This window comes from Oncorhynchus tshawytscha, linkage group LG02, assembly GCF_018296145.1.
Source record: "Oncorhynchus tshawytscha isolate Ot180627B linkage group LG02, Otsh_v2.0, whole genome shotgun sequence".
Taxonomy (NCBI): domain Eukaryota; kingdom Metazoa; phylum Chordata; class Actinopteri; order Salmoniformes; family Salmonidae; genus Oncorhynchus; species Oncorhynchus tshawytscha.
Window position 1 is genome coordinate 62,637,374 of NC_056430.1, and position 72,089 is coordinate 62,709,462.

Consider the following 72,089-nt stretch of genomic DNA (forward strand, 5'->3'; position numbering starts at 1 on the left):
CAATACCTTAATACACCACTTAATGTAACATTTCTAGTGTTGATTCAGGAGTTACAGTCACTCTGTACATGTGAAATTTACACTAAGTGGTGTAAAATAACCCCCCAGTGCTGGTGTTAATAACCAGAGTTATTGTTTTACACTGTGGCGAGTAAAACAGTCCTATCAAAACCACACCCATTATTATAATATTTCCCAGCATGCTCTACTGCACGTTTTTAGGATTGTTTTTAACATCTGTGTTTGCATGTACATTGATCGATTAACTACACAAAGATAAATAACTGTCATGACGTTTCCCTGTTGGCGAGGTTTATGACCCCCATACATACCCTCCTCCCTTTCCTCTCTCTACTCTACAGATGGGAATGTTGGAAGCCCTTTCTTAACATGGAGAGAGTCTGGTATCATCAAAAGGGGTGGGGAACAAAACCATATTTCGGTAATCCAACCAGCTGAAAATATGCGTTGGTACATAAAGAATATGATGTCAGATCCGTTGTCGTCTGAGACATTATTATTGATGATAGGATGACAAACTGTATCTTGGAAATATTGTGTAATATCATGGAATTGTTGTGCAATTTAAATGTTAAATATGAAACTATTTGTGAAAAGATTAAATGTCATTTTAGCTTCTAAATGAGAGAATGGTTTTCATAAAGTAAAAACTCTGCTCACTCAGTGGCCCCGCCCAAGTGAACAGACATTGGTTGTAAACTATGAAACACGCCCTTCTCTCCCACCACTACATAAGCCCCTTTACGAAAATGTAACTTTGTGTTCCCGAGGACGTGAGGACTGCTGTCCACACGTTAAAAGGGCTAATATCAACTACACAACTAAGCCAATCTCAGCATGAGCTCTGGTTGAACAACTACAACCTAATGAAATTAGCATCGTGTTCCCGGTGACGTGAGGACTGCTGTCCATACGTTAAAAAGGGTGAATTTCAATGTGGAAGTGACGATCGACACACTGTAAGGATGAATGTCGACTACACCAGCCAGAATATAGCATGAGCTTAAAGTAAGGCAACTTGGTATGAACTTTGAACTCTTATTCACTAAAGAAGTGATACCTCCTAGCCGTTGAGTTAGCAGCAGCAGCTGTAAAAGTGGGCTAGGATAGGACGGACAATCTCTTCAGAAAGACAGGATTCTACAACGTATCCGTTCTACCACACGACGACGGTACAACAACGTATCTGTTCTACCACAAGACATATTCTTCAAAGGACAAAAGAGATCCCATCTACGACCAACCTATCGAAGCGCAGCTCAGAGTAAATATTTCTTGCATTTTCCTTTTCCAAATAGGCGTTTTTTTAGAATGCATAAGATTCTGTATTTAAGATAGCAAAACTGCATTTGGTCCGATAGAGAACCAAACCTTTTGTTCCTCAGTCTTCCCGCGCTTTCATTCAAACCCCTTTCTTTGTGTAACCAGCCGTCATATTGGTTCCGTCCACCAGGGACGTTTTCATGTATGACATAATTAGTAATCAATGTATGATCCATCCTGTGTATATGTAGTTCTGTGTGATTATTTAGGTATTTAGTAAATAAATAATTAAACCAAATTTTGTATTGCTGATTCAACTTGTTAGCCAGGGTTCGTGAAGATAACCAAGAATTTACGACGTTCAGATGAGACTGAATATGGTGATGATTAATGATGGACTGCTATTGAGGTAAAAGATGACCAGGTCTTTAAGAGTTTATTCGGAAGATAACAGCTCTATAAACATTATTTTGTGGTGCCCCGACTTAGTTTAATCGGGTAATGTTCATTACAAATATATGATTTTATAGAATAGCATGTCATATCACTTAATCCGGCATAGCAAAGACACAACATAACATACAGTACATTTTTATTTATTTAGTATGTTACCCCCTTTTTCTCCCCAATTTCGATCTTGTCTCATCGCTGCAACTCCCCAATGGGCTCGGGAGGCGAAGGTCGAGTGATGTGTCCTCTGAAACATGACTCGCCAAGCTGCGCTTCTTAACACCTGCCCACTTAAACCTGGAAGCCAGCCGCACCGTGTCAGAGGAAACACCATTCACCTAACAACGAGGTCAGCCAGCAGGTGCCCGGCCCACCACAAGGAGTCGCTAGAATGCAATGAGCCAAGGAAAGCCCCCGTGGCCAAACCCTCCCCTAACCCGGACGACGCTGGGCCAATTGTGCACTGACCTATGGGACTCCCGATCACGGCCGGTTGTGATACAGCCGAGGATCGAACCCGACAATACATTTAAAACAAATAATCCAATCAGTTAATTTGATTTATTGCACCTATTACTGAAATGCTTGTTCCGGTTTAAATGGTTACGGTAGTTTTTTTTTTATGAAGTCTCCTCTGGACAACATCCTCTCTGGACAGATTTAAAAATAAAGTAAAAATATGTTTGATGTCTTCGGTGCCCATATGAATAACCCCTATGATGTAACTGGAATGATGAGATAGGTGTTCTTCTCCTCTGTTTTTGTTTTATTATTTCACTGCCAGACTGTGTTCCATCTTGTCCAGCCATCTTGTCTCAAGAGGACCACAATGGAAATAAGTCCCAGACTTTATTGTGCGTTATCCTCAATGATTTTATTAATGTGCATGTATGGCTTTTAAGTTTTATGTGTGCTTGTTTTTTAAAATGGCTGAATTAATAAACTAAACTAACAGTCATTCTGAATGCAGCTTGCGGGTGAATAAAAATTCCAACTCTAGCTGGATTCCAATAGGAATTAAACATCACTTTGCAAGCCAGCATAATGTGACTTGCAGGCCTGATGTGGCCTGTAAACAAGGGGTTTCCTAACACCACTTTGTGAGGGTTAAATTAGATCATCAACTAGGCCAATAAGTAAGACCTTATGATACATGTAATATATTGTCAGAGTATAATTTTAATGATAACATTCACCCAGGAACTCACTTGGGGAAAGTCAGAGGCCTTTAAAAGGAAATAATTCAACAATCATGTCTCTGTCACAAACAAATAGTCATGGGTGTTAATTTATTCAAAAAGAAAATGCAACCTGAGAAATATGCAAATTAGGCTTTACACCATACAGTGTTAAAACACCCCAAAAAAGTATTTACTGTAACACTACAAGCGTTAATTTCTTACACTGAGAAAGTGTAACAGCGTCAGCACTAAGCGAAGTGAGTCCAGTGGATTGGCTGTGTGCGTTAAGTTCACGGTCAGAATACACATAGAGAAATGTGCATGAAAAGGGAATTATGTTCCATTTAAGTACGCATCACTCGGGTCTGAATCAGCCCCCAATATGTGTTACAAAGAGTGCAAGAGCTCAATACTCAAGGGTACATCTCAATACTCTTAAAATGGGGACAAAAGTGTAAAATACCCTAAAAAGGGGGATAACTCAATAGTCTAAAGGGAATTCTTCATCAATTACTATACTAGTAAAGAGCATTGGCCATGCAGTGTACAAAATATACGGCACTGTACTGTACTGCTAGACCAGCGGTTCCCTACCTTTTTTGGTTACTGAAGTTCTCTCTGCCCGGAGTACCCCTGAAGTACCCCCTCATGTGTATTTTACCAGTAGTCCTACGGTCTCACAAATCTTACCCCTACGGATAGGCCAAGTACCCCCACAGGAGTCCTAGTATCCATGGAACCACTATACTACAGGGAGACCATGTGCAGCACATCACACAAATCAACAGATAAACCTTACACATATCATTACTCTTTTTATTTATTCCTCTATTATTTCTCTCTGCGTTGCTGGGAAGTAAGCATTTCACTGTTAGTATACACCTGTTGTTTACCAAGCATGTGACAAATAACATTTGATTTGAGATAATCTGTCTCTTGAGGTAGTGTGTCACGACTCCGACCGAAGGACACTCCCCTTCCCGTTCGGGTGGCGCTCGGCGGTCGTCATCGCCGGCCTACTAGCTGCTACTGATTATTTCCTCCCCCTCCTTATGTGTTGATTGTGTGCACCTGTTTTGAGTTAGGTAGTAGGCTTTATTAGTCAGCCGGCCCGCAGGGTTCCTTGTGCGGGATTAATTATTGTGATCGTCTGTTTTGTGTACGTATGTGCACGTCTATTTGGGTTTTGTGTTTTCCCATTTTGTGGGTTTTCCCTGGACGGTTTAAGTCCCCCTGTTTGGGGCATTTGTTTGTTCGGTACGCCCTGTGTTTTGTGAGGGTTGGCTTATGTTCAGCGTTTGTGTCAGTGCATTAAAATAGCACTCCCCTGAACTCTCTGCTTCCTGCGCCTGACTCCTCACCCACTACACTCAGACCGTTACATAGTGCAGTATAAAGTGGACACATTCATTTATTTTAAGAGGAGACAAGACGTTCCACCTTGAGGTACTTCATCAAATACAGCAGTTATTTATTTATTTTCAACAGAGATATAATACAGTAGATTGCACATCGAACATCATGAAAATTACTCTTTGTAAAAATAAAAAAACTACATTTCAACATCTCCAATGACTTCTTCTCTGACTTTCATATTTTCTAAAATATTATGCGTATTACAACAAATGCAAAAGCTCACATTTTGAATATGCGATGCAAGAGGCAAAGCAGCTATAACCACAGGCATAATATATATACTGCATAAATGAATGGTTATATGGCTTACCATGGCTACAAATGAGTAGAACATCCAGATGGTTATAACTTACACGTGTAATAGTCTATACAACATTTATTTCAGTCTATGCACATGTTTATGATTAAATATATACAGTGTTAACACAAATACATTGTAACGAGAAGACCGTTCTAATCTGAAGAAACAACTCAAATAGTGTTTGACAATGTGGAGATAGTTCATATTTGTTTGGCAGTTTTAACATTTGGATTTGTTTCTCAAAATATATATGACTTATCCTTCAAACTGAACAAAGCTATCAAGTGGAAACATGCCGTATGTATTTTCTGAAGATCCAATGTAGAAATGTTGCCTGTTGAACAACCACAACACTATCGGATGTTTTCAGACTGAGCCACACGCTTCTCCACTCCAATACCCTTCTCCTTTTTTGCTATTCTCCCCCCTTTGCGCACTGTGGGTAGAAACTTCTAGGCTGTCAATGAGACCACTTAACAAGAAAAAACATAGTAATTGATATTTATTAACAATATTAACATCAGTCGCAACATTGAACATCGACAATAGTTGTGTCCTCTAGATTGATAATTGACTTTAAAATATACAAGTATTGAACAAATAATGAGGTCTTACTATGGCATAAATACTATAACTTAAATATATGTATATGAGACAAGATGTATTTAAGTTAGTCACATTTAACACAGCAAGATTTTTTTCTAACAGGGTCTCTCCTTAATCAATGTCAAATTCCTAATGGCACCCTATTCCCTACATAGCAAACTACTTTTGGCCAGGGCCAGGGGGTGCCATTTGGGACACACACAACAATCCAAAGACAAACTGCTTACATTTATTTTGATTTAATTTTGTATTTAACCTTTATTTATCTAGGTAAGCCAGTTAAGAACACATTCTTATTTACAATGATGGCCTAGGAACAGTGGGTTAACTGCCTTGTTCAGGGGCAGAACGACAGATTTCTACCTTGTCAGCTAGATTTGATCTAGCAACCTTTCGGTTACTGGCCCAACTCTCTAACCACTAGGCTACCTGACCCCCCTATGTAACTATGCATATGCAATCTGATAGAAAACTTGTTTTAAATATACATTTTACATTTCCAGTGATTTACTCCATTGCCAAAAAGCAGATTCTTTTACAGGTACACTACCGGCCAAACATTTTAGAACACCTACTCATTCAAGGGTTTTTCTTTATTTTTTAAATATTTTCTACATTGTAGAATAATAGTGAAGACATCAAAACAACGAAATATCACATATGGAATCATGTAGTAAATAAAAGTGTTAAACAAAATATATTTTATATTTGAGATTCTTCAAAAAGCCACCCTTTACCTTGATGACAGCTTTGCACACTCTTGGCATTCTCTCAATTATGTCAAGAACAGCTCGAATAAGCAAAGAGAAACAACAGTCCATTACTTTAAGACATGGCTACCACAGCATTCTGCAGCGATACACCATCCCATCTGGTTTGGGCTTAGTGGGACTATCATTTGTTTTTCAACAGGACAATAACCCAACACACATCCAGGCTGTGTAAGGACTATTTGAAGAAGAAGGAGAGTGATTGAGTGCTGCATCAGATGACCTGGCCTCCACAATCCACCGACCTCAACCAAATTGAGATGTTTGGGATGAGTCGGGCCGCAGAGTGAAGGAAAAACAGCCAACAAGTGCTCAGCATATGTGGGAACTCCTTCAAGACGGTTGGAAAAGCATTCCAGGTGAAGCTGGTTGAGAGAATGCCAAGAGTGTGCACAGCGGTCATCAGCAAAGGGTGGCTATTTGAAGAATCTCAACTATAAAATATTTTGGTTATTACATGATTACATATATGATATTTCATAGTTTTGATGTCTTCACTATTATTCTAAAATGTAGAAAATAGTAAAAACAAAAGAAAAACCCTTGAAAGAGGTGTTCTAAAACTTTTGACCAGTAGTGTATATGTGCCTGGTGCACTATTAACAGCAAAATCAGGATTAGCTTATATCAACTTTGCATTCTTCATCAGCTACATTACATTCAAACTGGCTCTCCATATCTAATGGTCACAATGACCATCAAACCATGTTCTGAGGCTATACACACACTATTCTCCTTTCTCTCTCCTTTAGCTTCATCATCCCTTTACCCCCCCTTTCCACTGCATTATGTACATCCTGGAATTCTGCAGGGACTCCATTTGGACTCCATGGCTGTAGTAGTAGCTTCCTGGTTTCTTTCCATTCAAACATAAACAAACATTATCTCTGTCTTTATTAACAGTACAACAGTGCTGAGCGTGAGATGGACGATGAAAAAAAAGAATTAAATTGATAAATGACGTGTAATGAACATCCTGCTCTCTGACGGGATGATTAAACCCACAGTCAAAATAAATAGATAATAAAGAGAGAAATGTTTCACTTTCAATCTACCCACTTATAGTATATTATCTTACAAGTTATACAGTTGACAGAAGACCTACGTGGGTTACCGGGGAGATATCGGCTTCTATATTGACCAAGATGGAGAACGTACTGTACGGCGAAGGTGAACAAGGTCTGATTGAGAATCACTACTTCTACTGTACTTTGAGTAAAACCAGAGATGGAAGGTCGGCTGTGGGGGTCGCCATCTCCCAAATGTGTCAAAATTCAGAAAACTGCACTACAAGAGGACTTCAAAAGAGGTCGTCACACACATGGAAAAAGATACGCCCCCCCCTCTCTCACAAAACGCAGCCTAGGCGCCTCCCCATCAGCCCTCTCAATCGCCCTCCTCCAGACCGAACAACCTAGTCTACCACCTCAGTCAGACTCTCCCTTCCTGGGGATGTGTGTACAACCCACTGCCCAGGCTCCAGGGCTTCACGCAGGCCTCAGCATGGGGAGGAGGACATGCGGTCATACTCGGGACACTTGAGGAGCGCTGGGTAGTTGGAGTGGAGGGAGTGGTTCATCTGGAGCGAGGCTTCGCTGGAGATGCTGGAGGGGCTGCGGCCGTGCTGGTCCCAGGTGTCCGGGTGGAGGAACTGACCAGAGTAGTCGGAGCAGTTGCTGTGGCGCGGCCCGTATAAGCCCGGGTGGGGTCTGTACATCTCCTCGGCCGTGTAGCGCTTCATGAACAGGTAGACGGACATGACGCCGGCCGTCTGGAGATACATGACAGATGCAAGGGAGCAGGATAACTTACAGTATCCTCTTCAACAAATGATATCACAACTGCAGGGTTGTGCCTTGAGGAACATTTAATTGCCCAATCAACCTAGATGTCCCCTTATCTGTATCAGACTTAAGAATATGGGTATCATTGCGCAAAATATTTGTTCTACATAGACCCCTAGACCCTATGTCAGCATTTCCCAAACTCTGTCCTCGGGATGCCACGTTTAGTTTTTTTCTTAGCACTATACAGGCGATTCAAATAATCAACCAATCATCAAGCTTTGATTATTTGAATCAGATGGGCAAAATTAACCAAAACGTGCAGTTTGGGAAATGCTGCCCTATGTACTACTCTACATTGACAGGTGTAAAGCAAAATGCATAGGCTCTAGGGGGTAGGTTAGGCTATGGGGGTGGATTTGGGATTGGGCCCACAATGTAATGAAGAAGCAAGGAGGAAGTTACCTCAGTGAGCAGGAAGGAGATGGCAGCGAAAGCAAAGGACCAGCCATACTGGTAACTGAAGTAGGCCTCGTTGGTCTTGGTCCTGTTCAACATCTCATCATTAATACTGGAGATGTACAACACCAGGCCCACCACCAGAGACAGACCTAGCAGAGAGAGAGGAGGGATGGAGAGAAAAAAATGGGGGGCGCGAGAGAATGAGTGTGTTTAAGAGAGAGAGCAAGTGATAGGAAGAATACAGATTCTTCTGCATAAGCAGGATGTTGTAATTCTATGGTGATATATTTGCGTACTTGTACAGTATATTAATGATATGCAACATTCCATTAGAAATAGAAATAGGTAGTATAGCTGTCATGTTGTGATCACTGATTCAGGACCCCAATTTCCTGTTACTACGCAACAAGGGCTGCATTCTATGGTAATGCCAGTAACAATTGTGCATGCAAATCACTACTAGATGAAAAACCAAATAATGCGTCCTGGGGATTTAAAATTAAACCATATTGAGCCAGTTTCCTTGACACAGATTAAACCTAGTCCTGGACTAACACACATTGTCCATGGAGATCTGTCACATCAGCCACGTGTTCATCCAGTGTCTCCTTGACCTGCACTCCCCCAGTACACTCTCTCCCTCTCTGTGTGTGATTGTGTGGTTGGAGACAGGTGTGCTGGAGTCAGAGCAGATCCCCACCAGCTGCAACCCGTTCCAGAATCAAGACCTCTACAAATACTCAGTCCTGCCACTTCCACTCTGCCAGAACGTAATCTCTGCTCATTTTGCTGCTCTGACTCTAGCTCCTGTCCCACATCTCACCACCCTGTTCTGGATTCACCACACCACCACTCCATTGGATTCCCCTCTGGACCCATTTACCCTGTCCCAACCCAGCTCACTCCAACCTCAGCCTCCACATCTAGTTTCCTACAACTCATCCGAGCTTCCCCGGATCTGCACTCCATATCTCCCTGTGTTACACTAAATACCTCGGTTCATTTCATCCCCGTTTCTTCGCCTGAGTCTGCTCTTGGGTTCCCCTGTGCCACTCCGCCTAACAGAGATTCTCCATTTAAATAGTTTATTAGTCCAGGACTAGGTTCAATATGTGTCCAGGAAACTGCCACTTAAACTCAATAAATAATGTAAAGGATCTCTTGTTTCAACAAAATGCATTCACAGAAGTGATATGTCATTTACCTGAGAGGATGAAGAAGATTCCGGAGATGAAGGCCAGGATGGTGCGGTGGGGCCGGATATGTCCGATGTTGCTCAGGACAAAACCGATGAACAAGAAGAAGAGACTAACCAGGGGGAAGGGAGTGGCTGAACGGATCATCTCTGGAACAGGGAAAGGAGAGAGAATGGATGATACATTTACTAAGTTTGTTCACGAGTTTGTTCATTCATTTATTCAGTCAATTGTGTCAATTCATCCAAGTCAATCTATTGTGATGAGTCTGTGTTCTGCAAAGAGTTTAAATATACGAGTCAATTAAATGTGTTATCTAACCACTGAGATAAAGCACAACATGATTTGATTGACTCAGTAAAAGAACCCTAAAGCAGTGAATATCATATAGCAAACACTAGATTTGTTTCCTGGTTAAATTGGTTTTGTAACTTTTTTTTCAAACTTCCCACAGTTGATTGCTTTTCTCTCTTGAGGTCTCTGACAAACAAGGAGCAATATAGCTACCTCTGTTCCTGGTGTCATTCCAAGGGGTGGTTCCACTGCCTGGGATGTCTCCACAGGCATCTCAACTTAAGAAGATGTTGTTGGGACCCCACTGTGAGAATGGTTTCTCCCTGGATTCTCCATTAACCATAACAATATAACTGCAAGCCCCAATTCTGACTTGTGCTCTAATATCTGCTTCACTGACTTCTGCTCTCGTGTTTTCTGCACGGTAACACTAGAAGCTTATGACCTAAAATTGATCAATTGAAAGTGTGGGTTCACAGCTCCAATCCAGATGTGTTGGTCATTACTGAGACGTGGTTAAGAGAGTGTTTTGAATACTGATGTTTTCTGGTTCTAACCTTTTTCAGCGAGACAGATCTTCCAAAGGTGGAGGAGTGGCAATCTTAACCAAGGATCACCTTCCATGCTCGGTTGTCTCCACCAAGTCTGTCCACGAACAATTTGATTTGCTGGTTTTAAGTATTAAACTTTCAAATAGCTCTTTGTTGACTGTTGCTGGATGCTATCGTCCTCCATCAGCACCGGCCTGTACCCTACCTGCCCTAAGCTCTCTCCTGGCCCCCTACACCAAGTCTGAATTTGTCCTGCTAGGTGACCTTAACTGGGACATGCTTAAACCACCTGACCAAGTCCTAAAGCAATGGGACTCCCTATATCTCTCTCAGATTATTACCAATCCCGCAAGGTATGACTCCAAACACACAGAAAAGGCTACTCTTCTTGATGTTATCCTCACAAATAATCCTGATAGGTATCAGTCTGGTGTTTTCTGTAATGACCTTAGTGATCACTGTTTTACAGCCTGTGTTCGTAATGGCTGCTCAGTGAAACGACCTGTCCTGATTTTTCATAGACACTTGCTAAAATACTTTAATGAGCAAGCCTTCCTTTGTGAACTGGCCTCTGTAAAAATGGTATAGAATCCACTTGATCCCCTCTATCGAAGACGCTTGGACCTTCTTTTTTGATATTTTCAGTGGTATTGTTAACAAACACGCCCCCATAAAGAAAATGAGAATTAAAAACATGTTCAGCCCCTGGTTCGACTGTGATCTTTTAGAGTTACTCCACCTCAAGAATTACATTTGGTGAAAGGCTCGGCATACGCATACTCAGGCTGACTGACTCTCGTTCAGGCAAATGAGAAATAAGTGCACTCAGGCTATCCGGAAGGCCAAAGTTAGTTTAAGGAGCAGTTCTCTCTCTGTGGGTCAGACCTCAATAAGTTCTTTAATCACCACTTCATTAAGACTCAGCCATGCCTCCTTGCCCATCCAACATTTCCTCATCTCCCACCCCTTTAATGTGACTATCCCCGATGTTTCTCCCTGCAGGGAGTCACTGAGTCCGAAGTGCTAAAGGAGCCCCTGAAACTTGACCCCCAAAAAACAGTCAGATGGTTTAGACCCTTTCTTCTTTAAGGTTGCTGCCCCTATCATCGCCAAGCCTCTCTCCCCCTTTTTGGGGAGGTTCTCATTGCTTGGAAGGCAGCCACAGTCTGTCTTTTATTTAAAGGGAGAGATCAAGCTGATCTTAACTGTTATAGGCCTATTTTTATTTTGCCCTGTTTATCAAAAGTGTTGGAAAAACTCATCAATAATCAACTGACTGGCTTTCTTGATGTCTATAGTATTCTCTTGGGTATGCAATCTGGTTTCTGCCCAGGTTATGGTTATATCACCATTGTGCTTGATTCTAAGCAATGTTGTGCTGCTATTTTTATTTACTTGGCCAAATCTTTTGATACGGTAGACCATTCCATTCTTGTGGGCCGGCTAAGGAGTATTGGTGTCTCTGAGGGGTCTTTGGTCTGGTTTGCTAACTACCTCAGAGTGCAGTGTATAAAGTCAGAAAATCTGCTGTCTCAGCCACTGCCTGCCACCAAGGGAGTACCCCAATGCTCAATCCTAAGCCCCACGCTCTTCTCAATTTACATCAACAACATAGCTCAGGCAGTAGGAAGCCCTCTCATCCATTTATATACAGATGATAGTCTTATACTCAGCTGGCCCCTCCCTGGATTGTGTGTTAAATGCTCTACAACAAAGCTTTCTTGGTGTCCAACAAGCTTTCCCTACCTTTAACCTTTTTCTGAACACCTCCAAAACAGGTCCAAATGTGGTTTGGTTTGGTAAGAAGAATGCCCTTCTCCCCACAGGTGTGATTACTACCTCTAAGGGTTTAGTCACCTAATACAAGTACTTGGGAGTATGGCTAGACTGTACACTGCCCTTCTCTCAGCATATATCAACGCTGCAGGCTAAAGTAACATCCGGACTTAGTTTCCTCTATCGTAATCGCTCCTCTTTCACGCCAGCTGCCAAACTAACCCTGATTCAGATGACCATACTATCCATCCTAGATTACAGAGACATAATTTATAGATCTGCAGGTAAGGGTGCTCTCGAGCGATTTGATGTGCTTTACCATCGGCCATCAGATTTGCCACCAATGCTCCTCATAGGACACATGACTGCACTCTATACTCCTCTGTAAACTGGTCATCTCTGTATACCCGTCGCAAGACCCACTGGTTGATGTTTATTTATAAAACCCTCTTAGGCCTCACTCCCCCCTATCTGAGATATCTACTGCAGCCCTCATCCTCCACATACAACACCGTTCTGTCAGTCACTTTCTGTTAACGGTCCCCAGAGCACACACATTCCTGGGTTGCTCGTCTTTTCAGTTTGCTGCAGCTAGCGACTGGAACAAGCTACACAAAACACTCAAACTAGACAGTTTTATCTCAATCTCTTCAAAGACTCAATCATGGCAAAGACATTCTTACTGACAGTTGTGGCTGCTTTGCGTGATGTATTGTTGTCTCGACCTTCTTGCCCTTTGCGCTGTTGTCTGTGCCCAATAATGTTTGTACCATGTTTTGTGCTGCTATCATGTTGTGTTGCTGCCTTGCTATGTTGTCGTCTTAGGTCTCTCTTTATGCAGTGTTGTCTCTTGTCGTGATGTGTGTTTTGTCCTATATTTATATTTTATTTATTTTTGTATTTTTTTAATTCCAGCCGCCGTCCCCGCAGGAAGCCTTTTGGCAGGTCATCATAGTAAATAAGAATTTGTTCTTAACTGACTTGCCAGGCTAAATAAATACATAAACAACTATGCTATGAAGCAGGAGCACACCATAGGTCAAATTTCATAGCCTGGGTAAAGAGGCAGGTCTATGCTACAGCTGTAATGAACACGATGGGAGACAGAGAGCTGATTTCAAGCGCAGGGCGCAGCAGGTGTTTATTGTAAAGGACCACAGGAGGAGGCAGGTAGCTGGGTCCAGGGGCAGGCAGAAGGTCATACACAGGGGCTTGTAAATGGCAACAGTACAGTCAGGGAAAAGGCTAGTAACGTTGTCCAGGAGATCAGGAAATCCGACAGGCAGGGAATAGTCAAAAGGCGTCGTTAATGAGGCAAGCCAAAACTATCATGCACAGGAGGATTAAATCATGGGAAAAATAGAGCTCTGAAGTGTGTCACAAAACAAACAAGACCTCACAATGATGGGGTGCAAAGAACTGAACTAAATAGTGTGTGATAATGACAGACAGGTGTGTGAACAGGTGATCAGAAATCAGGTGATTGGGATCTGGAGAATGCGCTGTGTTCAGGGGATCTATGTGTTTGAGAGTGTGAGCTGGAAAGTGGGCTGGAAAGTGAGCTGCGTTCAGGGGATCTACGTGTTTGAGAGTGAGTTGGAAGCAGACGTTACAGTACCCCCCTCCATGGGCGGCTCTTGACGGCTTAGGAAGCTGAGCAGGGGGCCTCCCTGGGGACGTGGAGCTGGGCGGTCAGGACGGTAGAAAGCCAGGATCATAGCTGGGTCGAGGATGTCCTGGGCGGGGATCCAGCACCGTTCTTCAGGTCCGTACCCCTCCCAATCCACCAGGTAGTGGATGCGACCACCCAGGCGCTTGGAGTCAAGGAGGACTTGGCGGAATAAGCCGGTGCACCGCCGACATCAAATGGAGAGGGTGAGCCACTGTACCTCACAGGCTTGAGATGGGACACATGGAAGTACGAGGAGATCCGGTAATGGCGGAGCAACTGGAGACTGTAGGTGACAGGATTGATGCGTTGTGTAATTTTGAAAGGACCAATGAACCGGGGACTGAACTTTTTGCAGGGGTCACGAAACTGAATGTCCCGGGTAGAGAGCCACCCACGTTGCCCAGGTTGGAAGAGTGGAGTAGGTCGGCGAACGTTTCTGGGAGAGGGAAGCTTGATGTAGGTGCCGATGTGCTGTCTCCCAAACCTGCTCACACTGTCGAAACCTGCTCACACTCATCGATGTCAGGCACAGTTCCGGGCTCTGTCTCCCATGGGAACACGTGGGTTGGTGTCCGAGGACAAACTGAAAAGTAGTGCGATGGAGGGAGGAATGCACCCGGGAGTTCTGTGCGTATTCGGCCCAGGCTAGATAGCGACTCCACTCGTGTGGTTGGTGGGTGCAGTGTTGGTGAAGGTACTTCCCCATTTCCTGATTCAGGTGTTCCGTCTGCCCGTTGGCTTGGGGATGGTATCCGGAGGATAGGTTGATGGAGACTCCCAGCCGGTCGCAGAAGGCTCGCCACACCCTGGAGACGAACTGGGATCCCATACAGACAAAACACCTGTTGGAACATGCACTCGGCCATTTCCATGGCATTAGGTAGATACGGAAGGGGGATGAGTCGGCCCACCTTGGAGAACTGGTCCACTACAACTAAAATAGTAGTGAAGCCCGAAGAGTTTAGCAGATCAGTGAGGAAATTCATGGCGATGTGGGACCATGGTCCGTGTGGTGTAGGTAAATGCTCGAGCTTACCGGTAGGTAGTTGGCGAGGGCTCTTTGCCCATGTACAGACGGGACAGGAAAGCACGTAATCTCTGACGTCTGCTGTTAGGGATGACCACCAGAACTTGCGTGTCAGTAGCTCCATGGTCCGGGTGATCCTGGGATGGCCAGAACTCAGCGAGGTATGGTACCACTGCATTAGCTGGGGTCTGACAGATGCCAGAACGTAGGTCTTGCCTGCAGGGGTGTCGGGAGGTGTTGGGTCGTGGCTTAGGGCCTCTTGGATGGCTGATTGGATTTCCCACTGTATGGGTCCCACGACACAAGACGGAGACAGGGTGGGCTCGGGAGCTGGGTTAGAGGAAGTGGAGTCAAATAGACGGGATAAGGAATCGGACTTCACATTTTTCTTGCCAGACAGATAGGTGACGGTGAAGTTGAAGTGGGTGAAGAAGAGCGCCCAGTGAGCCTGTCTGGGGTTGAGCCTCTTAGCACTTCTTAAGTACTCAAAATTTCAGTGGTCGGTAAGGACAAGGAATTGGTGATGAGCTCTCTCTAAACAGTGGACCCACTCTTCGATAGCCAGCTTAAATGGCGAGGAGTTCTCGGTTCCCGTCATCATAAACTCATCAAAAAAAGAAAACGCCCCTTTCTCAGGACTTTCACAGATAATTCGTAAAAATCCAAATAACTTCACAGATCTTCATTGTAAAAGGTTTGTTTCCCATTTTCCCATGCTTGTTCAATGAATACAATTGTGTCTGGTCTGTGGGTTTTTGCAAATTATTTAAATTGTGAGACAGAACCCCACAGGTCTTATTACTGCTTTCTGAGTTTTGTAAATCTTCATTCTCCCCTTCTTCACTTTAGGCCTTATGGGAATCTCTCTCACTGTATTTTACATATACTCAAACTGCGTCTCCTCTGACAGTGTGTCTCCAGGGTCCTAGTGCCTGTCTGAGCATTACCCATCCTGTGTGTATCCATCTGCATTTGGCCTGAGGGACATCTCTCGCAAAAGCAATTGCGCCTTGCATTTTTCATATCTCCCTCCCTATCCCTTGTTAGAGTGGAATGAGCCATGCCTCAGAGGCAAGTCAGGAATAGCATAAACATACATCTATATGGGGGGGGACATGAGTGCATTCTGTGGATGTTTGTCAGTTGGGACCACTGTAGCACTACTCTACTTTACATCCATTCAGTCCATCCCAAGCCTGTGCCGTATGGATCTACATTTTCTCTTACACAGAACATACGGTAGGGGTTGACAACATTCAGCTAAAAATTGGTTTACAGTGCCTTGCGAAAGTATTCGGCCCCCTTGAACTTTGCGACCTTTTGCAACATTTCAGGCTTCAAACATAAAGATATAAAACTGTCTTTTTTTGTGAAGATTCAACAACAAGTGGGACACAATCATGAAGTGGAACGACATTTATTGGATATTTCAAACTTTTTTAACAAATCAAAAACTGAAAAATTGGGTGTGCAAAATTATTCAGCCCCTTTACTTTCAGTGCAGCAAACTCTCTCCAGAAGTTCAGTGAGGATCTCTGAATGATCCAATGTTGACCTAAATGACTAATGATGATAAATACAATCCACCTGTGTGTAATCAAGTCTCCGTATAAATGCACCTGCACTGTGATAGTCTCAGAAGTCCGTTAAAAGCGCAGAGAGCATCATGAAGAACAAGGAACACACCAGGCAGGTCCGAGATACTGTTGTGAAGAAGTTTAAAGCCGGATTTGGATACAAAAAGATTTCCCAAGCTTTAAACATCCCAAGGAACACTGTGCAAGCGATAATATTGAAATGGAAGGAGTATCAGACCACTGCAAATCTACCAAGACCTGGCCGTCCCTCTAAACTTTCAGCTCATACAAGGAGAAGACTGATCAGAGATGCAGCCAAGAGGCCCATGATCACTCTGGATGAACTGCAGAGATCTACAGCTGAGGTGGGAGACTCTGTCCATAGGACAACAATCAGTCGTATATTGCACAAATCTGGCCTTTATGGAAGAGTGGCAAGAAGAAAGCCATTTCTTAAAGATATCCATAAAAAGTGTAGTTTAAAGTTTGCCACAAGCCACCTGGGAGACACACCAAACATGTGGAAGAAGGTGCTCTGGTCAGATGAAACCAAAATTGAACTTTTTGGCAACAATGCAAAACGTTCTGTTTGGCGTAAAAGCAACACAGCTCATCACCCTGAACACACCATCCCCACTGTCAAACATGGTGGTGGCAGCATCATGGTTTGGGCCTGCTTTTCTTCAGCAGGGACAGGGAAGATGGTTAAAATTGATGGGAAGATGGATGGAGCCAAATACAGGACCATTCTGGAAGAAAACCTGATGGAGTCTGCAAAAGACCTGAGACTGGGACGGAGATTTGTCTTCCAACAAGACAATGATCCAAAACATAAAGCAAAATCTACAATGGAATGGTTCAAAAATAAACATATCTAGGTGTTAGAATGGCCAAGTCAAAGTCCAGACCTGAATCCAATCGAGAATCTGTGGAAAGAACTGAAAACTGCTGTTCACAAATGCTCTCCATCCAACCTCACTGAGCTCGAGCTGTTTTGCAAGGAGGAATGGGAAAAAATGTCAGTCTCTCGATGTGCAAAACTGATAGAGACATACCCCAAGCGACTTACAGCTGTAATCGCAGCAAAAGGTGGCGCTACAAAGTATTAACTTAAGGGGGCTGAATAATTTTGCACGCCCAATTTTTCAGTTTTTGATTTGTTAAAAAAGTTTGAAATATCCAATAAATGTCATTCCACTTCATGATTGTGTCCCACTTGTTGTTGATTCTTCACAAAAAAAATACAGTTTTATATCTTTATGTTTGAAGCCTGAAATGTGGCAAAAGGTCGCAAAGTTCAAGGGGGCCGAATACTTTCGCAAGGCACTGTAATTGACCAAATCTGTTCAAGTATTTCCACTAAAAAAAGACAAACTCAGCAAAAAAAGAAACATCCCTTTCTCAGGACCCTGTCTTTCAAAGAAATTCGGAAAATCCACAGATCTTCATTGTAAAGGGTTTAAACACTGTTTCCCATGCTTGTTCAATGAACCATTAACAATGAATGAACATGCACCCGTGGAATGGCTGTTAAGACACTAACAGCTTACAGACAGTAGGTAATTAAGGTCACAGTTCTGAAAACAGGACACTAGAGGCCTTTCTACTGACTCTGATAAACACCAAAAGAAAGATGCCCAGGGTCCCTGCTCATCTTCGTGAACGTGCCTTAGGCCTGCTGCAAGGAGGCATGAGGACTGCAGATGTGGCCAGGGCAATAAACTGCAATGTCCGTACTGTGAGAAGCCTAAGACAGCGCTACAGGGAGACAGGCCAGGACAGGACTAGCAAAAAGTGCTCTTCACTGACGAGTTGAGGTTTTGTCTCACCAGGGGTAATGGTTGGATTTGTGTTCATTCAAAGGAATGAGCGTTACACCGAGGCCTGTACTCTGGAGCGGGCTCGATTTGGAGGTGGAGGGTCCATCATGGTCTGAGGTGGTGTGTCTCAGCATCATCGGACTGAGCTTGTTGTCATTGCAGGCAATCTCAACGCTGTGTGTTACAGGGAAGACATCCTCCCTCATGTGGTACCCTTCCTGCAGGCTCATCCTGACATGACCCTCCAGCATGACAATGCCACCAGCCACACTGCTCATTCTGTGCGTGATTTCCTGCAAGACATGAATGTCAGTGTTCTGCTATGACCAGCGAACAGCCCGGATCTCAATCCCAATGAGCATGTCTGGGACCTGTTGGATTAGAGGGTGAGGGTTATTCCCCCCAGAAATGTTCAGGAACTTGCAGGTGCCTTGGTGGAAGAGTGGGTAACATCTCACAGCAAGAACTGGCAAATCTGGTGCGGTCCATGAGGAGGAGATGCACTGCAGTACTTAATGCAACTGGTGGCCATACCAGATACGGACTTACTTTTCTGTGGAACTTGTTCAGTTTATGTCTCAGTTGTTGAATCTTATGTTCATACAAATATTTACACTTTTTTTTATTACCTTTATTTAACTAGGCAAGTCAGTTAATTAAGAACAAATTCTTATTTTCAATGACGGCCTAGGAACAGTGGGTTAACTGCCTGTTCAGGGGCAGAACGACAGATTTGCTGAAAATAAATGCAGTTGACAGTGAGAAGATGTTTCTGTTTTGCTGAGTTTACGTGATCGTGTCTCAATGTAATGAAGGTATGAAATTGTTATTTTCAAATTCAAAATCTCTTTTTGGGCTTGTGGTCAATTTGCACTATTATTATAATCAACCATCCGCTCAGACAAAAATTGTCCCGCGGCTGAATCTAGTTACCTACCCCTGGCATACACCATGCATACCTTCGGTCTCTCTGGGGGAATGACATAAGTATATGACATACAGTATGTGCATCGCATCATTGTCCACAGAATTCACTATTTGTCATTATGATAATTCAACATGCCTTTTGTTTGACATTATCAGAATGGACCCTGTGCGATTGACAATGAAGCACGTTCTTCCTCTCCTCAGGCATACCCCTCATCTATCACTGAACTTTATGTCAAAGTTATTTTTTATTTATTTTAACAACAGAAATATCTCGAGGCCTAAAGTGACAGCAGTCTGTCTGGCGGCCTAGGAGTTAGGCCAGGAGCTCTTCCTGACCATGTGATCTGATCTGGAAAAACTCTGGGCTCTGGTTATATGATTGTTAATGACTTGCCAGGTCATACAGTCAGGAAAAACTCTTGGCCCTACCTTTATGCCCTACCAGAACAGGTGTGTTTGTGCTCGGGACCAGAGTCCGTATTCCTAACGTATCCGCCTGTCCATGTTATCTCATACTGTACATGGTGATCTAAAAAGGTCAAACTGATCCTAAATCAGCACTCCTACTCTAAGACACTTGATATGTCCCCGGAACAGAGGAAGATGACACTGAGTTGAGCGTATGACAAGTCTTCACTTACTCAGCACACTAACCGTAGACTCCGACGTCAGCTGCACGTTGGTGGGCATCACATACTCAATGGTGAAACAACGGCCCTTCTCATCTCCTACAACACAAGCAAAGGAGAAGGCATTTATTAACCCTTTACGACACCTTTAACGTGTGAATACAAAGCCCACACACTTGGGGCTCATCGCTAAAAAAGGGGGTAAGTAGAGTTAATCAATGGAATTGTGCAGGAATGAAATGGCATGAATGTAGATGAATAGACATAGGAGAGAACTGCTGCATAGAGTTGGGAATAGATATAGGAGAGAACTGTTGCATAGAGTTGGGAATAGACATAGGAGAGAACTGTTGCATAGAGTTGGGAATAGACATAGGAGAGAACTGTTGCATAGAGTTGGGAATAGATATAGGAGAGAACTGCTGCATAGAGTTGGAAATAGATATAGGAGAGAACTGCTGCATAGAGTTGGGAATAGACATAGGAGAGAACTGCTGCATAGAGTTGGAAATAGATATAGGAGAGAACTGCTGCATAGAGTTGGGAATAGACAGGAGAGAACTGCTGCATAGAGTTGGGAATAGACATAGGAGAGAACTGCTGCATAGAGTTGGGAATAGATATAGGAGAGAACTGCTGCATAGAGTTGGGAATAGACATAGGAGAGAACTGTTGCATAGAGTTGGGAATAGATATAGGAGAGAACTGCTGCATAGAGTTGGAAATAGATATAGGAGAGAACTGCTGCATAGAGTTGGGAATAGACATAATAGAGAACTGTTGCATAGAGTTGGGAATAGACATAATAGAGAACTGTTGCATAGAGTTGTGTTAATGGATTTAAACAGACAGACACCAGGGTTGTTAGATCAGGAAAGAGGAAGATGTGTTTGTGCCAACACCCAGCCATGACATTTTATCACCCTGTCCTGTGACGAAAGAGTGTTTATTTTAATTTCACCCTACCCACAGGTGATGGTGTGTGTGTGTGTGTGTGTGTGTGTGTGTGTGTGTGTGTGTGTGCATGCATGTATGCGTGCGTGCGTGGGTTTGAATCTCTCTCACAAGCTGCAGAATCTTAGCAGTAATTAACCCTCTTCAATAAGTGAGTCTTTGCTGTCAGTCTGGTATAATTTAATTACTAGAAGGCTAATGAAGAGCCATGGGATCCCTCGCTGCCTTATTAAGCCATAATGGCCTGTCCCAAATGGCACCCGATTCCCTAAATAGTGCACTACTAATGATGACCTATGTAGGGAAAAGGGGGGCATTTGGAACGCATGCCATATTGTGTCAACGAAGACCAACACCATTAACAGTAACACTAGACAAGTCACAATTATATAGAGATGGCAGCAAATGGATTTATAATGATGTTGCACAACTATTGCTGTGGCGATGATGGACTGCAGGAAAATGTATTACATAATAAAAGGAATCAAATTAGACTGCAACTTTTAGACATACTACAGTATATATGTTCATAAATACTATTCAGCTCTGCCCAGAAAAACAACATTCAAATTAAAGCACCCAGCATTGTACCTGGTTAGGCCAGGAGGAGGACTTGGTGAACAGGTGAACCATGGTTAGATGGTTTGGTGGAATGAAAGAAAAGGACATGTATTTGTACTTGTGTACAGTACCCCTACATGTCCAAAGCAGGGCCCCAGTTTCTGGTCTGGAGTGTGAAGTAACAAGCTCTGCTGGTCGTCTACTTTGTAGCAACCTAGCGGTGCCAAAAGCCCTGGTTTGCCCAAGAAAGCCTACATAAATTCTAAATCGACAGAACGCCACCAAAATTTTGAGAGAGGTTTTGGTCTCTAAAATTAGTTTATTATGATCAAGTTCGAACCCAACGTGAATTATTTGAAAGTTTGCTACAAATCAATAGATTGAATTAAACAGTGATCCATTCTGTCAACTACATTTGTTGTCATACAGGACCATGTACTGAAACAGACCAATCACAGGTGGGCAGGCTACGAGGAAGTGCCATTCAGCAATATGGCGCCCTTCAAATTTTCCATTCGGAATGCATGGATGACATTAGCACTATCTACTGGTTTTAATGTCTATGGTCCAAAGTCGATAGAACAAACTGAAATAAGCCACCTACCTCAATATAACAAATCCCCTTCATTTTTCTTACTCGCCATGAGGTGGTTTACTGGACTCATATTAGTCATACTCCTGGACTAAAAAGCATGTTCAATGGAAAATCTCCTCGAAAAGTGTCTTCCAGTCCAGGAAACTGGTCTTATGTGCATGTCGATCAACCAGTGACCTGTTTGCCATTTCTAAACTACTATAGCACCCTAGTCAGAACATCTTCTTCCCAGTCTCATGGACATGAGAGAAGTGAGCTTTTATACATCAGTGGATTGACCAGAGTCAATACAAGCACAAGTCAAACAGACTGGAACCAACAGCTGCATTTAACACTACCACTCAACAGACGCTCCGCAGCATCAATACTGGGCATAACACAGCCCATTCACTCTTTATGTTGTAATGATGTATCATAACAGTACTGAGTCAGATAGGGACAGACACACAGGGCCTAACTAAACATAAGCCTAGAGTTTCTGGGTCAAACAGACAGCTAGCTGGGGCAGTTTAGCAACAAGGTCATTAAATTGCCACTAAAACACAAATAATGGCTCCTTAGTCCTGCATTGGAAGTTGGTCTTTTGGACCAAGGCAAAACATTGGCTATTTAATCACCACAGAAACATGTCATGTTGACAGTGTGTTGCTTGAGAACATGTGGAGGTCAGGATGGACACGGAGGGCTAAAAAAGACATGTTTACATGGAAGTACCTAGGAATGTGCTTTGTACCATCATGTCACTTTGTGATACTTCCTGGGAAGTATAATGCTGGTAAGGGGAGAAATTAGCCCGTCCTCCCCATTTCTACCTCCACCAGCCGTCACTGGTATAATGGCAATATAGAAACAAATCCTGTTTATTGTCCTGACAAATATTACTTGGCAAGTGCATGCATTTTAAATACAGTACATGTTAGCTCATTAGTTTCATTCTAATGCACTGGCTACATTTGATTGCGTCAGCCTCAGTTTCCAGAGGCTACCTAAGGGAGAGACGACAGTACATCAGAGAGGAAGTGAACACCTGGCTTACTGCTTGGAAACACTTTGAAAGATAGCGTCGCTCAGAGAGAAAAGGGGTGGCGTCTCAGTGCAGTGAGGGGGTGGGGCCAGAAGGGGTAGAGCTCCCCTGTGATAGGGCACAAGGTAACCATGCGGGGTGAAGAAAAGCCAGTGTTTGTTCCCCTTGAAACAAGGCTTTTCATAGTCAGAATAGAAGGAGAAGGTGAACAGGGGTGTTGGGTTAGCTTGGCTAGTAGGGTCACTACTGCCTCTTCAGAAAGCGGGCCAGTTTATGGGCCTGGATAATAATGCATGTGTTGTATGCTGGAATGACGAGCGGCATTGGCCAGCGCTGAGGAACATGTCAGCAATGGGACACATGGGGTAGTGACAAAGGAAAAAGAGAATGGAGAAGAGCATGATTTTTTTTCACCGTCAGCGTCCTAGAGCGAGAGAGCAGCCAGGCTGAGTTGACAGGACATGGTAATAACCCAACATGGGGAGACAGGGTAACTCAAGGACAGGTCACTGGGACGCAGCCGAGAGGGAGTGGAGAGAGAAGAGGATGAACATTTGACTCTCAAGAGTCTAGTGAACCAGCCTGCAGTGCCAGCCTGTTTCTCCTCCTCACCAACTCAACATCACTTACCAAAACAGAAACAGACTGGCACAGAGGCCAGCTAGAAGCTACCAGTCATCAGACGTAGAAACTTCAGATACTGAAGTAAACAATGGTCAGTGTCCCTGAATGGTTATGATGATCTCGGAACACCTAAGGGGCAGACTCTACCTTGATCCTAGATTTGTGCCTAAGGGTAAGGGGCAACATCTAGGGTGGCAGGTAGCTTAGCGGTTAGAGCGTTGGGCCAATAACCAAAAGCTGGTTCTAATACCCGAACTGACAAAGTAAAAATCTGACTGTGTGTCCTTGAGCAAGGCACCTAACCCTAATTTGCTACAGGGGCGCCGTACTACTAAACTCAACTCTTAGGGAAAAAAAGGTGTTATCTAGAACCTTAAAGGGGTATATGGCAGTCCCCATAGAATAACCTTTCTTTGGTTCCAGATATAATCCTTTTTGGTTCCAGGTAGAACCCTCTGTAGAAAAGGTACATACAACCCAAATGGTTCCACCAAAAGGGTTCTTTGGCTGTCCCAATAGGAGAACCCTTTTAAGTTGTATGTTCCAAAAGGGTTCTACCTGGAACCAAAAAGGGTTCTCCACGGGGTCAGCGGAAGAACCCTTTTTTCTAAGAGTGTATGGCTGATCCCGTAAAACCACACATTTCACTATACCTATCTGGTGTTGGTGACAAAGCATATGTATTTTTTTTCAGCTCTGACTGCAGGGACATATGCATCTCTAATCTGAACTGATCCTAGATCTGTAATTAAGGGGCAACGTCTACCCCTAACCAGAAACTTACCAGCTGTGAAGCAGACCCTCCAGAGGCCCGAGTGCAGGGACATGCGTAACTCAGTGCTCTGATTGAGGGGCAGGATGACGCCCTCCTCCAGATAGAGCCAGTAGTCAGTACTGACAGCGATGCCCAGCAGGCCCAGGGCACACACAGCGAACACGCTGCTTAGCACTGTCAACACCTTCCTGCCACACAGGGTCATACCACATCCACAACTGCAGGGGGCGCCGCCGGCAGAAAGAGGAGCTGCAGGGAGACAGAGAGGATGGAGTTAATAGAAAAAGGTAGTGGTCCGTGTCACAGTAGTCAATGATAAGACCATGTCTATGTCCTAATGGTCAATTGTAAGACAATGGCTAAGACCCAATGGTCAAGTCTGCGTCCCAGTTGTCAATTGCCAGACAAACTTACGCCATGAGCGTTACTTGGGAGGCAGCTCTGCCTGCCAGGCATGTCTCAATATGTAAAAAATGTCCCAGTAATCCTCCCTGCTCTCCTTTCCATCCTGACATCTAAATCGGTGTATCATAGTTTAGTGTACTTTTATATTAGTGTATTACTTTGTCAGTTGTTTAGCTGTATTTTTTTATTTTTAAGAACGGAAAATCTAGCCTAGTGCCCTGATCTCTCAAAATACTTTTATAAGAGCCATACAGTGTATCCTGCTTCATGAACATTGGGCTGATTTTGAAAAAGCTGAACTTTGAACTGCAGTTGTAGGTCTGTCTGCCCTAGCTTTGCCTCAGGCCAAAACCACACACCACTAATAGTGCTGGGGAGGCCTGTGAATTACTCCTCATATTCCATAATTTAGCCCATCTGATTAACACAACATGATCCAGTCAAGACCCATCTGATTAATACAACATGATCCTGTCAAGACCCATCTGAATAACACAACATGATCCTGTCAAGACCCATCTGATCATCTGATTAACACAACATGATCCTGTCAAGACCCATCTGATTAACACAACAAGATCCAGTCAAGACCCATCTGATTAACACAACATGATCCTGTCAAGAACCATCTGATTAACACAACATGATCCAGTCAAGACCCATCTGATTAACACAACATGATCCAGTCAAGCAAAAGTCCAGCAGTCTTACACTTTGATGGTGTGACATATGCAACAGCATATTGATGTTGATGCTCATCAGTCATAAGCAGCACTGATCACTTGGTTGCAGGAGCTGTTGCCCACGCTAGCTGGAAGCCTGATTTCTGGGCATGCATGGGGATATGTGTTGAAAAGGCAGTCCTTTTACATAATGAGTTGTCTGTTTACTGTCACTGGCTGTTTTTGAGTGGGAGTGTGTGTGTGAGAGAAATACCAGTCTATTCAGGCTTTGTTTTTCTCTCTTTGCAACAATTTGCATGGCTTCACGTTAGAGGTCGACCGATTATGATTTTAACGCCGATACCGATTATTAGAGGGCCAAAACAGATGATACCGATTAATCAGCCTTTTAAAAAAAATGTTTTACATGTATTTGTAATAATGACAATTACAACAATACAGAATGAACACTTATTTTAACTTAATATAATACATCAATAAAATCAATTTAGCCTCAAGTAAATAATGAAACATGTTCAATTTGGTTTAAATAATGCAAAAACAAAGTGTTGGAGAAGAAAGTAAAAGTGCAATATGTGCTATGTACGAAGGCTAACGTTTCAGTTCCTTGCTCAGAACATGAGAACATATGAAAGCTGGTGGTTTCTTTTAACATGAGTCTTCAATATTCCCAGGTAAGAAGTTTTAGGTTGTACTTATAGGAATTATAGGACTATTTCCCTCTATACCATTTGTATTTCATTAACCTTTGACTATTGGATGTTCTAATAGGCACTTTAGCATTGCCAGTGTAACAGTATAGCTTCCGTCCCTCTCCTCACTCCTCCCTGGGCTCGAACCAGCAACACAATGACAACAGCCACCATCAAAGCCTTATTACCCATGCAGAGCAAGGGAAACAACTACTAGAAGGCTCAGAGCGAGTGACGTTTGAAACGCTATTAGTGCGCGCTAACTAGCTAGCCATTTCACTTCGGTTACACCAGCCTCATCTCGGGAGTTGATAGGCTTGAAGTCATAAACAGCGCAATGCTTGATGCACAACGAAGAGCTGCTGGCAAAACGCACGAAAGTGCTGTTTGAATGAATGTTTACGCGCCTGCTTCTGCCTACCACCGCTCAGTCAGATACTTAGATACTTATATGCTCAGTCAGATTATATGCAACGCAGGACATGCTAGATAATATTTATTTATTTATTTTTTATTTGACCTTTATTTAACCAGGCAAGTCAGTTAAGAACAAATTCTTAGTAATATCAACCATGTGTAGTTAACTAGTGGTTATGATTGATTGTTTTTTATAAGATAAGTTTAATGCTAGCTAGCAACTTACCTTGGCTTACTGCATTCGCGTAACAGGCAGTCCTTGTGGAGTGCATGAGAGAGAGTCAGGTCGGTCGTTATTGCGTTGGACTAGTTAACTGTAAGGTTGCAAAATTGGATCCCACGAGCTGACAAGTTGAACATCTGTCATTCTACCCCTGAACAAGGCAGTTAATCCACCGTTCCTGGCCTTCATTGAAAATAAGTGTGTGATAAATGTGTTCTTAACTGACTTGCCTAGTTAAAAGGTATAAAAATAAATAAATAAATACAATAGGCAAATCGGCGCCCAAAAATACAGATTTCCGATTGTTATGAAAACTTGAAATCGGCCCTAATTAATCAGCCATTCCGACCTCTACTTCACGTGGCCCCCTCTGTATCACGGTATGGATAACATGGCCTCCCGGCCCCCCTGTATCACGGTATCGATATGGATAACATGGCCTCACGGCCCCCCTGTATGGATAACATGGCCTCACGGCCCCCCTGTATCACGGTATGGATAACATGGCCTCCCGGCCCCCCTGTATCATGGTATGGATATGGATAACATGGCCTCACGGCCCCTTGTATCACGATATTGATAACATGGCCTCACGGCCCCCCTGTATCATGGTATTGATAACATATCCTCACGGCCCACCTGTATCATGGTATGGATAACATGGCCTCACGGCCCCCTTGTATCACGGTATGGATAACATGGCCTCACGGCCCCCTTGTATCACGGTATTGATAACATGGCCTCGCGGTCCCCCTGTATGGATAACATGGCCTCACGGCCCCCCTGTATCACGGTATGGATAACATGGCCCCACGGCCCCCCTGTATCACGTTATTGATCACATGGCCTCACAGTCACTTTGTATTACGGTATTGATCGCATGGCCTCACGGCCCCCCTGTATCACGGTATTGATAACATGGCCTCACGGCCCACCTGTATCACGGTATTGATAACATGGCCTCCCGGCCCACCTGTATCACGGTATTGATAACATGGCCTCCCGGCCCCCCTGTATGGATAACATGGCCTCACGGCCCCCCTGTATCACGGTATGGATAACATGGCCCCACGGCCCCCCTGTATCACGGTATTGATCACATGGCCTCACAGTCACTATGTATTACGGTATTGATCGCATGGCCTCACGGCCCCCCTGTATCACGGTATTGATAACATGGCCTCACGGCCCACCTGTATCACGGTATGGATAACATGGCCTCACGGCCCCCTTGTATCACGGTATTGATAACATGGCCTCGCGGCCCCCCTGTATGGATAACATGGCCTCACGGCCCCCCTGTATCACGATATTGATCACATGGCCTCACAGTCACTATGTATTACGGTATTGATCGCATGGCCTCACGGCCCCCCTGTATCACGGTATTGATAACATGGCCTCACGGCCCACCTGTATCACGGTATTGATAACATGGCCTCACGGCCCACCTGTATCACGGTATTGATAACATGGCCTCACGGCCCACCTGTATCACGGTATTGATAACATGGCCTCACGGCCCCCTGTATCACGGTATTGATAACATGGCCTCACGGCCCACCTGTATCACGGTATTGATAACATATCCTCACGGCCCACCTGTATCACGGTATGGATAACATGGCCTCACGGCCCCCTTGTATCACGGTATGGATAACATGGCCTCACGGCCCCCTTGTATCACGGTATGGATAACATGGCCTCACGGCCCCCTTGTATCACGGAATTGATAACATGGCCTCGCGGTCCCCCTGTATGGATAACATGGCCTCCGGCCCCCCTGTATCACGATATTGATAACATGACCTCACGGCCCCCCTGTATCACGGTATTGATAACATGGCCTCACGGCCCCCCTGTATCGCGGTATTGATAACATGGCCTCACGGCCCCCCTGTATCACGGTATTGATAACATGGCCTCACGGCCCCCCTGTATCACGGTATTGATAACATGGCCTCACGGCCCCCCCTGTATGGATAACATGGCCTCACGGCCCACCTGTATCACGGTATTGATAACATGGCCTCACGGCCCACCTGTATCACGGTATGGATAACATGGCCTCACGGCCCCCCTGTATCACGGTATGGATAACATGGCCTCACGGCCCCCCTGTATCACGGTATGGATAACATGGCCTCACGGCCCCCCTGTATCACGATATTGATAACATGACCTCACGGCCCCCCTGTATCACGGTATTGATAACATATCCTCACGGCCCACCTGTATCACGGTATGGATAACATGGCCTCACGGCCCCCTTGTATCACGGTATGGATAACATGGCCTCACGGCCCCCTTGTATCACGGTATGGATAACATGGCCTCACGGCCCCCTTGTATCACGGTATGGATAACATGGCCTCACGGCCCCCTTGTATCACGGTATTGATAACATGGCCTCGCGGTCCCCCTGTATGGATAACATGGCCTCACGGCCCCCCTGTATCACGGTATGGATAACATGGCCCCACGGCCCCCCTGTATCACGGTATTGATCACATGGCCTCACAGTCACTTTGTATTACGGTATTGATCGCATGGCCTCACGGCCCCCCTGTATCACGGTATTGATAACATGGCCTCACGGCCCACCTGTATCACGGTATGGATAACATGGCCTCACGGCCCCCTTGTATCACGGTATGGATAACATGGCCTCACGGCCCCTTGTATCACGGTATGGATAACATGGCCTCACGGCCCCCTTGTATCACGGTATTGATAACATGGCCTCGCGGTCCCCCTGTATGGATAACATGGCCTCACGGCCCCCCTGTATCACGGTATGGATAACATGGCCCCACGCCCCCTCTGTATCACGGTATTGATCACATGGCCTCACAGTCACTTTGTATTACGGTATTGATCGCATGGCCTCACGGCCCCCCTGTATCACAGTATTGATAACATGGCCTCACGGCCCACCTGTATCACGGTATGGATAACATGGCCTCACGGCCCCCTTGTATCACGGTATTGATAACATGGCCTCGCGGCCCCCCTGTATGGATAACATGGCCTCACGGCCCCCCTGTATCACGGTATGGATAACATGGCCCCACGGCCCCCCTGTATCACGGTATTGATCACATGGCCTCACAGTCACTATGTATTACGGTATTGATCGCATGGCCTCACGGCCCCCCTGTATCACGGTATTGATAACATGGCCTCACGGCCCACCTGTATCACGGTATTGATAACATGGCCTCACGGCCCCTTGTATCACGGTATTGATCACATGGCCTCACGGCCCCTTGGATCACGGTATTGATCACATGGCCTCACAGCCCCTTGTATCACGATATTGATAATATATGGGTACGAATGCATATGACGACTAATGCATCTCATTTAAAGGGCTTTTGCATGTTCTTCGTTTCAAAGGACTGAGCCAGAGCCATTGGTGTGACAGTGGTAATATAAATATCTCATCTGACCTCTGACTGTGGATGCAACACATCTCTCCCACTACGGTTGACTCACTATGGTGCAGCTATGCGTGGAATGAGACTGGCCTATTCTATCATTACCAATTAACCACTTTATAATTTGGGCAATTAGAAAATCAATTCCATTTAATTAGAAGTGGATGAAGGCAAAAAGGTCCGAAGGCCTTCTCTTCAGACCAAAAGTAAATTTGGGCCACGTAGCTCACTCAGAGGTGGAAAATTACCATTGGTCAGCTAGGAAAGGAGACGAGGAGGTGATAAAGTGATTGGGACACATCCACAGACTCACCAGTCAATCAAATGGGACTTTTTAGCACAAAGGTCCAGCAGGTGTAAGCAATGAGGGGAAAGCAAATGAGGGCCATTATCAGGTAGCCAATCAGTCCCCATTCAGTACAGCTCTTACCCACACGTCCACTTAGATATTAATACCAGCCTTTCAACACCAATGGCTTTGCTAGCATGTGGCGCGCTAGCTTGCGTGTGACGCACTAGCTTGCGTGTGACGCACTAGCTTGCGTGTGACGCACTAGCTTGCGTGTGACGCACAAGGCCATTCATTGACAGGCTACTGTGTTTTATCATAGGGTGGTTAACGTTCGATGCTAGCATCCAGTTGCGCTCGTTACTCCCCCACACACACACACACACAAGGCATCATTACCAAACCTCTAAAAATAGAGATCTATCAAGGCAGTTTGAGCTTCAATGTATAGAAGGCCTACCTCCTGGTGTAGACAAAACTACATTTCAAATAATAGATAACTATAAATGACAAAACGCTATGCCTAAATGACAGGACATTGAATGACAATGCAAAATGACAGAACACCTAAGTCACAACACTGACAGAGCACCAAATGACAGAATACTAAATTATACAAAACATAATGACCGAATAAATGACAGAACATTAAATGACAGAACAAGCCTGACTGTTGATCACGCGTCATCAGTGCAAGATGGTTTAAAAATGTACAGACGTCATTAGTCCTTGTGCGATCAGTCAGAAATAGTCTGTCCATATTAAAGTGGCTGGGGGAATAGGGTAAAAGTGTGTGATTCTCCATTCCAACTCTATGGGACTGTATTTGGACGGTGACGTTTGCAGGCTTTTCGGGCTGGCTGTCGCAGATGGGGAGGCTGGTTGCCAGAGGGGCTCGACAAGTGTTTGGATGGGGAAAGAAGGGCCCAAGACATATGGAATGGACCAGAGACAAGTGGAGGCAGGGATAACTTTGCCATGCCTGGCTTTGCTACATCGTCACTATCTGATGCTAAAAGATGAGGACTTCTAGGATTTGAACCAATATGGACCTGTTTTTTTATTTTTTTTACAGATTTGCCTGTGTACATTAATGCTAGTTAACTGGTTCTATGAAGTGTCCAAACAGCTACTTCCACAGGAAGTTATTAGCAAAGATATTCTGTTGTATATTCATGAACTCTTATACCAGGAGAAAGCACCCAGTGCAGGGTGTTGTGGACTTTTGGGCCATATACAAGTAAAAGACTAGGAGAAATATCCAGACAGACTTATCTTTTCTACAGTGAAAATACCAGGCAGTCAGAAGTGGGAATGCAGTCTAATCTAGTTGACGTCTAAGTGTCATGGTGAAATAGTTGCCATTAGGGCAGAACAATATCCTCTAACTCAACATGAAAATGAGAAAGAAAAGATTAATATGTAATATTTTAGTTATTTCCGAATCCCTTAGATATCATTATCCTAGTGGCCGCATCCTTTTGGAGGAGCCATTTGCTCTGCCCACCCAAAGGATAGCACGATTAAATGCTTATCATCAGTAGCTAGTGGTGTTTTTATTTTTTAAACAAGTTTCCTAGATTGGTATGGATCCACTTATAAGTGTCACATCTTAGACAAAAGACAGAATCCAAACAGGGAGTCTATTTAAGCAATAAGACCCAAGGGGGTGTGGTATATGGCCAATAAACCACAGCTAAGGGCTGTTCTTAGTCACGACACAACACAATTAGAGTAGTAAAAATACATTTCGTCATACCCCATGGTATACGGTCTGATATACCACAGCTTTCAGCCAATCTCCAGTCAGGGCTAGAACCACCCAGTTGATAATTTGGAATATATCATTGTTTGAGTGTCATTGTGTCCAGTCCTCGCCACTTGAAGCACAGTCTTGGCAAAGGCTTAATACCTGTTGCCATGGTACAGTGGGGAGTACAGGGAGCTATGATGATGTCCAACTTGCCAGTTCTGTGTGTGAGTCATTGGTTTCCAAGAAACTTATTGACAAATGCACATAACACACATGCTTGCATCTACACACACACACACACACACACTTTTCAGATTAGATCAAAGGATACCCACAGCCAATAACCAAATTCTGCATCATGTCCATTCACATGCACACAAAGAGATCAACAGGCCTCATTCAATCTACAATGAATACTAATTCAGTCCAAACATTGGTCCTGCCCATACGGGATTATGAATGGCGATTGAGCCGAGAAAAACTGTCTATTGACCAATGTTTCTCATTAGATGTTCAAAGCTTCCAGGGCCTAAACCGGGAGATCCAAAAAGCCTCATAGTCCCTCTTTGCATTATAACAAACTACCTTTGAAGAAGATGGGCACATCCATTCTGTGACTGGAATCCAATACACGGATGAACACCCAACAGCAACAATATATTTCTGTTTAGTGTCTAGTATTTTTTATTACTATAGAAACCTAACAGCCTTATTTGACTGCACCTGAAGCCATTTTGAGCATGCACCTACTCTGGGTTATGTTCATAAAAGCAAGCAATAGAAAATGCTTTAAAATATTCTGCAAAAGAAAACTAAAATTATAGTTTCTTGTTTGACAAGTCCCAGTTCTGTTTCTCCAGTTGGTGCCTTATGAACATGACCCAGGTCTGTTCTGTGGTGTCTCCCGCCACTCACCACGCGAGGGCGGAGTTCATTGTAACAGCGACATCCGAAAATGTGGTCGGAGGCTCCGCAGGAATACAGAGGCCAAATCAAGCTCCGTACCACATCGCCGTGCACCTCTCAAATTTTGTAATAACGCGGATGGCTCCGTACAGCTCCGCATGTTCACGACTGGTTGACTGTAGGTTGGGGCGGGAGGTTCTGTATAAACAAACTCACTTCCTTGACAACAGCTCTGCTCCGCGAAGTGCAAAAAGTAAGTTTGCTCTGACTTCGGCGGAGGCCGCATCATAGTAAATGCTGTATGGCCACAGCAGATATCAGATTGACCATGCATCTAACTGTCCCCAGTGGAATGGAACCCACTGCATCATCACTAATGGAACTAGGTCAGTCAGTACTCTCGCTGTCCATTCAATTAGCACGCACCCAGCCTCATCAGCCTTTATTCAATCCAAAAGCCAACTACCGTTTTTCAACACAACAGTCGGAAAGTCAATGATGGGGGGGAAAAAAACAACCTGCAATGAATCAGAACTCTGTTCCAATAACTCTCACAGCCTCATGGAAAAAGGGTGGTCACTGGTCAGGATCACATATGGAATTTATGTTTAGTCTTTTGATGTTGATATTTTTAGGCTATGGTTTATCCATTGGTTGCTTGGAACCGTCCTTGTTAGGATCTATGGGCTAGTGTAATTTGGGATTTGTAGAGTTCGATTTACATGTCATCGACTGTTTGTAGATGTTGCTAATAGGCTATACCAGCTCATTTGAATACCAAGCATTCTGAACATACTTGCTCATTTGAATACCAAGCATTCTGACCATACCAGCTCATTTGAATACCAAGCATTCTGAACATACCTGCTCATTTGAATACCAAGCATTCTGACCATACCAGCTCATTTTAATACCAAGCATTCTGAACATACCTGCTCATTTTAATACCAAGCATTCTGAACATACCTGCTCATTTTAATACCAAGCATTCTGACCATACCTGCTCATTTTAATACCAAGCATTCTGAACATACCTGCTCATCTTAATACCAAGCATTCTGAACATAGCAGCTCATGCAAATTCAACAGTATAAATAGCCATTTAGGATTCAATTACCCAACTGACTTGGTCCCTACCACTGAACGTGATTGTCACACTAGGACCTGGTTATAATCCAATACAATAACATCTGGCGTTACTCAAACATTTGTCAGTAGTAGAACAGAAATTAATGTTAACCAAAATGTCTGTTTAAAAAAAAAAAACATTTCTCTGTCACTGTCAAGGATTCATCTGTACACTCCTTTCGTAAAAGCCACTGACCCAGTTTCCATGACGGACGGATGTCGCTATGCACCGTCTCCAGAGTAACATGGCTTGTGTGTTCCACTGATGCGAGTTGGCGGTCAGTGGGGTGGACAGCATCAGAGGACTATAGAGCCCTGTGGACAGTGGCTGGACATGGGGGACATGACATGGAGCCCCAACACAGCTATAGAGGGAGCTAGCCACAATCATCACACTCCATAGCCCCTGTATATAACACTTGCATACAGTAGCATAGGCACTACAGGGCTGTGCTAAATCAGTCATACTCATTCGACAGTCTTCCTGACCTACAAAACACTCCGAGACTCCCGGTACGCTTCCCCAGCACCATGCTTACTGGAGTATCTACTATACATCACAAGAGACTGTTGTTAGTAACGCTGTATTTTTGGCTATAGAAATATCCAAAAACCTGTCACTTAGCCCGAAAATAAATACCAGGCAAGGGGACGGCATAAAGGTCATGTTATTTCACCACTGTGCTCCCAAAACAACATTCCAATGGTTCTCCATCTAAAGATTTCAATTTCCAAAACAACAACAAAAAGAGGATTTCATTTTTGAACACAAACTCAACCCAACAGTTAAACCTCTGGAGACTCTGCAGAGGGCATCTTACCAGCCTCGAGTCTTTAGGGTTCAGAGGCAACAACGGACTGCCACTGACTGAGTGCCCGGGGACAGTTCGTGTCAGAACATGTTAGTAGGCTTGAGCAGTGCTTGCCTCGCTCCAAGCCTTTTATGCTGCTCCAAAGGCATCTCCCTGACAGATCTCAGCCAGTGTTTCTTGGCTGTGCTCGCCTCTTCGGTCACACTTTATTTGGATAGTCACGATTTTCCGTCTGTAAGTGCTCTACAGATGGTCATACTATCAGCAAACTCTGTTGATAAGCAACTGCTTGCTAAGTTTAGAATAAGGGTCAGGGTTAAGTTTAGAATAAGGGTCAGGGTTAAGTTTAGAATAAGGGTCAGGGTTAAGTTTAGAATAAGGGTCAGGGTTAAGTTTAGAATAATGGTCAGGGTTAAGTTTAGAATAATGGTCAGGGTTAAGTTTAGAATAATGGTCAGGGTTAAGTTTAGAATAATGGTCAGGGTTACGTTTAGAATAAGGGTTAGGGTTAAGGTTTGGGGTAGGGTAAGGGTTATATTTAGGGTAAAGATAAGGGTTAAGGTTAGTAGATAGTTAGCGTAAAGATAATCTGTAGAGCATCTACAGATGGACTATCCAAATAAAGTATTTCTGCCTCTTCAAACAAGGCTAGAATGTCAGCAGCCTGTCAATCAACTGATCCAAAAATAAAATGAGTAACTGTGGTGATCATTTTCCCAAATAAAATCTTTCAGATGACACTCCACTGTTGATTATGTCAGAAATCTATATGGGATCTGTTCAAATGTATTTTCACTTAAAATAAAACATACAAATTAGTATCTTTATACCTCAGCTGTAGGACATTGAAACTGTATGCTACGATGAACTCTCCCACGGTTCATCATAACATAGAAGCATACGTCATGTTTGAGGAGCAAATGGCAAAACACAGCCAGTCACCCGGAGAAATGGCACATTCTCTGGCTTTGTCACGAGACCAAGTACTCTCTCTTTTAGTGCTTAACTTGGCCATGTCTCATTTGAATCCCATTTTGTGTGCAGCACAATACTAAGGTTCCCACATTAAGGAAGAATATATCAGGTATCAAGGTAAGACCCAGATGCAGACCGCGTCGAAGTAACAATGTTTATTACAGCAACAGCGGCATCGGAACAGGACAGCAGGCAGGCTCAGGTCTGGCAGAGGTCGGTAATCCAGAGGTGGGGCAAAGGTACAGGCAGGCAGGCAGTTCTCAGGGGCAGGCAGAGTGGTCAGGCAGGTGGATACAGGGTCAGGACAGGCAAGGGTCAAAACCCAGGAGGATGAGAAAAGAGAGACTGGGGAAAAGCAGAAGCTGACACAAAAAAACGCTGGTAGGCTTGACAAACAAGACAAACTGGCAACAGACAAACAGAGAACACAGGTATAAATACACAGGGAATAATGGGAGAAAATGTGCGACACCTGGAGGGGGGTGGAGACAATCACAAGGACAGGTGAAAGATCAGGGTGCGACAGAATAGGCTAATGAGCCAGTCGGAAGAAACAGAACTTAGATGTAAAAGTCACGAGTCAGTGTGTTGTTATGACAGTACCATAGGAGAGGAGACAGACAGACAGAAGCATAGGCAGGCTGGCTGAGACAGTGTAATAGTGTAAAGCGGACAGACAGCAGGACAGACTGTACAAAAAGAGGCAGGCCCTGTGATATGGGACCTCCAACAGAAAAAGAGGGAGAGTGGTATTAGCTCCCTGTCAAGCAGATGCTGACGCTGTGTCAGTGTACATTGGCTGTGAATTAGCCCGTGGTAACCGCCAGAAGGTTAAATAACATTGGTCTGTGTTCAGTCTCGAAGGCTACAGGCATGTATAGACTTGGCAGATAATAACTAATTTCTCTCTTACTTCATTATGACTTTAACAGCCATTTTAAAGTCAGTTTTATTCAAAACGATACAGTTAGTTGGTCTTTGATTATGTAACCTTTATTTAACTAGGCAAGTTGGGTTAATGTGAACGTGCATGTATCCTATTACAAATTCTTATTTACAATGACGGCCTACCGAGGAACAGTGGGTTAACTGCCTTGTTCAGGGGCAGAACGACAGACTTTTACCCTGTCAGGTCGGGGATTCGATCCAGAAACCTTTCGGTTACTGGCTCTAACCACTAGGCTACCTGCCGATTATGACAACTATCACGGTATAAACTGGGGATGCAAAGGGCAAGTCTGGCATGCAAGGAACGCCTTTGTCACAAGTGTCGCAGGATTGTAAATAATAATCAACTGTAATTAAAGCACAAGACTAAAATCACCCAATTTCTCATTCTGATCCTTGTTTTTGTTGATTATCTACATGAACAACATGTAGCCCAATCTAACCTGTTAGACTTTCGCTGGATAATACTGATTGGAACTATTCCATGATTGTGTGCCCATGCCACTAAAGCACACATGCCAATACCATGTGCTGCCCAACTCGCCCCAATGGGCTCTGGCAAGGGTTGGGTTAATGTGCACGTGCATGTATCCTATTACTTTATTTAAAAAAAAAAGTTTAAATCACCTTTATTTAACCAGGTATGCTAGTTGGGAACAAGTTCTCATTTACAACTGCGACCTGGCCAAGATAAACCAAAGCACAACACAGAGTTAAACATGGAATAAACAAACACACAGTCAATAACACTATTCAGTAAGGTAAAGTTAGAACGTTTTCGATCGTTTCAGGTTTGGGAGTTTGATCACAGTGATAGTGAAATATGCTATCAAACGGATAACAGCATCACAGATACTCAAACCACCAAACAAAATCGATACGGACTCCACTTTCCACCAACGTCTGCCTGGTCCTGCTCTTCAGTAATGCACTAAACCTAAATTAAATTACCAAGTGGGATGCGTTCAATATCGTTTCGATTTTCAAAGCAAGGGCTTGCAATTATATCTATAATTGCCTGCCAACAACGTCAATTCCAGACATGTCTTTAAAAAAAACTATGCTTACACATTAGTTCATGCTGAAAATATCATTCCCACACAGTCGTAAAAACTACCTGTTCGTATTCACATCGATATGGTAAAAAGTTGTTTATGGAAGTGAAGGTTTTCCCTCCACCTTAAACTCAATAGCTGACTAAATGGATTTGAATATTTATACAAAGGATAGTGTTTATTGTATCATTGTTCGACCTTTACAGTTACATTTTTTTACATTGCTAGAGCCTACATCCCAGGAATAAGCGTAAGCTTCTAAAAATAAGTTATTTTTACAAAGCAGTGAATGTAGAAAACAATAGTATATCACGTGGAGACGAACAAACCAAAGAGGCGCTTCTGAGCACCTATATGTCAACTGAACCCATTTCGGACAGCCTACTAAAGACACTTCAAAAGGAAAGGGAATAATTCAAATAAACATAGTTTACCTTCACAAATAAGTCTCGTCGAGGAAAGCGCTATTTTTCTTACAATACTTTTCCTCTCGTGTCGCTCTACACTTGTCTACAGACTCGCGGAGAAGCAGTGGATGTGTCGCGCACTTAGTGCCCCACAACAGGACAATACTCGTTGCGCACTCCACCTCAGCCTGGCGCCAGCAGTTGGGCAGCGGCAGCCTTTGGGGATATGGTTAGCCTATGAAGCTTCACTGATTAAACAAAATCAAAGTTAGCTTTTGCGAAATGCAGAACACAAATAATGTCCCTCTTTTGGATAAAACTACGGTCCAGAGATTGGCACCCATAGACTTTCGTTCGTCAACGTTCTGGATTCGAGTGAGCTGAATACGACACAGCTCTTCAATCAAGCATCAAACCCACGACGAAGCTTCCATCATGTGACATTCAAGACAAGTACCTGTGGGTGACTTTAGCATCATAACCAATTACATTTAAAAAAGTGATAATTATTTACTACATTATTATTAAACATTTTGTCTGACTATGGTATTTATGTGTGCATAACATTTACAAAGCATTACAACTAAATGTAGCACTGACACCCAAAGGAGACGCATATGGTCATTTATCCAATTATTTACGCGCATATGGCCTATCAGTGTAGCGTCCATAATTAAAAGCTGGCTGGAAAACGTTGATTGCATCTCAGCTATTATATCGCCCCTTGCATTTCCCTCTCCACCCAAGGGAGAACTACTTTTCCTGGCACAATTTGTTAGGCCTATTTCGCAAAAGCTAACTGATTATGTATGTTTGTTGTGGCATCAGTGAAGCTACGACCTGTTATTCTTCCCGTCTATCCATGTTCTTTCGCAGTCAAAGCGTTGCTTTGGTAACATTTCAGCTCCATGGACAGGGCCAGAATATGCCCCACAGGCAGTGTATAAAATGTTGCTGATATAAAATGTGTCCTAATGGATTATAAAGACCTCGAACGTTTTTGAAGTAACAAATTGCCGTGGTAGCTACAACCATAGACATAGAACTGAATGGAATTCTAATTCTATAACTCAGCACCAGCAACCTTTCAAAACTCCACTCCTCTCATTAACCCCTCATTAGGGATATTACCGAACCACTATACTTCATCCCCATCGTAGCTGAACATTAAATATGAAGCAACCGGCCCTGAGTCTGCATCCCAAATATGGCACTATTCCCTATATAATGCTTTGAGGCCCTGGTCAAAAGTAGCGCACTATATAGGGAATAGGGTGCTGTTTGGGATGCACCCTGAGAGTGAAGGGGAGAGAAGGTCAAGGTTGGTGTGTTCATAATTGGATAAATAGATAATTAGTATTGTTTTGGGCCTGGTTCTCAAACCAGTGGCACACTAAATGAGATTACACACTCATTTAGAAGAGGAGTGGCTGTCACTACACTCTGGTAACACTAAACAGGGGTTGTGTGTGTGTGTGTGTGTGTGAGTGAGTGAATGAGTGAGTAGAGAGATTTTTGGTAGAAATTATAGTATTGGTAATAGTAATCATAGGGATAGTTGTGGTATTAGTGTAAATAACAGTGGTGGTAGCATTCATTTTAGTGGTAATAATAGTTGCTTGTTATTTTCCATGTTTAAACAATTATTGATTATATGTTCTATTACTATCCACTGTTATCATTCTATTGTTGTTATTTCTATTTCGTTTGAACTATTCTATTTTATTATTTATTGTTTTATTATTACCGTACAATTTCAAGAATATTGCATACATTGATGCTTTGGCAATATTGACACAATGTTTCTCATTTTAATCAAGGAATTTGAATTTGAGAGAGCTGGACCTTTTAACAAGTTCCCTCAACATACAGCACCATTGTTTTCACAGAGCTTCCAATACTCCCATTCCAATACTCACACTAGAGCAATGAACAGACGTTTAGGGCTCCAGACTATAGCAGCTCAGATGTTGAGCAGACATCCCTAGTGGTTACTGGTAGAGCAAAGCAGACAGTTAATTAGATTCAGATTCAGGGAAGCCGTTGACACAATGATATGGGCTTCGTTCCAAATGGCACTTTTCCCATTTCCCAAAAATAGTGGACTACTTTTGACTAGAGCCCTGGTCAAGAGTAGTGTACTGAGTAGGGTGCCATTTGGGACAGGACCATGATGGATTAATAAGGCATCGAGGGATCCCATGGCTCTTCATCACTAGCGTTTTATTAATTCAATTATACCAGACTGACAGCAAAGACTCTCTTATTGAAGATGGTTAATTGCTGTTAAGATGTAGAGTCAAATTAAGAGAGAGAGAGTGTGAGAGGGGGAAGAGAGAGATTCAACAAATCTAATGACACCTCCTCTCCTTGCCCACCACCCCACTCACCCACGCACGTATGCACGTCAGAGTGCTAAGATGTCATGACTGGGTGTTACTTATGTTGAAACTAATAAACATTGAAGAGCATTATGTACACTTGTACAATTTTGTGTCTCACAAAGTAAAAGTAACAGCTTTGGACCTCTTGAGGGAGAGAGAGAATGAGAGACAGAGAGCTGTATGTTTCCATGGGACTATCATGAGCTTCTTGCTCATTCAGGTGAAGTCATTGTAAAGCCTTGTGCTGTATAGTGCAGTGTGTTCGGGAAGTATTCAGACCCCTTCCTTCCCCTTTTCCACGTTTTGTTTAAGCATTATACTAAAATTGATAACATGTTTTTTTTCCTCATCAAATCTACATAATGACAAAGCAAAAACAGGTTTTTAGAAATGTTTGCAAATGTATTAAAAAAATATATACAGTGGGGCAAAAAGTATTTAGTCAGCCACCAATTGTGCAAGTTCTCCCACTTGAAAAGATGAGGCCTGTAATTTTCATCATAGGTACACTTCAACTATGACAGACAAAATGAGAGAAAAAAATCCAGAAAATCACATTGTCGGATTTTTAATGAATTTATTGAATTTATTTGCAAATTATGGTGGAAAATAGGTATTTGGTCAATAACAAAAGTTTCTCAATACTTTGTTATATACCCTTTGTTGGCAATGACACACTGTTGCTGGTATTTTGGCCCATTCCTCCATGCAGATCTCCTCTAGAGCAGTGATGTTTTGGGGCTGTTGCTGGGCAACACGGACTTTCAACTCCTTCCAAAGATTTTCTATGGGGTTGAGATCTGGAGACTGGCTAGGCCACTCCAGGACCTTGAAATGCTTCTTACGAAGCCACTCCTTCGTTGCCCGGGCGGTGTGTTTGGGATCATTGTCATGCTGAAAGACCCAGCCACGTTTCATCTTCAATGGCCTTGCTGATGGAAGGAAGTTTTCACTCAAAATCTTACGATACATGGCCCCATTCATTCTTTCCTTTACACGGATCAGTCGTCCTGGTCCCTTTGCAGAAAAACAGCCCCAAAGCATGATGTTTCCACCCCCATGCTTCACAGTAGGTATGGTGTTCTTTGGATGCAACTCAGCATTCTTTGTCCTCCAAACATGACGAGTTGAGGTTTTACCAAAACGTTCTATTTTTGGTTTCATCTGACCATATGACATTCTCCCAATCTTCTTCTGGATCATCCAAATGCTCTCTAGCAAACTTCAGATGGGCCTGGACATGTACTGGCTTAAGCAGGGGGACACGTTTGGCACTGCAGGATTTGAGTCCCTGGCGGCATAGTGTGTTACTGATGGTAGGCTTTGTTACTTTGGTCCCAGCTCTCTGCAGGTCATTCACTAGGTCCCCCCGTGTGGTTCTGGGATTTTTGCACACCGTTCTTGTGATCATTTTAACCCACGGGGTGAGATCTTGCGTGGAGCCCCAGATCGAGGGAGATTATCAGTGGTCTTGTATGTCTTCCATTTCCTAATAATTGCTCCCACAGTTGATGTATTCAAACCAAGCTGCCTCCCTTTTGCAGATTCAGTCTTCCCAGCCTGGTGCAGGTCTACAATTTTGTTTCTGGTGTCCTTTGACAGCTCTTTGGTCTTGGCCATAGTGGAGTTTGGAGTGTGACTGTTTGAGGTTGTGGACAGGTGTCTTTTATACTGATAACAAGTTCAAACAGGTGCCATTAATACAGGTAACGAGTGGAGGACAGAGGAGCCTCTTAAAGAAGAAGTTACATGTCTGTGAGAGTCAGAAATCTTGCTTGTTTGTAGGTGACTAAATACTTATTTTCCACCATAATTTGCAAATAAATTCATTAAAAATCCTACAATGTGATTTTCTGGATTTCTTTTCTCATTTTGTCTGTCAGTGTACCTATGATGAAAATTACAGGCCTCTCAGCTTTTTAAGTGGGTGAACTTGCACAATTGGTGGCTGACTAAATACGTTTTTGCCCCACTGTATATATATCTTATTTACATAAGTATTCAGACCCTTTGCTATGAGACTTGAAATTGAGCTCAGGTGCATCCGGTTTCCTTTGATCATGTTGACTCCGGTTTCCTTTGATCATACTTGAGATGTTTCTACAACTTGATTGGAGTCCACCTGGGGTAAATTCAATTGATTCAACATGATTTGGAAAGGCACACACCTGTCTATATAAGGTCCCACAGTTGACAGTGCATGTCAGAGCAAAAACCAAGCCATGAGGTTGAAGGAATTGTCCATAGAGCTTCGAGACAGGATTGTGTGGAGGCACAGATCTGGGGAAGGGTACCAAAACATTTCTGCAGAATTGAATGTCCCCAATAACACAGTGGCCTCCATCATTCTTAAATGGAAGAAGCTTGGAACCACCAAGACTCTTGCTAGAGCTGGCCGCCGGTCAAACTGAGCAAACGGGGGAGATGTGGAGATCGGAGAACCTTCCAGAATGACAACTATCTCTGTCAGAGGGACTATTAATCAGACCTTTATGGCAAAGTGGCCAGACAGAAACCATTCCTCAGTAATAGGCACGACAGCCCACTTGGAGTTTGCCAAAAGGTACCTAAAGGACTCTAAAATCATGAGAAATAATATTATCTGGTCTGATGAAAACAAGATGAACTATTTGGCCTGAATGCCAGATTCATGTCTGGGGGAAACCTGGCACCATCCCTACGGTGAAGCATGGTGAGGGCAGCATCATCGTGTGGGGATGTTTTTCAGCGACTAGTCAGGATCGAGGGAAAGATGAACAGAGCAAAGTACAGAGAGATCATTGATGAAAACCTGCTCCAGAGCGCTTCGGACCTCCGAGTGGGGCAAAGGTTCACCTTCCAACAGGACAATGACCCCAAGCACACAGCCAAGACAATGCAGGAGTTGCGTCGGGACAAGTCTCTGAATGTCCTTGAGTGGCCCAGCCAGAGCCCGGACTTGAACCCGATCAAACATCTCTGAAGAGACCTGGAAATAGCTGTGCAGCGACACTTCCCATCCAACCTGAGAGGATCTGAGGAGAAGAATGGGAGAAACTACCCAAGTACAGGTGTACTAAGCTTGTAGTGTCATAAATCAAGGCTGTAATTGCTGCCAAAGATGCCTCTACAAAGTATTGAGAAAAGGGTCTGAATACTTTTGTAAATGTGATATTTCTCCAAATTCTGTTTATAAATTTGTAAACCTGGACTCTACAAGGTGTCGAAAGCGTTCCACAGGGATGCTGGCCCATGTTGACTCCATGTCCAGTGGGTGGTCTTCATACACACGGAAGACTGTTGAGGGTGAAAAAAACAGCAGAGTTGCAGTTCTTGACACACTCAAACCGGTGCTCCTGGCACCTACTACCATACTGCATTCAAAGGCACTTAAATGTTTCACCCTCTGAATGGCACATACACAATCCATGTCTCAAATGTCTCAAGGCTTAAAGATCCTTCTTTAAACCCGTCTCCTGCCTTTCATCTACACTGATTGAGGGGGATTTAACAGGTGACGTTTGTAAAGCTTTCACCTGGATTCACCTGGTCAGTCTGTCATGGAAAGAGCAGGTGTTCCTAATGTTTGGTACACTCAGTGGGCTTTTGTCAAAAGTAGTGCACTATATATGGAATAGGGTGCCATTTGAGACACAGTCCGGGTCTGGGCCAGATAGACATTAAGCACAGGTTGAACTCCGTAACTGGAACATCTGCAGGGGCCTTCCTGTGCCAACCAGCTTGTAAATGAGAAAGCCAGCAGCTGACAAAGACTTTGATTGTGCCACAGAGTCCACAATGAAAAATTCAGCACCTCATTCTCACGCTTCTTCTGAGAGCTTCACTTGTTAAACTTTTAATGTCCATATGCACTCACCCCTTTTCCTCGCATATGATGGTGGTTAAGGTTCATCACGCTTATCCAAACGGCAAGAGACACTTGGACTTCTGTTACTGAAGCTTACTGAGATCATGGACATAATGTCATACATCTTGGTTGCATGTGTTGATTCCCGTAAGGGATCATAAATCAGGAGGCTTCATTTTTACCAGACATTTATGAGAAATGTTGTTGTGACTTTGTGTTCATATAACAATTTACAACTGGACCAACTGTTAGTGAAAGTCGTTTCCTTGTTGAATTATGTGCTCGTGCTGTTAGTGTAGATGGGTTGACAGACAAAGAATCAGGTAAGGCCATCGGACTTTTCCCCAAGCAAGACATCTTCTCTTCCTCACAGCTAAAACCCCATTTCTGTGCCTTTTCATACTTTATTTGCTCAAATCAAATTTTCCAATAGTTTCATCAATTGCAAACTTCCCGTCCAAGTCAGCAGTGAAGGAGAGGAAACGGTGACAGCGATATTGGGGTTCTGCAGGAGATGCATCTCTCAGAATAAGACTAGAAAAACAAATCCCATTTTGAGAACACTTGACGATTGTGAGTTGACAGAAATGTCACATTTTAAGAGTCTGTAATAAACCATGTATAAGGTATTTATAAATTGTGTGTTCAACATTTATAAATCATTAGTAGTCTTTTTGCCATTTAAAGTGAGCGCCATTTGTACTTTAGAAACACTTGCAAAATGTTTATTTCAAACGTTCTAACATGACGAGCAAACCTTTTGTAAATGCCTTCTAAATGGTTTGTTATGGACCGTAAAGTGTTACCCAGTATATTTAAATAGAGTAATGTCATTCCCAGGAACGAACCTTTTATAAATGGTGGATTTTGATGAGTTGAGTTTATGTTTAAGTAAAAAAAGACAACAGCTTCCGAATAGCCATTATTTGTATTTTTTATTTGCATTATCATACAGTAGGTACAAATGACACTATTGATTACAAGGAAAGTAGCCCAGACTCGCTTTCAAAGGGTTTTGGGGAGGACGAACATACACCATTTGCAAAATACAATATATTCTTTCTTTTACAAGTCTATGTAGATATCTAAATCATTATGTACAGGGACAGAAGAAGCGCTTGGTTTGGACATGAATCAACAGAGAATGGGGGAGAGACGGACTGTTTCTCAAATGGCTTCCTATTCCCTATATAGTGCGCTACTTTTGACTAGGGCCTATGGACAAAAGTAGTGCAATGTATGGGGAATAGGGTGCCATTTGGGACGCACACGTAGGAGCTAAGGCAAAGGAAAATATAACACAGGATGTAAACGAAGGTGAAAACGAACATATTTGGCCAATTCTCTCCCCAGTGTGTTTTGGGAGGATGGGAAGGGGCAGGTGAGTTTCTCACACAAAACTGCTTTCATGAACTGATTGGATCTTGAAGGAGAAGGGATGAGGGCTTTGTCAATAAGAGAATGGATCGATTGCCCAGGCACTGAGAAAGGGGGGAGGAATGGAAGGATGAACAGAGGAGATGAGATACCCAGACAGGGGGTTTAACAGGCCAATAGGAGGAACGGGGTTGTTCACTGACCAATTATTCACTCAACCACACACACTCATTTATTCACCCAATCACTCATCAACCACCCATTTATGCTTGCTTTCCTTCCTTCCTTCCTTCCTTCCTTCCCTCACACACACACACACACACATGTAAACACACACACTGACTGATAGGCACAGAGAGGTAAGGGGTAAGCAGGCATGGTATAGCAGAAGCGTCATACTGCTGCCCGGCTATAAAGCACAAAGGTAAACGCACACGCAGGTGTAGGCTACTAACGTGACATAAAAATAAAAAAAACGACTGCCAAATTGACTGCATCAGAACCATGTCGACATTATTTGAATTAGCATTCCCTTAGCTACATATTTTCAGCGAGAAGCACATGGGTCGGACAGACGTTGTGATATGTGGCGTTGGCACACTCTCTTGGACTAAGAGTCTACCAGGGAGAGACATCTGTACTCATCGGTATTGACAAAAGATGTGTATTGACAACACATCGGTATTGACCAGATTTTGGTAGTGACAAGACTTCGGTAATGACGCGTCATTGGTATGACTACAGCTAGTGCAACACTGCTATTGTCGGGTTCTGGCTATTTCAGGATTGGCACAGTTACAAGGTTAGGAAAAGGTTTAGAGGAGCAAAAGTCGAGGGAATTGTATGAATCCATCAACAGTTAGATGTGAAGATATGAATTGCTATGGTGATAATTCCGAGAAACATTCCTGAATTACTTGAGCAGAATCTATAACCCCCCAAAAAACAACAAAAATATTAGGTAAATTGTATTTTTTTTATAGGAACAAACACTAACGATAAGAAGAAACAAAACCCCTTCACACTAGAGAGCAAGTTGTCCCGCTGGTCTAGTACAGAGACGTCTTTAAGAGTTCCCCTAACCGCATATCTGGAGTCAGATTTGCCCATAGTCTCCTAATTGTGAATGGCTTAGGTTCAGCTGATCCTGGATCTGTGTTCGGGCGGAGACTCCTTGCTGTCTGACCAGTGGCCTGGTTACTGGTACTGAGTATCATGCAGCATTTATATCATGATCACGTTTTTTTCATCCTTACCAACAACATGCAGATACAAGAGCCAGGCACACATTCAGTCAACTCACTCAACGATCGCATTCAAGAACATCTGATACGTGCGATTGAGACGAGAGCAAACGGAAAACGCTTGATAATATCTGCAAAAGACGTCCAGATGTTTCTCTCGGTTTGCTAATCCCGACCGATTTTATTACCTAATCGTTACAAAGTTGATATTTTGGGGTACTTTTAAAAAATATTTTTTTTACATAGAAATATGTTAACCTATCTAACGTAATAAAATCACATTCAGTTGTTGGTATAAAAACTGCGAGATACTATACTTTTTTAAAAATCACTCATGAATATTTACAAAAGAGTTAATACACTGGTATGTGTTACATTAAAATATTAATTAGACTAACTAATGGGGGGGAGAGAGAATGCATGACATCACATTAAAGCAGAAAAGGGAACTAAGCGTTTTAATAACGTGATACTCTAGTCAACATGGTTAGAATGGTGTTATATCCATGTAGAAGGGTATAAGCATGCAATAATATTGCACGGTTCATAGAGTAAGCAAACAATAACTCAACATCAATTTAATTTAGTTGCTACCTCTCAAACAAACAAAAAACAGAGTTCTAGGTCATTTCCTTCCTAAATCCTCAAGATTTTTCCCTCAGGAACTTAACTTTGAAGGACTTCCTCACGTCAAAGAGAATCATGGCCATTTTTGATAAGTGGGCAAACAGTGACAACAAAGTTGGGAGGATAGTAAAAAGGTTGTCACAAAGTAGTGTTACTTGATCTCGACCTTTATACTTCTGTTAACCTGCGATTCTTGTGTAGGTGTTTAAAGAAGATGGGACTGTTGCACTGCCTACTTCCTCTAACCGGAACTTCTACTGCGTTCTGTCTGAATGTCCACTCACAGTTGTAAACCTAATGACAAGATAACCATACAACCTGTAGTTCAAGGTTCAAGATATCCCTGTGTAACTGTAATTTGTGTGTACAGATTCACGGTCTTCATTTGAGCCAGTTTGCTACAGCAGGAAAATAATCCTGCAGCTACAGGAAATGTGAATTATTAGGTGGATCATAATTAATAGCCTTTTTTTTAAAGGGGGTGATACATTTTTCTTAAGAGAAAATAAAGTCTGACATTTCTAAGTGGAAATTACAGACTTCAAAAGCCTTTTTTTAAACGTCAAATACATTACACTTTTTAGTTTGCAATGCAGGAAAGTTTTCCTGCAATAGGGTGATCAAATGAAGAGCCTACATCTGTAGGTGCGTGTTATTGTTAGTGTGTCATGATATTCGTACTGGGTGTGTATTATTTGATGCATATTGAAACATAGGGGCACCTGTTATGACACATATTGAAATAAAATCTCACCAACACAAGGTAAGACTGTAAACAGAGTCTCCCTGTACTGACCTCATATTTGGCTCAAACTCTGACCCAATAGCTCAAAACAAGAGATTACGTTTGTAGTTTCCTTGGGTTTCAATGGAGACTAGTATAGCCAGTACAGGGATTAACAAGAAGTTAACCCTTCGCTCTAGAATCAGTTTTTAAAAAACTGGCATTGTTTCATGGGTTTTGTCCCCACACATTCAAAACAACAGGTCAGTCATCTCAATACCTATCATGATTCATTTCAATACCTATCATGATTCATTTCAATAGGAGTTGATTTAAAATAATTGCCCATTCGAATACAAACACAACAGGTGGGTGGGAAAGTATATCAACCCTACATACACCTCCTTCCTCAAACCTTCATCCTCCCCCTCACCATAAACACACAGCACTTCCACTCACCAACTCCTCTCACTCAGAGCCCCAAGTCCCATTCCTATAGGACAGATCATTAATACATTGATAGAGGAACTCAAAATGGTGGTCGATATCAGCGTCCACGTTGTTGTTGTAAAGTTGGACCAGCTTGATGGTTGGGAGTTTGGCTTGAAGAAGCTGCAGTTGGTGGAAGGTTAGTACTAGGTAGGTAGCGGAGGTAGGAAGGGGGGTCCGTGGTCCCCCCCCCCTCCTCCTCATACGGTGTGCAGGGAGACCAGGGAGGGGTGCATGAACTGGGGGTTGATGAAGGAGAAGCCTGAGAAGTCAGCTTGGTCGATGTTGGCGATGACCAGCTGGTCGGGGGGCGTGAGCTGGGGCTGGGTGCGCGTGAAGAACTTGTCGAAGTTCTCCGCCCCTTTGCCGCACTGCGAGGGAGGGATAGAAAGAGAGAGAGAGAGAGAGAGAGAGAGACAGAAAGGTTTTAAAATGGGAGGCGTAGGTGGCTGCAACTGTAACATACAGAACACACAATGGTAAGAAGAAATACATGTGCAAATAGAAACCGGGCTTGATTAGATATCCCTCCACCTCCATCGCCTGGTCTGCTAAACGAGAGAACGGAGGGAGAGACAGAACATTTCACACCGGATACCGCTCTTTCTATTCCTATTCTCCCCCTCCTGTTCCCTCCGCTAACATCACATGACATGCTCTACATCCCAGCATGAGTCCCAAATGACATCCGATTCCTTTTATAGTGCACTACTTTTGACCAGAGCCCTATGGGCCCTAAAATAGTGCACTGTAGAGGGAAATGGATGCCATTTGGGAGGAAACCCCAGTCACCTGGATTATAATGTTTTTTTAATGCAACGGAATCCAATGGTTTTAAAAAGTAACATTGGCGTGCAGCTGTGAAACAGCAATCTGTACTGTACGAAGAAGACTTTGGAAAGAGTCGCAGAGGGAATTGAGGGAGATGTCAGGATCTCTACAGTCAAACACGTCTTAGTCGCTCCTGACCCGATAACCTGTTTGGATGTACAGTGGGGTCCATAATTATTGACACACTAAAGTGTGGCTCAGTTGGTAGGGTTCGATTCCCAAAGGGGACCCGTATGAAAATGTATGCACTCCTTACTGTTAGTGGTTCAGGGTAAGAGAGTCTGCTAAATTACTCAAATGTAAAAGAAAGATGAGCAATAACGACTGTATAAAATAATTCAAATACTGAGCTATATTGTATGCTCACAAAAATGTGGAAATTATACTATTTTATACTAATAAAATTGCTCAGAATTTTTTTGTTTGTTTAACAAGTACAAATGGTCAAAGATCATACACCCAAGACATGGTAACCTCCCTGTTATTGTAATGGTGAGAGGTTAGCATGTCTTGAAGGTATGATCATTGACAATATAACTTTCTCAATCATCATTATTCAGGACTCATTCAGGATTATCCACAATCATGGTAGGATCCATATTCTATTCTTATTCATAATAAAACAGACTCCAAAATGACACAATATATTTTTTACCATTCATTTCTATTGGGCACAAAATAATCTGAAACACAATCAAAACGAACTGCAAATGCATCCAACAAGTTTGTATAGTGACAAGCTTGATGTAGTCATTGCATGCTATGTACCAAACACTAAACTATTTCTTTACCCCCACTGTATGTAGAAGTTTTACATAACATCTGACCCCCACTGTATGTAGAGGTTTTACGTAACATCTGACCCCCACTGTATGTAGAGGTTTTACGTAACATCTGACCCCCACTGTTTGTAGAGGTTTTACGTAACATCTGACCCCCACTGTTTGTAGAGGTTTTACGTAACATCTGACCCCCACTGTATGTAGAGGTTTTACGTAACATCTGACCCCCACTGTATGTAGAGGTTTTACGTAACATCTGACCCCCACTGTATGTAGAGGTTTTACGTAACATCTGACCCCCCTGTCAAAGCTGATTGCGTTGCGACAAACGGGAAGTTCACTTGAATCAAAATAGCAACAGCGGATTGTCAAAGCGTTAATTGGCGTGTTGACAAGAGCAGAGCAAACCTCTGCTATTGAATGTGAGAAAAGGGGAGCCGCTTTTATCCTGACTGTAAAGACAGGGTTATCCAAACCTATCAATAGCATGGAGACGTATCAGGTGAGGGTGGTTGGATTAGCATTCCACAGCTAACAAGCCAAGGTCAACTCTGTGAACGCTCTGGGAGCATGGGTGTACATCTCATTTCTGTCATCTACAAGAAAACATACATTATGTGATTGATTTGTATGTATGTACAGTATGACATAGTTCTCAATGGAGTCAAGCCAGCATTCAGTTGTTTATTTCAATTGTATTGTGTACTTGAATGCAAAATGGGCAGAAAAATCGATTTACACTATACATGAGTCATTTAGCAGATGCCCTTACCCAGACTGACTGGAGAATACGTCTGCTTAAGTATTTTGCATCCGTCTTGAATGATTGTTACATGACAGTATGTCATTACATCTGAATAAGAGCAGCTGCTCTAGCCCTACGGCATTACTGAAGAACATTAGGGCGACTGGGACGCAAATGGCACAAAATGGCCGCCAACACCAAAAATACTGCTGTCAGTAGCTTCACACTTCTGACACCCTTTAAAGTGCCTGGCACTGTGGCTTGAACTTGTGAAGGCCTCAATTCTACTTCATGACAGTGTGCCTTCTAACAATTGATACGTGAAGGCCTGTAGAGTTTGGTGGAACATTTCTTTTCAAAGACAATCTTCCCCAAAATGGTGGTTTATTTTGGAGGCTACTGGTAGGTTGCAGTGATTCCCTCTTGGGTTGGGTCTTAAGAGTCTAAGGATTGTCGCCAGTACCTTGGTTAATTGGGTAAATTCAAATAGATAACTCAAAACGCTTTAGGACCATTACATTGCTAAGGATACAGTCAACACATAAAATGACAATGGTAAATCTATAATAACACACAAAAGTTCACAGGGGCATTACAAAGAGCACAGGCAGTGGGGACTGGGGAATGAAAGACTTATCCTCCAACTTCACAGTGTGGCTCTGTGTTTACACCAGAAACCCTGCTGCACCTCTTCTTCTCGCTCTGTCCTCATCAGTTATTCCACCTACACTGTGTGTGTGTGTGTGTGTTTGTCCTACTTAATGGGCTTTAAACCTCCCCAGGGACCTGGCAGGGAATATCCCTCCCTCTCTGTATCTCTCTCTGTGCTGTAAGCCGGCATGGGAAAAGGATATGGGTTGATTTACATTACTTAGCAGAGACAAGCAGATGCAAGCTGTACTGTGCTGGCCTCGTTACGCACCTGGTAACAGGGTTGGTTATGCTTCCTCTTGCTACTGCAGAAATATTTATTTGGATGTTTATTTATTCAGATTGGTTAGTTGAATTTACATGGCATTACGCCTTATTGACATTGGCCACACTTGCAGATAGGGGAAGATTGATGTAGATTTCGAGTCAATATATCACCAATCACTGATTAGGACACCTCAGAAATACACCCAACACAGTTGCTGGAACCATGCCCAGAAGGACAATGTGAAAGGTAAAAAAACGAGCCAGCACGGTAATGTTTGGGTTGGCATGATAGTGCGAAAGTGTTTTTTTTAACATGGAAAGCCTGGGTCTGGATGTGGAAGTTCTTTCTCCAGAGTGGAATTCACTATGGATTCCCTATGGAGGTCTACATTGTTGTACGGCTGTGTGTGTTCCACTGTGCTTGGAAAACCTCCATTGATTGGGTTGGTGTGGTCGTCTACACAGCACGCTGGTGGTGGTATGTGTCTGTTCAAAGTAGAAAAGTCCCGTTGTCCTATATTCAGAGTTGGGCGGTGTATATATGTGTGTGTGTTCAGTGAGCCTGGGGGCTCTGACTGTACTCCTGTGTCCTCCTTGACTCCTACACTGACAGACAGGTGACACTGGCTCCCAGCCACCCACTGTCACTCTGTGTCAAGGCACAGTAGAACAGAGAAGAGGAAAACAGCCACAACACATATCAACATAGAAGAGAGAAGGCACATACTGATATGGCCACATCTTTGTGGCGCAAAACAGCACAGATCTCCTTGTAATACATATTGTGGAAGGAAAGGCGCAAATTAATTCACGCTGACAGATTACGATGACGTTTATGGGTTTTTGTACCAAATGACACCCCAAAACAACAGCATACTCCATTCTATAGACACAAAGATTTGTGCACTCAAACACAGACCTCTGTCAAACCGACCCCACGCACACACATCCTCGCTCTCAAGGTGTCCACAAAAGAGATGGATGAAAGGAGTATTGCACAAATTCCTTCCATCCCCCTCTTTCAGTCTCCTCGAATACTGTCGTGTCTATTTGGCTTGTTTGAACAATGGCCAGTCAGTCACACATCTCATGTTGATCTTGACAAACAATCTCCTACACGTTTCCCCAAATCTTCCACTAAAGGCAATACATTTCTGTCCAACTTCTTTTCTCATCACCTCCTCTCCTCTTTTTCATCCTCCCCCTTTTTGCCTCTGAGACCTAACCCCCGTGTGCAAATGCAAATTCTATTAAATTAATTCAGGAAGTCAAGTGCAATTCCAATTCCAGCTTACTTCCTGAATTGACTGAATGTTGACCCCAATGAAATTGACTCAAACCTGCTGTATAGCTTAGTTTCGTTGTGTTCAATGTTTGGTGTGCTACTCTTAATGACAGATGGCATTGCTCGTAAACTGCTGTTTGACGTACTTTGGGTATTTCTCTGTGTCACACACACAAAAAACCACTCACACTCAAGCATATTAAAGGAATTCTATTTAGTATGATAAATGGTTGTCTGTTTCTATTAAAATACTTGCTGAAGTATTCTCTCTCCATTTCTAACTCTTCCTCTCTCTCTATCCTACCACAGAACAACCTCAGCATCTCACTGTTGTTTTGATGATCTTCTTACTAGTATCCAGTGCCTTCAGAAAGTATTCATACCCCTCAACTTATTCCACATCTTGTTGTTACAGCCGGAATTCAAATTGGATTACATATATATTTTTTAACCCATCTCCACACAATACCCCAATAGACGTTTGGCAAATTTATTGAAAATTATATACAGAAATGTTTGCATATGTTTTCACACCTCCGAGTCAATACTTTGTCAGCGAATACAGCTGTGAGTCTTTCTGGGTAAATCTCTAAGCGTTTCCACACCTGGATTGTGAAACCTTTGCCCATTATTCTTTTCAAAATTCTTCAAGCTCCCACATCGGTTGTTGATCATCGGTTGTTGAACTATTTTCAAGCTGATTTAAGTCAAAACTGTATCTTGGCCACTCAGGAACATTCACTGTCATCTTGGCAAGCAAATTGAGTGTAGATTTGGCCTTGTGTTTCAGGTTATTGTCCTGCTGAAAGGTGAATTCATCTCCCAGTGTCTGGTGGAAAGCAGACTGAACCAGGTTTTCCTCTAGGATTTTGCCTGTGCTTAGCTCCATTCCATTTATTTTATCCTGAAAAACTCCCAAGACCTAACAATAACAAGCATACCCATAATATGATGCAGCCACAATTATGCTTGAAATTATGCAGAGTGGTACTCAGTAATGTGTTGTATTGGATTTGCCCCAAACAAAAACTTTGTATTCTGGACATAAATGTAATTGCTTTGCCAAAAATGTTTCAGTATTGCTTAGGTGCCTTGTTGCAAACAGGATGCATGTTTTATTCTGTATAGGTTTCCTTCTTTTCACTCTGTCAATTATGTTAGTAATTGTGCAATAACTACAAGGTTGTTGATCCATCCTCAGTTTTCTCCTATCACATGTAACTGTTTTAAAGTCACCATTGGCCTCATGCTGAAATCTCTGAATGGTTTCCTTCCTCTCAGGCAACTGAGTTAGGAAGGACACTTGTGTCTTTGTGGGTGTATTGATACACCATCCAACGTGTCATTAAATAACTTCACCATGCTCAAAGAGATATTCAATGTCAACTTTTTTTACCCTTCTACCAACAGGTGCCCTTTTTTGCAAAGCATTGGAAAAACCTCCCTGGTCTTTGTGGTTGAATCTGTGATTGAAATTCACTGCTCGACTGAGGGACCTTAAAGATAATCGTATGTGTGGGGTAAAGAGATTAGGTTGTCATAAAAAAATCATGTTAAACACAATTATTGCACACAGAGTGAGTCCATGAAACCTATCATGCAACTTGTTAACATTTTACTCCTGAACTTATTTAGGCTTGCAAAAACAAATACAATGACTCAAGACATTTCAGCTTTTCATGTTGAATTAATTTGTAAAAATATCAAAAAAACATAACTCCACTTTGACACTATGGGGTATTGCGTGTAGCCAGTGACAGAAAATGTCCATTTAATCCATTTTAAATTCAGGTTGTAACACAACAAAATGTGGAAAAAGTCAATGGATGTGAATACTTTGAGGCACTGTATCTTTGGTCAACAACACTTAAAATACTACAGTTGTTTCATCCATCCTTCAAAATCAGTTAGTCTATAGTAATGTCCTAATTGTTCTTTAGTAATCAGATAATACTATTATGTTTCTTTCTCAAATGAATCTAAAAGGGAAAATCCAAAAAGAACACAGACAACCACCACCACTAAAAACATACGATGGGACTGTCTATGACTCATAGACAGTCCAAAATGTAGATTGGTGAGTTTGTTCATACAGTATTTTTCATGTGTTTATCTGTGTGTGTATGTTTGTGTCTGACCTACAGTATGTGTGTTTCAGACCTACAGTATGTGTGTTTCAGACCTACAGTATGTGTGTTTCACAGCACCCCAGCCTTGCCTTATGTTCCAATCCAACACTTCCTCAATATGACTACCGTAAAAACGTAAATTAAAGGCAGAGTCTCAAGTAGCCATTTGTCCCTTTTAATACCCGGGCAACGACACAAATTTTATCAAATAAATGCCCGTTTTAAATAAACGGCGGCTCTAAATGTATCATTTACCAGGTTAACCATGAATTGTTTACGAGGTGTATTGTTTGATTTGTTACATTAAACAATTCAGCAATGACTAAAAAAATGAAGGAAATCTTTTTTTAATAGCCAGTAAGAAACTGCTAACCATTGACTGCTAACAGCTTAGAACTTCTAGCTAACAGACAAGCAGAAAAACAGTCAACAACATAGGGAGTACAAACCCCTAGAAATCGTCCGATCGCCCTCTAGTGGCAAGTAAGAACTGCCGAAAATGCCCAGTTAAAACCTCTTAAGGAGGCTGCGAACTTTCGCAGCTTTTTGTTAAAAATCGCGCAACATTTCAGCGTCCTGCTACTCATGCCAGGAATATAGTATATGCATATGATAAGTGTGTGTGTATAGACTAAAACTGGTTAAATCGTGTCTGTGGCTAGAACATAACGTGTTTAGGAGTCAAAATCCTTCGAAAAACTGCTCACCCAAAACACAAAAATAATATCCATCCGCCAGTCAATGTATTGTCTAAGGCTGAAGAAAATACATGTCAAGCCCCTGTAAACGTCTACAGCTTCCACACGATGTCGCCAATGCTGTCATTTAGGGGCTGGTTTATCCTTGGTTTGGAAACGTGACGCATTTCCTTTCTTTGGGCTCACCACAGGATGTTTTGAAAGTGAAAACATGGACGATGATTTCAAGACTTGCTGCTATCGAATACAGATCGCCCCGTGATCAATTTAATAGACTATTAACGTTTATTAATACCTAAAGTTGGTTTAGAAAAGTCATTTGAAGTGATTTGTAAAAGTATATAGGTAACTTTTGTAATTTTAAAAAGTGACGTTGCGTCATGTAAAGGGGCATTTTCTGGATCAGACCGGTCTTCAGCAAATCACATTTTGGGTATACAATGACGGATTTAATCGGGAAAAAGACCCAATTGTGATGTTTATGTGACATATAGGAGTGCCAAGAAAGAAGCTTGTCAAAGGTAATGAATGTTTTATATTTTATTTCTGCGTTTTGGGTAGCGCCGGCTACCGCAAAATCTGTTGTTTTGTTGACGGTCTGGTATTCTGGGGGGTGCATGCTATCAGATAATAGCTTCTCATGCTTTCGCCGAAAAGCATTTTACAAATCTGACTTGGTGGCTAGATTCACAACGAGTGTAGCTTTAATTCACTACCTTGCATTTGTGTTTTAATGAAAGTTTGAGTTTTATCGAAAACAATAGGTGGTGCTCTAAAATATCCGCTGATTTGATCCCGCCACAGGAACATCCTCCCTAACAAGGAGGAGAATAATTCTGGCAAGGAATTATTATTTTTTTATTTGATTTAATAGAGGCATACTAAGACAAAAGAAACATGACACAGCATGTAAATGATAACACATTAGTGCAGAGAATGAAGAAATGAATTCAAATGTTGGAAGTGAATGCTGGAATTATACATGCAAATGAGCAAAAGCTGTGCACAATAAGGAAATAGACACCTGGCTCAAATAGAAGTTTGTTTCCAATAAGCACTTGTTGTGTTCAGTGATTGAAGCAAATAAACACCCGGGCTATTAATTGAAGTTTTACGGTAAGCTCCCTGACCACAGTGATTCCATCACCATTAATCAGCAAGTCTTATATACTTCCACTTTGACCCACTTCCATCTTTACAAACTTAAACCACATATCAAGTGGTTCTCTAAATATGAGTCTAGATAAGCTATATCTATAAATAGCTACTGTAGCAGGTGTTCTTGTTATTCTTCCCTGCGTTCTATCTGTCCTGCTCTGTTTCCGATAGATGGATAAACCCTTTAGTGTTCATAATCTGGGTCTCGCTGTACCTGGCTATTAAATGGCAATCTCCCAGCTGTCAGAACAGGCATGAAGTGTGATTGATTCAGGAGGAGAGGACAGAAGAGGAGGAGAGGATGAGGAGAAGAGGATTAGAGAGACAGACTCAGGTCAGGGAGGGATGGATGGCGGTGTAAAGATGAATCTAATGACAGCCAATTGGTTGTAATAGACTCCCGGTGGTGCCTGTGTTACAACTCCTGTGTGGAGTTGGATTGAAATGGATGATGGTTATTATAGGTCAGGGGAAGAGGTTTAGTTCTCTCTAACACACACACACACACACACACACACGTCTGTCCATATATATTTTTACTTTCCATCTATCATTCTCCTTTCATCTTGTCACTTGCCTTTCATCCACACACACCTGCATTCAAACACACTCCTCTACCCACATACATCTGTCCATATACACCTTTTACTGGAGTCCACACACCTTACCTCATACTCATACTGGAGTCCACACACCTCCTACATCAGTCCACACACCTCTACCCACATACTGGAGTCCACACACCAACACACACCTCTACCTACATACTCATACTGGAGTCCACACACCAACACACACCTCTACCTACATACTGGAGTCCACACACCAACACACACCTCTACCCACATACTCATACTGGAGTTCACACACCAACACACACTCTACCTACATACACACACCAACACACACCTCTACCTACATACTGGAGTCCACACACCAAAACACACCTCTACCTACATACTCATACTGGAGTCCACACACCTCTACCTACATACACACACCTCTACCTACAGTCCACACACCTCTACCCACATACTGGAGTCCACACACCAACACACACCTCTACCTACATACTCATACTGGAGTCCACACACCAACACACACCTCTACCTACATACTGGAGTCCACACACCAACACACACCTCTACCCACATACTCATACTGGAGTCCACACACCAACACACACCTCTACCTACATACTGGAGTCCACACACCAACACACACCTCTACCTACATACTCATACTGGAGTCCACACACCTCTACCTACATACTCATACTGGAGTCCACACACCTACCTACATACTGGAGTCCACACACCTCTACCCACATACTGGAGTCCACACACCAACACACACCTCTACCTACATACTCATACTGGAGTCCACACACCAACACACACCTCTACCTACATACTGGAGTCCACACACCAACACACACCTCTACCCACACATACTCATACTGGAGTCCACACACCAACACACACCTCTACCCACATACTGGAGTCCACACACCAACACACACCTCTACCTACATACTCATACTGGAGTCCACACACCAACACACACCTCTACCTACATACTCATACTGGAGTCCACACACCTCTACCCACATACTGGAGTCCACACACCAACACACACCTCTACCTACATACTCATACTGGAGTCCACACACCTCTACCCACATACTGGAGTCCACACACCAACACACACCTCTACCTACATACTCATACTGGAGTCCACACACCAACACACACCTCTACCCACATACTGGAGTCCACACACCAACACACACCTCTACCTACATACTCATACTGGAGTCCACACACCAACACACACCTCTACCTACATACTCATACTGGAGTCCACACACCAACACACACCTCTACCTACATACTCATACTGGAGTCCACACACCTCTACCTACATACTCATACTGGAGTTCACACCCCTCTACCTACATACTCATACTGGAGTCCACACACCTCTACCTACATACTCATACTGGAGACCACACACCTCTACCTACATACTCATACTGGAGACCACACACCAAAACACACCTCTACCTACATACTCATACTGGAGACCACACACCTCTACCTACATACTCATACTGGAGACCACACACCAAAACACACCTCTACCTACATACTCATACTGGAGTCCACACACCTCTACCTACATACTCATACTGGAGTTCACACCCCTCTACCTACATACTCATACTGGAGTCCACACACCTCTACCTACATACTCATACTGGAGTCCACACACCTCTACCTACATACTCATACTGGAGACCACACACCAAAACACACCTCTACCTACATACTCATACTGGAGACCACACACCTCTACCTACATACTCATACTGGAGACCACACACCTCTACCTACATACTCATACTGGAGACCACACACCAAAACACACCTCTACCTACATACTCATACTGGAGACCACACACCTCTACCTACATACTCATACTGGAGACCACACACCAAAACACACCTCTACCTACATACTCATACTGGAGACCACACACCTCTACCTACATACTCATACTGGAGACCACACACCAAAACACACCTCTACCTACATACTCATACTGGAGTCCACACACCTCTACCTACATACTCATACTGGAGTCCACACACCAACACACCCCTCTACCTACATACTCATACTGGAGTCCACACACCTCTACCTACATACTCATACTGGAGTCCACACACCAACACACCCCTCTACCTACATACTCATACTCATACTGAGTCCACACACCTCTACACCCCTCTACCTACATACTCATACTGGAGTCCACACACCAACACACACCTCTACCTACATACTCATACTGGAGTCCACACACCAACACACACCTCTACCTACATACTCATACTGGAGTCCACACACCAACACACACCTCTACCTACATACTCATACTGGAGTCCACACACCCCACTACCTACATACTCATACTGGAGTCCACACACCTCTACCCACACTCTCTACCTACATACTCATACTGGAGTCCACACACCTCTACCTACATACTCATACTGGAGTCCACACACCTCTACCTACATACTCATACTGGAGTCCACACACCTCTACCTACATACTCATACTGGAGTCCACACACCAACACACACCTCTACCTACATACTCATACTGGAGTCCACACACCTCTACCTACATACTCATACTGGAGTCCACACACCTCTACCTACATACTCATACTGGAGTCCACACACCTCTACCTACATACTCATACTGGAGTCCACACACCTCTACCTACATACTCATACTGGAGTCCACACACCTCTACCTACATACTCATACTGGAGTCCACACACCTCTACCTACATACTCATACTGGAGTCCACACCTCTACCTACATACTCATACTGGAGTTCACACCCTCTACCTACATACTCATACTGGAGTCCACACACCTCTACCTACATACTCATACTGGAGTCCACACACCTCTACCTACATACTCATACTGGAGTCCACACACCTCTACCTACATACTCATACTGGAGACCACACACCTCTACCTACATACTCATACTGGAGTCCACACACCTCTACCTACATACTCATACTGGAGTCCACACACCTCTACCTACATACTCATACTGGAGTCCACACACCTCTACCTACATACTCATACTGGAGTCCACACCTCTACCTACATACTCATACTGGAGACCACACACCTCTACCTACATACTCATACTGGAGACCACACACCAAAACACACCCTACATACTCACTGGAGTCCACACACTCTACCTACATACTCATACTGGAGTTCCACACCCAACACACCCCTCTACCTACATACTCATACTGGAGTCCACACCCCTCTACCTACATACTCATACTGGAGTCCACACCCCTCTACCTACATACTCATACTGGAGTCCACACACCTCTACCTACATACTCATAGTGGAGTCCACACACCAACACACACCTCTACCTACATACTGGAGTCCACACACCAACACACAAATTGAATCCAGCGCGAGACTACAGGGACAGTGGGAGGCCAGTATTTACCTTGTGAGAAGCACTGGAGACCTTGGGGTTTGGAACAGAAGTATGCTGCATATTTAAAAGGAAGACCAACAATGAAGACACACACACCTGAACGTGCACACCGAATGACTTACTTCGTCCCTTTCCCATACTTCACTTTCATAATAAAGTATGTTTTGTCTGTGTGGGTGCGTGTGCGTTCACACAGGGATTCAAAAACACTCCCTAACTTCGTATGACAGCGAGTCCGCTCATGTTAAAGACATACATACATAAGGCATGGGCATGCTGTTAATTATGCATTTCCAACGCCTTCCATTGAGACGGTCTAAGTCATTATACAGGTCTTACAGGGTTGTTTTGACCGTGTTTAAAGGGGGGCAACGAGAAGCTGCATTCTATCGTGGTTTGGCTCTGGTCCAGGGCGTTATGTGCGGCTGAGCCTTCTTCCACTGCATCTGGATGCATCCAGAGCGAGGACAGATCGCTACGGAAGGGTTTGATGGTTGGTCATGAGTCAACTAGCCTGCTGCTGAAATGTGGACCCTCCACATGCAATACACAGGCGGCGTCCCAAATGGCACCCTATTCCCTTTATAGGGCACCATGTAAGGAATAGGGTGTCATTTGGGACGTATCCACAGTTGGTGTAGTTGCATCCGTTAGGATGATTAGATATCACTTGACATCAAGTTGCCCCTATTACGATGTAAGTAACTAATAACTGCTGACATAGTAAAACCTATAACTACTATGTCATTCCATGGTAATAGGGCTGTTGCTGAATCAGTTATTACACAACTGGAACAAGGAATATGTAAGTACACTAACTTGCCAAAGGTTATTCCACATATGTGACTACGGATGTTATTACACACTCGGTTGTTCCACTATGTAACTACTGTTTTGTAATTACACATTTGAATGTCAACTGTGAATGTTGATCTCTGGGGAATATTCTCATTGCTGGGAGATCTAAGCACATACTGTATGTGTACAGTCATGGCCAAAAGTTTTGAGAATGACACAAATATTAATTTTCACAAAGTTTCCTGCTTCAGTGTCTTAAGATATTTTTGTCAGATGTTATGATGGAATACTGAAGTATAATTGCAAGCATTTCATAAGTGTCAAAGGCTTTTATTGACAATTACATGAAGTTGATGCAAAGTGTCAATATTTGCAGTGTTGACCTTTTTCAAGACCTCTGCAATCCGCCCTGGCATGCTGACAATTAACTTATGGGCCACATCATGACTGATGGCAGCCCATTCTTGCATAATCAATGCTTGGAGTTTGTCAGAATTTGTGGGTTTTTGTTTGTCCACCCGCCTCTTGAGGATTGACCACAAGTTCTCAATGGGAATAAGGTCTGGGGAGTTTCCTGACCATGGACCCAAAATATTGATGTTTTGTTCCCCGAGCCACTTAGTTATCACTTTTGCCTTATGCAAGGTGCTCCATCATGTTGGAAAAGGCATTGTTAGTCACCAAACTGTTCCTGGATAGTTGGGAGAAGTGCTCTCGAAGGATGTGTTGGTACCATTCTTTATTCATGGCTGAGTTCTTATGCAAAAATTGTGAGTGAGCCCACTCCCTTGGATGAGAAGCAACCCCACACATGAATGGTCTCAGGATGTTTTACTGTTGGTATGACACAGGATTGATGGTAGCGCTCACCTTGTCTTCTCCTGACAAGCTTTTTTCCGGATGCCCCAAACAATCGGAAAGGGGATTCATCAGAGAAAATGACTTTACCCCAGTCCTCAGCAGTCCAATCCTTGTACCTTTTGCAGAATATCAGACTGTCCCTGATGTTTTTCCTGGAGAGAAGTGGCTTCTTTGCTGCCCTTCTTGACACCAGGCCATCCTCCAAAAGTCTTCGCCTCACTGTGCGTGCAGATACACTCACACCTGCCTGCTGCCATTCCTGAGCAAGCTCTGTACTGGTGGTGCCCCGATCCCAAGGCTGAATCATCTTTAGGATACGGTCCTGGCGCTTGCTGGACTTTCTTGGGCACCCTGAAGCCTTCTTCACAACAATTGAACTGCTCTCCTTGAAGTTCTTGATGAAACGATAAATGGTTGATTTGGGTGCAAACTTACTGGCAGCAATATCCTTGCCTGTGAAGCCCTTTTTGTGCAAAGCAATGATGACGGCATGTGTTTCCTTTCAGGTAACCATGGTTGACAGAGGAAGAACAATGATTCCAAGCACCACCCTCCTTTTGAAGCTTCTAGTCTGTTATTCGAACTCAATCAGCATGACAGAATGATCTCCAGCCTTGTCCTCATCAACACTCACACCTGTGTTAATGAGAGAATCACTGACATGATGTCAGCTGGTCCTTTTGTGGCAGGGCTGATATGCAGTGGAAATGTTTTTTGGGGGATTCAGTTCATTTGCATGGCAGAGGGACTTTGCAATTAATTGCAATTCATCTGACCACTCTTCATAACATTCTGGAGTATATGCAAATTTCCATCAAACTGAGGCAGCAGACTTTGTGAAAATTAATATTTGTGTCATTCTCAAAACTTTTGGCCACGACCATACACTACCGTTCAAAAGTTTGATTGCTTTTATTGCTTCTTTAATCAGCACAATAGTTTCAGCTGTGCTAACATAATTGCAAAAGGGTTTTCTAATGATCAATTAGCCTTTTAAAATTGTAAACTTGGATTAGCTAACACAACGTGCCATTGGAACACAGGAGTGATTGTTGCTGATAATGGGCCTATGTACGCCTATGAAGATATTCCATTAAAAATCATCCGTTTCCAGCTACAATAGTCATTTACAACATTAACAATGTCTACACTGTATTTCTGATCAATTTGATGTTATTTAAATGGACAAAAATTTAGCTTTTCTTTAAAAAACAAGGACATTTCTAAGTGACCCCAAACTTTTGAAAGGTAACGTATATGTGAATAAAATTAGTATTATTGTATTGTAGCCCATGCCGAGGCTTTGTCGTTAGAAAAGGTTATCTTTTGTTCAGTGTGACGACTGAGAGACCATAGCCGCTGGGACTTTGCCATGCTAAACAAATGGTGCTGGACCGGAATGGACTGTAACCTGTGAGAGTTGCCAAACAGACACCATTCAGATGCAGGCCAATCTGATCTGACAACAGACCAGGTGGGAGTCTGCCTGGGCTCTACTATGATGACAGACGGCCGCCGGACATTCACAGGTGTGTGTCTCTATGTGTGTGTGTCTCTATTGTACACGTTTGCATAGTTCGTAAGTGTGTCTGTGTGTGTGTGTGTGTGTGTGTAAGTATGTTCACGCGTGTGTATGTGTCTGTGTATACATAAAAGTGTGTGTGTGTGTGAGTGGGTGTTGTTACTCATCTGAATGGGAGACTGAGATCGCATCAGATAGTAAGCAACCACACACTCCTCAGTGGAGTAAATGTCCATTGTGTGTGACAACGGGCCAAACATACCAATGAATACAAAGCTACGATTGCGCCACCATCTCAATAATTTTGCATTTAAGAAGAAATATAGATTACCAAAGCGAATAACAACTTGTACAATGTAATTTTTTTAAACCTCATTTTAATCAGACATGGGTAGGTTGTGTGTATGTGTGTGTGACTCACCCCTTTGGGCTTGAAGGGGGGTTGGATCTCGCGGTTCTGGAGACGTTCCCAATCGATGCGTCTGAAGAAGGCGTGCTCCCGGATGTCCCTCTCTCCCTCGGAGCCGCAGCCCAGACGCTTCGACGGGTGTTTGGTCATCAGCTGGGAGGGATAAGGAGGGAAAGGCCCTAGAGTTAGAATGGAGATTCTACAGATAGAAATGTCACTATTGTGTCAATCAGGGAAGGACCATAGACATAGTGGCATTTAGATCTACAGAAACCTATGTGATCATCAGCAGGCGGAGGATGAGAGAGCCAGTTTGAACGCCTGGAGGAGACAGACTGTAGAAAAGATAGATAGCCATAGAAAGACTAAATCGATTCCATATTCTATTATTTGCTCATTGGCTGAGGTTGGGAAAAGAAGAAGGGAGGAATGGGAACATGAGTCATTATGAGTTTAATGGAGACCATTGAAATAGGATGAGTGGAATGGATAACAACAGACTCACAGCAAGTTAGTATTGGAATGAGGGTAGTCGAGAGTCAATATGGGGGCAGTTATTTTCTACACTTCCTCTTTTTATTCTCTCATTTTTTCTGGGTCAGTAGGGAGCCAAACAGATGGGGGTTGGTATAAAGGAATTTGTCTCTCTTAGATGTAATGTGTTATTGTTGTCACTTACAAATCGCACAGCAGGAGGCGACGTGGGGGCGCACTTTGTAGAAAACAACTCAACATTGAAAAACGATCAAACAAATGTATTTCCTTGTTAAACTAGAGGAGAAACCACACTCAAAAAACATCATGACAAATGTCAATAATGACAGGCACTCTTTGTGGGTTGGATTCCCACTGGGGCCTGCCGCGCGAAAATGTGTGAACGTACTACTGTAAGATGTTTTGGATAACAGCATCTGCAAAACGGCATATACAGTTGAAGTCGGATGTTTACATACACCTTAGCCAAATACATTTAAACTCAAGTTTTTCACAATTCCTGACATTTAATCCTAGTAAAAATAATCTGTTTTAGATCAGTTAGGATCACCACTTTATTTTAAGAATGTGAAATGTCAGAATAATAGTAGAGAGAATGATTTGTTTCAGCTTTTATTTCTTTCATCACATTCCCAAGTGGGTCAGAAGTTTACATACACTCAATTAATATTTGGTAGCATTGCCTTTAAATTGTTTAACTTGGGTCAAACATTTTGGGTAGCCTTCCACAATAAGTTGGGTGAATATTGGCCCATTCCTCCTGACAGAGCTGGTGTAACCGAGTCAGGTTAGCAGGCCTCCTTGCTCGCACACACTTTTTTAGTTCTGCCCACAAAATTGCTATGGGATTGAGGTCAGGGCTTTGTGGCCACTCCAATAACTTGAATTTGTTGTCCTTAAGCCATTTTACCACAACTTTGGATGTATGCTTGGGGTCATTGTCCAGTTGGAAGACCCATTTGCAACCAAGCTTTAACTTCCTGAATGATGTCTTGAGATGTTGCTTCAATATATCCACATCATTTTCCTTGCTCATAAAGCCATCTATTTTGTGAAGTGCACCAGTCCCTCCTGCAGCAAAGCACCCCCACAACATGATCCTGCCACCCCCATGCTTCACGGTTGGGATGGTGTTCTTCGGCTTGCAAGCCTCCCCCTTTTTCCTCCAAACATAACTATGGTCATTATGGCCAAAGATTTCTATTTTTGTTTCATCAGACCAGAGGACATTTCTCCAAAAAGTACAATCTTTGTCCTCATGTGCAGTTGCAAACCATAGTCTGGCTTTTTTATGGCGGTTTTGGAGCAGTGGCTTCTTCCTTGCTGAGCAGCCTTTCAGGTTATGTCGATATAGGACTCGTTTTACTGTGGATATTGTCACACCCTGACCATAGTTTGCTTTGTATGTTTCTATGTTTTGTTTGGTCAGGGTGTGATCTGAGTGGGCATTCTATGTTGGATGTCTTGTTTGTCTATTTCTATGTCTGGCCTGATATGGTTCTCAATCAGAGGCAGGTGTTATTCATTGTCTCTGATTGGGAACCATATTTAGGTAGCCTGTTTGGTGTTGGGTTTTGTGGGTGATTGTTCCTGTCTCTGTGTTTGCACCAGATAGGGCTGTTTAGGTTTTCTCACGTTTATTGTTTTTGTTAGTCTATTCATGTATAGTTTCGCTTTATTAAAGAACCATGAATAGAAACCACGCTGCGTTTTGGTCCGCCTCTCCTTCACCACAAGAAAACCGTTACAGATATAGACAATTTTGTACCTGTTTCCTCCAGCATCGTCACAAGGTCCTTTGCTGCTGTTCTGGGATTGATTTGAACTTTTCGTGCCAAAATACTAGGCGACAGCACACATCTCCTTCCGGAGCAGTATGATGGCTGTGTGGTCCCATAGTGTTTATACTTGCGTACTCTTGTTTGTACAGATGAATGTTGTACCTTCAGGCGTTTGGAAATTGTTCCCAAGGATGAACCAGAATTTTTTTTCTGATGTCTTGGCTGATTAATTTAGATTTTTCCATGATGTCAAGCAAAGAGGCACTGAGTTTGAAGGTAGGCCTTGAAATACATCCACAGGTACACCTCCAATTGACTCAAATTATTTCAATTAGCCTATCAGCAGCTTCTAAAGCCATGACAATTTTCTGGAATTTTCCAAGCTGTTTAAAGGCACAGTCAACTTAGTGTATGTAAACTTCTGAACCACTGGAATTGTGATACAGTGAATTAATCTGTCTGTAAACAATTTGTTCAAAAAATTTAAATTATTTGATTTATTTTTTACAATTTTCTACATTGTAAATCAAATCAAATCAAATTTTATTTGTCACATACACATGGTTAGCAGATGTTAATGCGAGTGTAGCGAAATGCTTGTGCTTCTAGTTCCGACAATGCAGTAATAACGAACAAGTAATCTAACTAACAATTCCAAAAAAACTACTGTCTTATACACAGTGTTAGGGGATAAAGAATATGTACATAAGGATATATGAATGAGTGATGGTACAGAGCAGCATAGGCAAGATACAGTAGATGATATCGAGTACAGTATATACATATGAGATAAGTATGTAAACCAAGTGGCATAGTTAAAGTGGCTAGTGATACATGTATTACATAAGGATGCAGTCGATGATATAGAGTACAGTATCAACGTATGCATATGAGATGAATAATGTAGGGTAAGTAACATTATATAAGGTAGCATTGTTTAAAGTGGCTAGTGATATATTTACATAATTTCCCATCAATTCCCATGATTAAAGTGGCTGGAGTAGAGTCAGTGTCATTGACAGTGTGTTGGCAGTAGCCACTCAATGTTAGTGGTGGCTGTTTAACAGTCTGATGGCCTTGAGATAGAAGCTGTTTTTCAGTCTCTCGGTCCCAGCTTTGATGCACCTGTACTGACCTCGCCTTCTGGATGACAGCGGGGTGAACAGGCAGTGGCTCGGGTGGTTGATGTCCTTGATGATCTTTATGGCCTTCCTGTAGCATCGGGTGGTGTAGGTGTCCTGGAGGGCAGGTAGTTTGCCCCCAGTGATGCGTTGTGCAGACCTCACTACCCTCTGGAGAGCCTTACGGTTGAGGGCGGTGCAGTTGCCATACCAGGCGGTGATACAGCCCGCCAGGATGCTCTCGATTGTGCATCTGTAGAAGTTTGTGAGTGCTTTTGGTGACAAGCCGAATTTCTTCAGCCTCCTGAGGTTGAAGAGGCGCTGCTGCGCCTTCCTCACGATGCTGTCTGTGTGAGTGGACCAATTCAGTTTGTCTGTGATGTGTATGCCGAGGAACTTAAAACTTGCTACCCTCTCCACTACTGTTCCATCGATGTGGATGGGGGTGTTCCCTCTGCTGTTTCCTGAAGTCCACAATCATCTCCTTAGTTTTGTTGACGTTGAGTGTGAGGTTATTTTCCTGACACCACACTCCGAGGGCCCTCACCTCCTCCCTGTAGGCCGTCTCGTCGTTGTTGGTAATCAAGCCTACCACTGTTGTGTCGTCCGCAAACTTGATGATTGAGTTGGAGGCGTGCATGGCCACGCAGTCGTGGGTGAACAGGGAGTACAGGAGAGGGCTCAGAACGCACCCTTGTGGGGCCCCAGTGTTGAGGATCAGCGGGGAGGAGATGTTGTTGCCTACCCTCACCACCTGGGGGCGGCCCGTCAGGAAGTCCAGTACCCAGTTGCACAGGGCGGGGTCGAGACCCAGGGTCTCGAGCTTGATGACGAGCTTGGAGGGTACTATGGTGTTGAATGCCGAGCTGTAGTCGATGAACAGCATTCTCACATAGGTATTCCTCTTGTCCAGATGGGTTAGGGCAGTGTGCAGTGTGGTTGAGATTGCATCGTCTGTGGACCTATTTGGGCGGTAAGCAAATTGGAGTGGGTCAAGGGTGTCAGGTAGGGTGAAGGTGATATGGTCCTTGACTAGTCTCTCAAAGCACTTCATGATGACGGATGTGAGTGCTACGGGGCGGTAGTCGTTTAGCTCAGTTACCTTAGCTTTCTTGGGAACAGGAACAATGGTGGCCCTCTTGAAGCATGTGGGAACAGCAGACTGGTATAGGGATTGATTGAATATGTCCGTAAACACACCGGCCAGCTGGTCTGCGCATGCTCTGAGGGCGCGGCTGGGGATGCCGTCTGGGCCTGCAGCCTTGCGAGGGTTAACACGTTTAAATGTCTTACTCACTTCGGCTGCAGTGAAGGAGAGACCGCATGTTTCCGTTGCAGGCCGTGTCAGTGGCACTGTATTGTCCTCAAAGTGGGCAAAAAAGTTATTTAGTCTGCCTGGGAGCAAGACATCCTGGTCCGTGACTGGGCTGGGTTTCTTCCTGTAGTCCGTGATTGACTGTAGACCCTGCCACATGCCTCTTGTGTCTGAGCCGTTGAATTGAGAATTGTAGAATAATAATGAAGACATAAACTATGAAATAACACATATGGAATAATGTAGTAACTCACCAAAAATGTTAAACAATTCTAAATATATTTTATATTTTTTAAAGTAGCCACCCTTTGCCTTGACAGCTTTGCACACTTTTTTGCATTCTCTAAACCAGCTTCACCTGGAATGCTTTTCCAACAGTCTTGAAGGAGTTCCCTCATATGCGGAGCACTTGTTGGCTGCTTTTCCTTCACTCTGCGGTCCAACTCATCCCAATTGGCTTGAGGTCGGGTGATTGTCGGGTGATTGCCAGGGCATCTGATGCAGCTTTCCATCACTCTCCTTGTTCAAATAGCCCACACAGCCTGGAGGTGTTCAGCTAGTCTGCTTCTCACAAAGACGCGACGGCTGGAAACAAAAATCTCAAATTTGGACTCATCAGACCAAAAGGACAGACTTCCACCGGTTTAATGTCCATTGCATGGGTTTCTTATTGGTGTACTTTAGTAGTGGTTTCTTTGGAGCAATTCGACCATGAAGGCCTGATTCATGCAGTCTCCTCTGAAACAGTTGATGTTGAGATGTGTCTGTTACTTGAACTCCGTGAAGCATTTATTTGGGCTGCAATTTCTGAGGCTGGTAACTCCAATGAACTTATCATCTGAAAGCAGAGGTAGCTCTGGGTCTTCATTTCCTGTGGTGGTCCTCATGAGAGACAGTTTCATCATAGCACTTGATGGTTTTTGCGACTGCAAAAAGTTCATGTCTTAAAGTAATGATGGACTGTCATTTCTCTTTGCTTATTTGAGATGTTCTTACCATAATATGGACTTGGTCTTTTACCAAATAGGGCTATCTTCTGTATACCACCCCTACCTTGTCACAACACAACTGATTGGCTCAAACGCAATAAGAAAAGAAGTTAAGAAGTTAAATTAAGTTAACAAGGCACACCTGTTAAATGTAATGCATTCCAGGTGACTACCTCATGAAGCTGGTTGAGAGAATGCCAAGAGTGTGCAAAGGGTGGCTACTTTGAAGAACCTGAAATATAAAATATATTTGTAAGAAGTAACACTCTTTGGTTACTACATGATTCCATGTGTGTTATTTCGTAGTTTTGATGACTTCACTTTTATTCTACAATGTAGAAAACAGTAAAAAAAAATAAAGAAAACCCCTGGAATGAGTAGGAGTTCTAAAACTTTTGACTGTAACTGTATATTAATTTAAAAATATATATTTTCCTTTATTATTTCCCCTAACCCTACCATCCCTCCCCTAATTGGAGTATACTAACGGACAGCAACACTTAGGATTCTACTTCCAGCTTATACATACTATATACATTTTACGGACACAGTATATTTTTACAGCAGTTTACATTCCTAGTTGAACACGAATTCTAGCTCTTTTTTTCTCTCTCTTTCTTTCTTTCAGTTTCTCAACAGCGTGCGAGGACTTAGATAGTCATATTATAAAGTTGCCCACCTACATTGGAACATAACACTCATTAGGAGGGCGTGTCTGTCAGTGGGCGTGCGTTACATCAGCAGGGGGTGACATTGGTTGCATAGCCAGCCTTGCAGGTACAGTACAGTATCATAACAGAAAAACAATCATGTGTTGTCATTGAAAAAATGTATTCCTGGCCGCGTCCAAAATTGCACCCTATTCCATATGTAGTGCACTACTTTTTACCAGAGTCTCTATCTTGGGAGGAAGAGTGATATCCACTGCAATTTATTTTTAGTTTGAAACTCTGAACTTTAGGCAGCAACATAGCATCTGGGTATAGTGGAATATACTGTAGGATAGCATAGGGGAGTAAAACGAATCCAGATACTTATCTAACTCCATAAATCTTAAGCTACATTTGCTCAGTCCTCTAGCCCAACACTCACTCACCAAACCATGA

The 72,089-nt window shown here is 43.1% G+C and overlaps 2 protein-coding genes across 5 annotated transcripts in view; both read right to left on the reverse strand.

The window, feature by feature from the left end:
* Positions 1–6,521: 6,521 nt before the first annotated feature.
* On the reverse strand, positions 6,522–39,418 carry LOC112265074 (voltage-dependent calcium channel gamma-5 subunit-like). Of its 3 annotated transcripts, XM_024442099.2 has the most exons (6): positions 38,420–38,885; positions 24,269–24,508; positions 19,739–19,825; positions 9,459–9,599; positions 8,258–8,403; positions 6,522–7,779 (listed from the first exon to the last, which is right to left on the reverse strand). In XM_024442099.2, exons 2-6 carry the CDS (start codon positions 24,462–24,464, stop codon positions 7,507–7,509), a joined length of 843 nt encoding a protein of 280 aa, XP_024297867.2. In that variant the 5' UTR covers positions 24,465–24,508; positions 38,420–38,885; the 3' UTR covers positions 6,522–7,506. The 3 variants fall into 3 exon arrangements, with proteins under 3 accessions (XP_024297867.2, XP_042158218.1, XP_042158217.1); XM_042302284.1 differs by lacking the exons at positions 6,522–7,779; positions 8,258–8,403; positions 9,459–9,599 and adding exons at positions 13,611–14,560; positions 14,780–15,100 and having other exon boundaries at positions 38,420–39,413; XM_042302283.1 differs by lacking the exons at positions 6,522–7,779; positions 8,258–8,403; positions 9,459–9,599 and adding an exon at positions 13,611–15,100 and having other exon boundaries at positions 38,420–39,418.
* A 6,121-nt stretch (positions 39,419–45,539) lies between these two features.
* Positions 45,540–72,089, reverse strand: part of LOC112265049 (protein kinase C alpha type) — a 213,795-nt gene continuing 187,245 nt past the window's right edge. For both annotated transcript variants that reach the window (XM_024442060.2, XM_024442068.2), the window contains 2 exons: positions 65,295–65,435; positions 45,540–49,455 (listed from right to left, as the gene is read on the reverse strand). In XM_024442060.2, coding sequence (XP_024297828.1) covers positions 49,285–49,455; positions 65,295–65,435 — 312 coding nt within the window. In that variant the 3' untranslated portion in view covers positions 45,540–49,284. The remainder of the gene's footprint in view (positions 49,456–65,294; positions 65,436–72,089) is intronic.

What these genes read in the sequence shown, in the direction of transcription:
- LOC112265074 (XM_042302283.1), bottom strand. Translation starts at nt 24,464, where the DNA reads ATGACCCTGTGTGGCAGGAAGGTGTTGACAGTGCTAAGCAGCGTGTTC. An exon ending in GAGGGTCTGCTTCACAGCTG is followed by an intron (nt 19,826 to 24,268) that starts GTAAGTTTCTGG and finishes CTTGTGTTGTAG; the next exon opens with GAGATGAGAAGGGCCGTTGT. An exon ending in GTCTACGGTTAGTGTGCTGA is followed by an intron (nt 15,101 to 19,738) that starts GTAAGTGAAGAC and finishes CCTCTAACCCAG; the next exon opens with CTCCCGAGCCCACCCTGTCT.